This window comes from Misgurnus anguillicaudatus, chromosome 5 (genome assembly GCF_027580225.2).
Source record: "Misgurnus anguillicaudatus chromosome 5, ASM2758022v2, whole genome shotgun sequence".
In the NCBI taxonomy this organism is placed as follows: Eukaryota; Metazoa; Chordata; class Actinopteri; order Cypriniformes; family Cobitidae; genus Misgurnus; species Misgurnus anguillicaudatus.
Window position 1 is genome coordinate 13,218,122 of NC_073341.2, and position 72,089 is coordinate 13,290,210.

General features: G+C 36.9%; 3 protein-coding genes and 2 long non-coding RNA genes across 5 annotated transcripts; 2 read left to right on the plus strand and 3 right to left on the minus strand.

The window, feature by feature from the left end:
* The first annotated feature begins 4,904 nt into the window (after positions 1 to 4,904).
* On the plus strand, positions 4,905 to 7,498 carry bcl2l16 (BCL2 like 16). The gene is made up of 3 exons (XM_055168381.2): positions 4,905 to 5,061; positions 5,259 to 5,853; positions 6,700 to 7,498. The coding sequence occupies exons 2-3, from the start codon at positions 5,386 to 5,388 to the stop codon at positions 6,829 to 6,831; spliced, it is 600 nt and encodes a 199-aa protein (XP_055024356.1). The 5' UTR covers positions 4,905 to 5,061; positions 5,259 to 5,385; the 3' UTR covers positions 6,832 to 7,498.
* A 614-nt stretch (positions 7,499 to 8,112) lies between these two features.
* Positions 8,113 to 10,992, minus strand: tubb2b (tubulin, beta 2b). Its single transcript, XM_055168380.2, has 4 exons — positions 10,832 to 10,992; positions 9,626 to 9,734; positions 9,423 to 9,533; positions 8,113 to 9,338 (listed from the first exon to the last, which is right to left on the minus strand). Exons 1-4 carry the CDS (start codon positions 10,886 to 10,888, stop codon positions 8,278 to 8,280), a joined length of 1,338 nt encoding a protein of 445 aa, XP_055024355.1. The 5' UTR covers positions 10,889 to 10,992; the 3' UTR covers positions 8,113 to 8,277.
* A 17,175-nt stretch (positions 10,993 to 28,167) lies between these two features.
* fgf17 (fibroblast growth factor 17) lies at positions 28,168 to 33,840 on the minus strand. Its single transcript, XM_055169004.2, has 5 exons — positions 32,653 to 33,840; positions 32,497 to 32,533; positions 32,038 to 32,218; positions 31,294 to 31,400; positions 28,168 to 28,809 (listed from the first exon to the last, which is right to left on the minus strand). Exons 1-5 carry the CDS (start codon positions 32,682 to 32,684, stop codon positions 28,519 to 28,521), a joined length of 648 nt encoding a protein of 215 aa, XP_055024979.1. The 5' UTR covers positions 32,685 to 33,840; the 3' UTR covers positions 28,168 to 28,518.
* A 14,163-nt stretch (positions 33,841 to 48,003) lies between these two features.
* Positions 48,004 to 50,444, plus strand: LOC129442472 (uncharacterized). The gene is made up of 3 exons (XR_012369595.1): positions 48,004 to 48,192; positions 48,593 to 48,641; positions 49,504 to 50,444. It is a non-coding gene; the product is annotated as an uncharacterized lncRNA (long non-coding RNA).
* A 1,552-nt stretch (positions 50,445 to 51,996) lies between these two features.
* On the minus strand, positions 51,997 to 55,127 carry LOC141363834 (uncharacterized). Its single transcript, XR_012369413.1, has 3 exons — positions 54,299 to 55,127; positions 53,849 to 53,897; positions 51,997 to 52,165 (listed from the first exon to the last, which is right to left on the minus strand). It is a non-coding gene; the product is annotated as an uncharacterized lncRNA (long non-coding RNA).
* Between the last annotated feature and the right edge of the window lie 16,962 nt (positions 55,128 to 72,089).

The window sequence follows — 72,089 nt, forward strand, 5'->3', positions numbered from 1 at the left end:
TTTGATTTCATACGCGAATCGGATCGCGCAGTTCGGCAGGAATTCAAACACACCAAATATATAGCCTAATATGCAGTTCAACCCGCTAAAATAGCAAGTGTAGCATGCTACTGGTCAGTGCTTTACATCTGAATTATGACTAAAAGTTTGAAATGTCAGAAAACCATGCTGTTACGCATCCTCAAGCTATTTTTAGTGGGTATACGGAAATCCTTGACAATTTCTAGTGGGTATACGGCGTATACCTGCGTATCACGTAGACTACACCACTGATAGTAAGTAAACAAAAAAAGATATATTATTTGTATCATTAAAAATTAATATATTTTTTGTAATCACTCTTTTAATTCTGGGGTCATTTTTACCCCCAAGGAACTCTAACATATACAGGAAAATTGGGCCTATGAGGGCTAAAGACGAGGGGAGACTGCCATCATGGATCACCGCTCTGTGAAGGGAAATTTGGCAGCCGATCTGTAGTTAACAACGTTTGCATTATAGTACACATTTTACAAAGTAACATTAGTTCAGTGTTGTTTTTGATACGCTTTAGCTATGATATAGGAACTTAACTTTACTTGTTGTTTATTTTGCTTGTTATCAGAAATAAACTACTCTAAAAGTATTTTGTACGTTTGTTCCACGAAAGCCGTTTGTTTATGTTAGTACTGCTGAAACAGTCTATAAAGTTGCCTTAATCGGGTTATGTCAATCAGGTTAATGCATTAACAACACAACAAATTCCAGTTATACAAAATTCACAGCATTCATAGAGAACTGAAAAGATTACGTTTCTAATACATTCACACCTTTTAATATTAATATATAGTGTAGAAAAAAATTATTTAGTCAGTGAGACAAGTTTAGTCTAATAAAGGACAGATGTGTCAATGGGGTTGTGTCATAGCTCAAAAACAGAATTATCCCTAATTATTCATGAGAGTTATGAGGATAAAACAATAAAATACATGCTTAAAAACTTTATATGTGTGCGCGTGTGTAAAATGTAAACTGATGACACAAGAGGAGCAAAAGTTTAGCTGTGTGTGTGTGCGCGCGCGTGTGTGTGTGGGCTTTGATCTCTATCTCAGCTGGTCCAGGAAATGAGCTCCGTATTAAAATCGTACATGACACGCGACCTCAGAGCTGAGCAGATCACGCTGTAAAAACAAAAACACAAATCCCTCTTTCCCTCTCGCGCACAAACGGACACATCTGAGCACAGGAAATTAAAAACCTTTTAAAATTACCCATAAACCACAGAGGCTCTCAAATGAGAAAATAATCGCTGATTATTCACAGAGTTTGAAGTGGACACGGAAAGAAATTGACGACGGCCTTCAATCTCGATTACTCAGTGCACACACACGTGCACACATTTATACTATTTACAGTACATTTTCAAAACTAATACAATAAATCCACAGCCACCGTCTAAATCAAGGTCAATCATGTAAATATAAAGGCTAATCATTTTATTTTACAAAGACAATTAAGGAAAAGCAACAAAGTTTGTGCATAAGGAAATACCAAGATGAAGAAGTAGTACACTTCCATAATGTACTGCTCTTTTTTCATCCACTAATTTTGTATTTAATATACTAAAAAATCTCCTTTACTACTTTTTAAGATGTTTTTATCTAAGTGTACTTATTTGTGCTATTTTGAGACATGAATATGAACTAAAATGCGCCTTTAACATACTATCTCTATTGAAAAATGTATTTAGTTAACACACTTGTATTAAACTTAACTTATCTTTCATACAAAGTGGTACCTAAATATATTTTTAAATAGATTTTAGCACATTATAGTTCATATTCATGGTGTCTTAAAATAGCACATATAAGTACACTAAGAAGTACTATACTAAGTTCTAAATTAGTGCACAAAAGTAGAGCACTTTAAGTAAACTATAGAAGCTCAAGTCAGCATGTTATTGTGTTTTATGTAAAATTAGATATACTGTACACAATGTTGTGCGCATGCTGTCATTGTCATATTACAAGCAATTCCCTGCATTAATGAATAAAACTGGTAGCTCTGTGGGTAATGCGGAAAATCATAATCTTAAAGATTAATTAATTATTTATTACCTAATTTATTTCATTTCTATATGATGTATTGTCATACTAATATCCAAGAGCATACAACTACAGTTTTTTGCAGTCTGCAGTCTATAAATACAATGATGCCCCCTAGTGGATAGTAATTGTCTAACTGAAGAAAACTCACTGTAGATCAGGGGTCTCTAACCTTTTTGTGAGCCAGGTCTACCACAATGGATAAAACAATCTGGAGGGCTACTTTTTTGATATAGTCTACTCAAACCTCTTTTGATTTACTTGTTTATTTTATTTTATTTTACTTAACTTGTTGACAAGTTTTATCATTGTTTAAATGTTAACGTTAACACTTTACAATAAGGTTCATTAGTTAACATTAGTTAATGTATTAACTAACATGAAAAAACCATGAGCAATACATTTGTTTATTAAACAGTATTTATTCATCTTTGTTCATGTTAGTTAATAGAAATACAGCTGTTAATTGTTTATTTATGTTATTTCACAGTGCATTAATTAACGTAAACAAGATTTTAACAAATTTGTTGAAATTAACATTAACAAAGATTTATACATGTACATGCTGTATAAGTGCAGTTCATTATTAGTTCATGTTAACTAATGAAGTTAACTAATGTTAACTAATGAACCTTATTGTAAAGTGTAACCATGTTAACATACACAAATAACTAATATATAAATATGTAATAAATTAATATTAAAATTGAGGCTATTGTGTGCTCACAGACTCCATGTGGGCAACCTGGTGCCCGCCGGCACCATGTTGGAGACCACTACTGTAGAGTTTATCTGAATCCTGAGTCTTTTTAGAGTGGGTTGTTGGTAGCACTTTATTTTACAGTACGTGTACTTACCTTGTACATATATGGTACATAAGTTGTACTTACCGACAAATGTGTGTTACTTACTTTTAGGTATCTACATGATAATTAACTGGTATCATTACTGTACTTACCAGTGGTACATACTTGGTAGTTATTATGTAACTCTAGATAAGTACTGTGTAATAACAAATACATACTTATAGTGTCGGTATACTGTAACTAACGAGAAACATTACTGTACTTACAAATAAATGTACAATATAATTATTTAGTATTTACAGGCAAGTTAGGGTTAATGACAGGTATTTATAGTGTACATATATGTTAACTAATATCAAACACTTCTGTACTTACAAATTGTATATACACAATAAGTGTGTACTAGTGAATGTACCCAGTAGTTAATGTGTATGATAGTCAGTGGTTGGGTTTGCCTCACAGTGACATGTATATGATGCTATATCTTAGGTGTTAGGTCCTATGTAATAACTGTGTAAAAAGCCACACTTTATTTTACAGTACTGTTTCTATGCAGTAACCATGGACGTACTAGTGAATGTACCCAGTAGTTAATGCGTATGATAGTCAATGGTTGGGTTTGCCGGACAGTGACATGTATGTGATGCTATATCTTAGGTGGTAGGTCCTATGTAATAACTGTGTAAAAATCAACACTTTATTTTACAGTCCTGTTTCCATACAGTTACCATGGACGTACTAGTTAATGTACCCAGTAGTTAATGCATACAGTTATTGAATGCTTGGTTTAAAGGACAAAGATACTGAGTCTGAGTACCAAAATATCACATCAGTAATGTTTGTTCTTAGTTATCATATACGTATGGTATAATAAGTATAACTTACACTTGCCTGCAGGTACGACACACTTGTGTATATACAATTTGTAGGTACAGTAGTGTTTGATATTAGTTATCATATATGTACACTATAATACCTTTCATTTACCCTAACTTGCCTGTAAATACTAAATACTTATATTGTACATTTATTTGTAAGTACAGTAATAATATGTTACAGTATACCTACACTATAAGTATGTATATGTTATTACCAAGTACTTACCTAGAGTTACATAATAACTACAAAGTATGTACCACTGGTAAGTACAGTAATGATACCAATTAATTACCATGTAGATACCTAAAAGTAAGTACCACACATTTGTCGGTAAGTACAACTTATTTACCATATATGTACAAGGTAAGTACACGTACTGTAAAATAAAGTGCAACCGGGTTGGTAATTATAACCTAACCTTAGATAGCAGTAACTTTAAAATCACGTTGCAACAAAAATCTGTAACCAGAAGACAAATATGATGAAGTATATTGTACTTGGAGATAAGGCATTGCATTTGAATTATTGAAATATTTGGCCATTGCATTTGAATTACAATAGTGGTAGATTTAGATTTTAGTGAAAAATTATGTCATAAAAAGAGCTATTCAATTAATTTCTAATGCACTTTTCGCAATTTGCATTGTTCGTGAAGCAGCTTTACAGAAAATACAATTGTAAACAAACACATAAAAATGGCTGCAGATAAAACAGTTTAGAAAAAAGGGATAAAGAAACGACAGATAACAGGAAAATACAATAAAAAGAATATATAAACTTACAATTAAAAGTTATAAAAACCTATAACTTTATTTCTTTCATCCCAGTATTAGTCCAGACCCAAAAGCTACACTCTCAGAAATAAAGGTACAAAAGTTTTCACTGATATGTTCCCCTTAAACTGGTACATTTGGTACCAATATGTACGTTTGAGGTACTAATATACACTCTTTAGGTACAAATATTTACTTTATGAAAGGGTACCGCCCCAGTGCCAGCTTTTGTAGGGATTCAACTTTTGTCTGTAAGCTTCTGCATGGTGAGTATTTCTATGCAGTACAGAATATGAGTGTCATATCCCAGATGCATGCAATAAGGTTTGGCTGGTATCTATTACAGGCTAGGGAGCTAAATATAGCCCAACCAAACGACAGCATACACATGCAACACAAAAACTGTGTGTGACCTCACACGCTTCGGCTTACTCCACTTGTACATTTTTCTTCTGTTAGCTGTTAAATAATCTTTATTGCTTGCTTTTTTGGCATGATTCATGTCTAACCACAAGATGGGTAAGTCACCCAATGCCATATGTGTGCATGATTTGATATTTCCTACGATTGCTGATCTTGTACTCTCTGTGAGTGCATAACATTGCACAGGTTTTTGCAAATGCTAACCAGTAGTTTGCTTTGAATGTTGGAACTGCTAAACATACTGTGTAAAGTACAGGCCTATATCTAATTTATGAATTTCAATTCATTTACAGGAATCTGAAACAACAAAGCTTGGTGAACTAATATAACTAATAAGGGTTCATGTAAACTTCTCATTGCATAGAAGAGACCTAAACATCTAAAATGACTCCTTAGTGCTGCTAACACAATTTTAAGGTTATGGGACTGTCAGATGACTCTGTGATTGGCCGAGGCCTGAACAGCCCTGATCCACTGGTGCGTGAGGCCTATCTCATGGCCTACGACTATATCAGTTATGTAACGGCCCAACCAGGCGTCCCACCCGGTCCTGCGCCGTCCCGAGTCACGGCCGCCCTGCGTCACGCAGGTGATGAACTGCTCACCCGCTTCCCCATCTTCTTCCGCCGGTGGCCACGTGTCTTTCAAGACGTGACTGAGGAGACGGCATGCTCGGCCCTCGTTTCCATCCTGGATGAGCATTTTGCACCTACGAGGCGCAGGGATCTCGCCTGGAGTGCCGTGCTGTCCGTGTTTGTTCTGGCCGGTCAACTGGCTCTACACTGTCAGGAGAGAGGCATGACTGCTGTACTGCCCCAGATTCAGGAGTGTGTGGGCAGTTACGTAGAGAGGGTCGTCTGTCCAGAAATTAGGGATAAAGGAGGATGGGTGAGTGTCAAGGGTCTCTTTAAAAGTCAATGGGTCTCATTAGGACTAATGTGGTTCCATTCAGAATCAATATACCAGATGCTTACTTGCACATGCATGTAAGATGAAATGCTTGATTTGTTGAGAAATGTTTTACAGGTATACAGACAGACGCGTCATAACCTGAAAACCACGCCCACCGCGAGGAAAACAATCCATCCGTCTCCATTGACTTGTGTTGTGTGAGGGTGCCTCCTTGTCTTTTCTGGCTTATAACAAAAACAAAATAATGTCTAAAAGCTGCTGTGTGACAGGGTGTACAGCTAACAAGCTAAAAAACAGAAATACGTTTTATAAGCTGTCGACCCCCCCCAAAATGAGCGTTTATAAAGTCGATACAAGCAACTTTTCACAGTACTACTATTATTAGAACTACGCCCACTAGAGGGAATAATCAGCAATCCACTTTTGTCTCCTTAAAGGCCGGATTTAAAAAACGTATCGTGTTTACCCCGATCACACAGCAGCTTTTAGGCATTATTTTGTTTTTTTGTATATTATAAGCCAGAAATGACAAGGAGGCAGCCTCACGCAATACAAAGTGAACGGAGCCTGTTTCCCCCGGTGGGCGTGGTTTTCAAATTAAATTAAATGCACTCTGTCTCTATGCATTATTTTGTGATAAATGCACGCGTGACCTGTCAAATGTCTTAAAATAACTAGTAAAATAATTGACTCCGGTCCATTGAATTATTTGAAAAGAATGCACCCTTGCTTTATTTGATCTAAAATGATATTTTATTTTTCATGCGTGTTTTTTATGCTTACGATAACAACTTTGTGTGTTATCTTATATTTTACTCTCAGGCAGGTTTTGTCAGTCGTTTTGGAGAGAAACAAAATCTTGAAGATCAAGTGAAGAAGGTGTGTTGCTGGTCTCTGCTCTTGCTGTGTGTTGGGATCCTAACCTACTTTGTATGGACAAGAAGGAAAACTTAGATAATAGCGCCATCTGCTGGGACTACATTGTCTGGACACTATCTGCACTATCTATCAAACTCCATGATGGTTTGGGTGTGGTTGTTCACATAAAGGGATGATTTCACTAAAAACGAAAATATTTTGAGGATTGTTTGTAACGCAAACCGTTTTGGAGGACCATTGACTTTATATATATTATGTATTTCTCCTACTATGAAAGTCAAAGGTGCTCTTGCTTCCTGTTTGATTACAAATATTTTCCTTTGTGCTCAGCAGAACAAAGAAATGTATACAGGTTTGTGATTAAATGACAGAATTGTAATTTTTGGGTGAACTATCCCTTTAAAGGGAACATATATACTACATGCGATTTATATTAATTGTGATGTTGAAAAACAGAAATTAAACGTCCCTTGTTGTAAATAAAAAATTGCATTTGTTTTCTGACATGTTTTATCTATAAAAGCTCAAAGCAAACCCAGCCCAAGTCTAACTCTGATCTATGACCAGCTCATCTAAGGCAATAAACAATGAGATAATGTTTGGCATGAAGATTAAGTTTGAGATGATGTAATGATGTAAAATATATTTTGACCTTAAGGCTTATGTTTCAAATGAGCTTTAATTTAAACTTTTAAAATGAAATAAGGAAATGTTCACTAAATTAAATGTGTCTGTCCCTTGAGAGATGTTGCCTTACTCTTGGGCCTGGTTTCACAAACGAGTCTTAGATTATGCTTACTTAAAATAGGGCATTGAAGTAGCATTTATAATTTCAAGATGCTTTTTCCTGACATTGATATATTTTAAGATGTCTGAAAATAACTTTCTCTGACAAGACAGCTAAAAATTGCATTAAAGTCTGGGACTAAACAGACGTTTTACATTTGAAGTGACATCTAAAGACATTTACTTGCTTTTGCATATAGAGAAACTTAGTGCTTCAATGTTTTTGTTTTATGGACTGTATTTTGGGTGTTTTATGGAAAGCACTTTGATCAACTGAAATTAGGGTTATAAATCGGTTAACAGAACACTGTCTTAGTGTATCAAGATAACTTAACCATTGAAAATAGTTATATTTTGCAGATTACTTCATAGCTTTAAAAAAATAAATAAAAAGATCAGTGACTCTTGACATGCATTTTGCATTGAACAGGACCACGTGTTATTTTGACTGTTGACATCTAAAGTCAAACCCTAAAACCGGTTTGACAAGGATTTATCAGGCTAACAAACCAACAAGTAACGATAACCTTTAAGTTCAATTCAAGTCAGAAAATAAATAAAGATTCAAGATGCTTTAACAAAAGAAACGGCTTTTATTGACATCTGTACAGACAAGAGGCAAAACAGAAGTGAAGTCACTTAAAGAAAAAACAAACATGGAGCTTTGGAAAGATTTTTATATCTTGAATGACAGCAAAATGATACAGCCTGGAAAACACATATATATTAAGAGACTTAAGCCAGCTCTTCTTCACCCTCCTCTTCAAACTCGCCCTCCTCCTCTGCGGTGGCCTCCTGGTACTGCTGGTATTCGGACACCAGATCATTCATGTTGCTCTCAGCCTCAGTGAACTCCATCTCATCCATACCTTCGCCTGTGTACCAATGGAGGAAAGCCTTGCGCCTGAACATAGCAGTAAACTGCTCGGAAATGCGCTTGAAGAGCTCCTGGATGGCCGTGCTGTTGCCGATGAAGGTGGCGGCCATCTTGAGTCCCCTGGGTGGGATGTCGCACACGGCGGTCTTCACATTGTTGGGGATCCATTCGACGAAGTAGCTGCTGTTCTTGTTCTGAACGTTAAGCATCTGCTCGTCCACCTCCTTCATGGACATGCGGCCACGGAAGATGGCGGCGACTGTGAGGTAGCGGCCGTGACGTGGGTCGCAGGCGGCCATCATGTTCTTGGCGTCGAACATCTGCTGCGTGAGCTCCGGTACGGTCAGGGAGCGGTACTGCTGGCTGCCCCTGCTGGTGAGAGGTGCAAAGCCGGGCATGAAGAAATGAAGACGAGGGAAGGGCACCATGTTTACAGCCAGTTTACGGAGATCTGCGTTGAGCTGGCCGGGGAACCTGAGGCAGGTGGTGACGCCGCTCATGGTGGCAGAGACGAGATGGTTGAGGTCACCGTATGAGGGCGTGGTGAGTTTGAGGGTGCGGAAGCAGATGTCATACAACGCTTCATTGTCGATGCAGTAGGTCTCGTCTGTGTTTTCGACCAGCTGGTGGACCGACAGTGTTGCATTGTAAGGCTCGACTACGGTATCGGACACCTTAGGGGAAGGCACGACGCTAAAGGTGTTCATGATACGATCTGGGTACTCTTCACGGATCTTGCTGATGAGCAGCGTACCCATGCCGGAGCCGGTACCACCACCCAGAGAGTGGGTGAGCTGGAAGCCCTGCAGGCAGTCACAGCTTTCTGCCTCTTTGCGTACCACATCAAGGACAGAGTCCACCAGTTCAGCTCCCTCTGTGTAATGGCCCTTAGCCCAGTTGTTTCCAGCACCACTCTGACCTGATACAGAAGCAAAAACATCTTATTTCCTCATCTACCAAATGGAAATGTATGAAAATTTATTTAAATGAGAATGATACTAACCAAAAACAAAATTGTCTGGTCTGAAGACCTGACCGAAGGGACCAGACCTCACTGAGTCCATGGTACCAGGCTCCAAGTCCACCAACACAGCACGGGGCACATATTTGCCACCTAAAGGTTGCAGAAAACAGGTTTAGATAGAAAATATAAAATAATCTTTGATAAAAATTATCAAAGTGTGTTAAAATGATTTGTGGGTGTACCTGATGCCTCGTTGTAATAGACATTGATCCTGTCTAACTGCAGGTCACTGTCGCCATGGTAAGAGCCAGTGGGATCAATTCCATGTTCATCACTGATAACCTCCCAAAACTAAAACAAAAAGAAATAAACGCATTTAGTAAGGTTCATAGTCATGGCAAATCTACAAATTGTAGGGAATCTTCAAACATAAACAGAAAAAAAATCATAATCACATAGCATTAGTATAAAATTTTACTTCACCTAACATTGTTTTGAGCCATAAGTAAAATCTAAAATTGATATCCAAAAATTATGGTGTTAAAAAGTGTCCGTATTGACGCATATATGGGGATTTGGTGAATTATTGTACAGCGATATTTAACATAAGGCGCATTGTGCACGAGGACTATGAAAAGGCGCCAATTGTTCTCAAACTCCCATGCGCATGTGTCAATCCGCATGTCTTTAAGTCACTGTGCATGCCGTATACATTTCGCAAATACCATAACTACACCTTGTACTTTTTAAATACAGTTTATTTATAATAAAATATTCATGAATGTTTTAAACGTGCTGTTTGAAAAGTCGCGCGCGCGGCACGCACACCGGTTGGCTGCCGTCCACCCGCCGCGCACTTTGAAATTTCTGCTTACGTCACAAGACAATCCGTCACTTCCGCTACAAAGTGCGGCGGGTTCACGCATTATCGATTTTTTCTGTTTTAATTTTGAAATATTTAAATATAACGTATAAACCGAGTCGATTACTAACGTAGTTATTTACGCAGAATACGGCTATTTGATAACGCTAAGGTTATGGGAGTAAAATTCGCATAGGCACTTCCTTTTGTCGCAGTGCGTCTCACAAAGGGTAGTTCCCGGCAGACACCGAAAGGAATTAACCGTTGGCACAAAAGCATTTATTTTTGGACAATGACGACTAAAATTCCTTGCTTTTCTTTTGAAGACTTCAGATTTTTGTCGAATCAAAGCATTGAAACGAGGAAGCACATGGATGGATGACCCAGTTTTCATTCATATTTGTTCAGACTATATTGTTAATCTCTCAATATAGTACGACGACATTTACATCAAACTACGAATAATAAGTAATAAACAAATTATATTTCGCAAAATCTCCCTAAACACCAAAATCAATGCCTTAACATTAAAAATACTACATTTGAATTAAATATAGCAAAATACGTAAATTTTTAAAATGCAAACCTTAGCTCCAATCTGGTTACCGCACTGTCCGGCTTGAAGATGCACGATTTCCCTCATTTTGTTTTTTAATCGAAGGCGCAAACACTAGAGGAAGCTGTAAACGTCTTTCTTTCTTCGAATGGGATGAAACGAACACTTCCCCCATATAAATACACCGACTACGCTCCGCCCCGGCACGACGTATCAGCTATTGATTGGCTGACTGTCTGAAGGCCCGCCCTAAAGAGCCCTTGCGTCAAATCAAAACGAAGACAGAAAATGTAGATTGGCCCTCATCGACTATCACTCATATGTTATGTCAACGTATGATTTTCTTCTGGAAATGCATTTGACATACAGCAGCAAAGTCCCAGTATGAAGTTTAGATATAAAGGGTTGTAAATCGCGAATAAGAGATATAAGCGTTGTTTTATGGTGCAGAAATGATCCGTGTCACTGCAGGATTTCGGCTCAAAGCGCAATCAAAACATCTCAATGTCATAACAGGAAGTGGAATCACGTTTCAAGCCATTATTTCCCTCTTTAAAGACCAAGTAATGTTCAAAGTAAACAAGAAATATAATAGCAGCAGCCCAGAGTCATAATAAAAACACCATTACAAAGAAAGAAGGAAAAATGTTTAAAAAAGAAGCACAGATTTGCACCTAAACATGTACCCAAAGCAAAAAACAGGCAATGGTTTTAAATTGTTTTGCATTTCATTTGCCTTTACTTAAGGATACAAAGGCTTCCTTTGGCACTAAATATCCCTATACATATTGTAGTATAGTAACAAGCTCCAGATAGATAGATAGATAGATAGATAGATAGATAGATAGATAGATAGATAGATAGATAGATAGATAGATAGATAGATAGATAGATAGATAGATAGATAGATAGATAGATAGATAGATAGATATCTGGTATGTGGGTAGTTGGATTATTAAAGACAAATCTGACTACATGAGAGGGAATGCATGTAATATAATCGGGCCTGACACAGTTGCTGTGACTTACAGTGAGAGAATGAGGGTTTGCCCGAGTCCTCTGCATCACTGCTTCAGGCCTCAGGGGTTTTACCGGGTTGACCAGACAAGGCGACAGATATAGCTGTAGAAGCAGATGGCACTAGTGCTTTTGTGATTTAAGTTCTTTGAAGTGAGGCTCATTGTATTTACAGTACACAGTCGCTTATGTTGTACAATAGTATTTACTATTATTTACAGGTGTGTCTGAGTAAAACATTTAATTGTTTAAATCCAAGAAAAATGGTTACAGTGAATATTATACATTATTTAATTCCATATTTAATAGTAATATTAACAGATTATCCACTTACAGTAAATGAGTCATGATGACTGCTCTTCGTGTTTTATAAGTTTAGTCATTATAGAGACAAAAGCCTTAGACAGAATAAAATTTAAATCTAATTTGCACAATTATTTAAAAGCGTTTGGTTAAGGGTGAAAAAGTAATAAAACTGGGTAAAAGACATTTTACATATTTTTTTTTAAGATAGCAATCATATTTGTTAGGTCTAACCTGCAGAGTCAATTCCCATAGACCTCCATGTTAAAATGGCCACCTTTACAGTAGAAAATAATATGTTTAATGCTTGGTACAAAAATTGTTTTTGGTCTGTATAGTTAATTTTGCCCTTCATGACAACTATGAGGGGTGAATTGTTTTGTAACTCATCCGTTTAAATGATATTAAGTCTTAAAGTTTTGCACAATTAAGGGCGTGGCCACTAGAGTGATGGGTGAACTGCCGCTGCCGTCACTAGAGTCGCGTTAGGGGGGCGTGGTTTCAGCAACCATCCACCACAGCTTCACTCACATCCCGCCCGTTGGACCAATTTTCGGATATCCGTAAGTGATTCACGGTGACGCGCGGCCAAGATGGCCACGGCAGGCACCACCTACTTTAAGCTTCAAAAACGATCTTCAGAAACCTATGGGTGACGTCACAGACACTACGTCCAATTTTTTTTACAGTCTATGGTTATTACCATAGACTGTAAAAAATATGGACGTAGTGTCTGTGACGTCACCCAAAGGATTGTATAATGGTTTTTTGAAGCCAATAGTTGGTGGGGCCTGCCATCGACATTGGCATCGCATCACTGCGCATCACAGATAACCGAAAATGGTAAAGAGGTGTGGGTACAGCTGAGTTGCTGAAACCACATCCACCTAGTTTGATGGTAGTGACAGCAGTGGCAGTTCACCCGTCACTCAAGTGGCCACGCACTTAATTGTGCAGAACTTTAAGGCTTAATAATTTAAATGGATGAGTTACAAAAAAATTCAACCCCCTCATAGTTGTCATGAAGGGAAAAATGAGCTATACAGACCAAAAACAATTTTTATACCAGGCCATAAACACATTTATTTCTGCTGTAAGGTTGGGCCTTTTAACATTAGGTATATTGCTAACTCAGCTGTCGCGGCTGACTTTTTGATTCTGCTCAACGAAACTCAAGATTTCCTCAGGCGGCGCGCGGTAATGTTTTAATAGAAGAAAAATGGTTACAGTGAATATTATACATTATTTAATTCCATATTTAATAGTAATATTAACAGATTATCCACTTACAGTGAGTCATGATGACTGCTCTTCGTGTTTTATAAGTTTAGTCATTATAGAGACAAAAGCCTTATACAGAATAAAATTTAAATCTAATTTGCACAATTATTTAAAAGCTCAACAAGGCCATCTAAATAGATTTTTAAAGCATAAGAGTATTGTTTGATTAAATAGGTCAAGCTCTTACTATCTGAACAACTAGTTTTAGCATTTAACCATTTTGAAAATTTTAGCAACATACCTATTAAAGGAATAGTCTACTCATTTTCAATATTAAAATATGTTATTACCTTAACTAAGAACTGTTGATACATCCCTCTATCATCTGTGTGCGTGCACGTAAGCGCTGGAGCGCGCTGCGACGCTTCGATAGCATTTAGCTTAGCCCCATTCATTCAATGGTACCATTTAGAGATAAAGTTAGAAGTGACCAAACACATCAACGTTTTTCCTATTTAAAGGCGGAGTCCATGATGTTTGAAAGCCAATGTTGATATTTGAAATCACCTAAACAAACACGCCCCTACCCCAATAGAATCTGGACCTTCTGTTGATAGACCCGCCCCACACATACGCAAACCGGCATTTGATTTGATTTGATTGGCTATAAGTGTGTTTTGGTAGTCGGCCCGTCTCCTTTTCCAACGCGTTTTTCAAACATCGTGGACTCCGCCTTTAAGACGAGTAGTTATACGAGCAAGTTTGGTGGTACAAAATAAAATGTAGCGCTTTTCTAAGCGGATTTAAAAGAGGAACTATATTTTATGGCGTAATAGCACTTTTGGAAGTACTTCGACTCGCCTGAAAAGTCCGCTCCCCTTCTCCCTCTCTTATTGGGAGAGGGAGGGTGTTACTGCGCCGAGAAAAGCGTTACGTTTTATTTTGTACCTCCAAACTTGCTCGTATAACTACTTAAGGTACTACTTAGTTAAGGTAATAACATATTTTAATATTGAAAATGAGTAGACTATTCCTTTAACATGGAGGTCTATGGTGATTGACTCCCTTTTGGAGCCAGCCAAGCAGCCAGTCGATCAATTGCAGTTTAAGTCACTTCTGCGTTGGCTTAACAATGGAGATCAGAAGATTTTCCCTGGTTTATTACATATTTTAAAAAGTCTTTAATTTTTAATCAAAATGCAATGAGAAACAGCTTTCTTTTCTGTTGATATGCAGGGTATCGTACAATGTTAACCATTCACAAATCAATATATCAGTCTTGTTCCATTCGGGTATGGAATGGCCAACTTTGTACAATTCAGTCAAACCCTTTTCATCTTTGTTTTCTTGTTAGGTAGTCAGATTCACTCTAAAACAACACATTAGAAAAAGTAAAATATGTTGCAATGGGATTTCACCTTAGCTTGGAAGGATTCACAGGGTGTCTGTCTTGGCCACACTCCCATGCAGCTGTTATCTTTCTAGTAGGTAATAGGGATAAGTGCAGCTTCAACCATCTGCCCACATTTGCCAATACTTCTACGTCTTCTCCCATACGTGCTCCATCTCCTCCCTCTTGTAATGTATCTGCTTTGTTTGAAACACATTGGTCACACAACAACATTAGATGCATCATAAAAGAGCCATTAACTGAACTCACACTATCTATCTATCTGATTTCACTACTCTATAATCACAGACAAACAAAACCAGGCTGTGACAATTTTCAAATATCACAAAAATTAACAAACACTTTCCCTTTTGTTTCAATGATGAATATATTTGCATACAAAGAGGAAGTCATGCACGTAATGGCTCACGCCTTGTCATTGAATATTCTCTCTCTCTCTCTTTCTCTCTCTCTCTCTCTTTCTCTCTCTCTCTCACCACTTCTGCCTTGGTTCAGTTACACAGCAGCAATTCTTGGTCTGCTAAATTATTATTTTACACCAATGAAAATTTAAGGTGTGATAATGACTTTATGAAGTGTGTTGTGTGCGTGCATATTTGATAGTGAGTCATAGCGACATTGTAGTCTTTATTGCAGTCATAGGTTTGGTTTTATTGAGTTATCTGCATGGCAGCTAAGACAAAAATGCATTTACTACCAGGGTCTAAAGAATATAGATTAGATCAATATAGATTTAGAAATATTACATTTCCATAAAGAACCTTTAAAGTCCCACTTTGGAGAAAATCAGGTTTTTATTGTTGTTTACATGTCTTTGTTGTGTTTTTAATATGTTTGAAAACAAGGCATGTGCAGATTCATCATTCAACACCAATATTTTGAGTATTTTCTCCATAAAATTGGAGACAGTCTTGTTCCAGCGATTTAAAATCGCCTTGGTTTCCAACATTATAAACATGTAAGCAGTCATATCAACACAGTTGGAATGTGTGGATCAGTTGTTCGAGGCATGTATATTATGTATGTATGCTTATGTATGACTTGGCGCTAAAACGATTGCAGCAAGGCTGCTTCAGCTCTCTTTTTGTTCTGCTCACACATGCAGGGTGAGTGCTGTTACCTGTTAACATTAGCGCTTATAGATTAGTTCTGCAAACACGCAGTTCACATATGCACAGTTATGAAACTGCCGAATCCCAGCTAGAAATTAAAAGAACGTTCTCTGAAAGTTCCTAATGTTCCCAAAAACATTCTGCCAACGTTAAAAGTGACTAGTTTTTTTTTAAGTTCTAAGAACGTTTCTGTGTTGTCTGAACGTTAGAGGAATGTTATAACATTTTACCATTTTTAAACGTTATGACAATGTCATGTTTTAATGTTCACACAATGTTTGAAGCAGCGACTGTTTGTTGTGTTGACTTGTTTGACTGTTGTGTGAGTGGTGGAGAAACATTGCATTTTGTTATTTTGGAAGGCATTATTTCTGAATGTTCAGTGGATGTGTTGCTGTGGAGGGCTCAATTCACTTGCTGGGTTTGGATGTTGATGTTTTGTTTCATTTGGGGTCACCCTTGTTGTGATTGGTGTTTGTTTTGGTTGGACTCTTGACACTTGACTTTTGGCTTGCTGGTTTTTTCCTGGTTGTGTTGACTTTGTGTTGGTGCACAACATTTGTTATGAGAGGTTGGTGGTGTGGTTCTGTGGTGCTTGGTGCGTGGTGGTGGGGATCATCACCTAGTTGGTTTGCTAGTCAAGAGTTTGTTTTCTGTCAAGAATTTGAATGAGATCCAGTGCTTTCGCGGCCGTTTGTCGTTGGGGAGTTTTGGAAGCTTTGGACAAAGAAATCCGCTGTGTGGTTGGGATGCACGGACATCAAGAGTCGGGGTATGGGTCTCAACCATGGTGACAATTAAATAAAAAACTTCATGCTGCAATGCATGCTGGGTATTAACAAATTACAAATCTCATTCAGGACTCCCAGCATGCACTGCAGCATGGATAAATAAGGATTTTTTAACAATTTTATTTGTCCCCATGGTTGAGATTCATAGTCTGATTCTTGATGTTTGTGCATCCCAATTTTACATCAGCGAATATTTTTTGTCCAAAGTTTCTAAAACTCCTTAATGACAAACTGGTGTGAAAGAGCTGGATCTATATACATTATTGGCAGAAAATAAACTTTTGATTTGTAAATGAATTAGGTGATGATCTTCACCATTATGTACCAAACAACCACAGAATTACACTATTAACTTTGTGTTAATGCACCACATTTGTTATGAACATGCAAAGTTAACACAACCAGGGAAAAAAAATAGCAAGCAAAAAGTCAAGTGTCAAGAGTCCAACTAAAACAAACACTAATCACAATAAGGGTGACTTAAAATGAAACAAAACATCAACATCTAAACCTAGTGAATTGTGTTTTCTACAGCGGTATGTTTGCTGAACATTCAGAAATGATGTTTTCTAAAATAATAAAATGCAATGTTTCTCTATCATTTACATAACAGTCAAACAAGTCAATATAATAAACAGTTGTTGTTTTGGAGATTGTGTGAGCATTGAAACATGACATTGTCATAGCGTTTAAAAATGGTAAAATGTAACATTCCTCTAACGTTAAGACAACACAGAAACGTTCTTAGAACTTAAAAAAAACTAGTCACTTTTAACGTTGGCAGAATGTTTTTGGGAACATTGGGAACTTTCAGAGAACGTTCTTAGAACTTTTAATTTCTAGCTGGGATGTAGCATCTATTTACATATATATCTATCGCCTGGGGTGGTCTGAAAGAGTGGATGCGGGGACTAATTTGCATATTCATATCTATGGTCAAAGCTGTGCAATTGAGTGGGTTCAGATTTAAAAGTTTCACATGCGCTTCGGACATAGGTTGGGTATAATAATAGCGGCATCTGGTCTTGGGTAATTTAAAATTAATGTTTTTGCCAAACGGACCTGAGACGACCCAAACTGTGAGTGTGCATCGTGTGGCTAGCGATAGGCTAATTTTCGTTGAGACAGAATTATCAATAAATTTAGAATGCATTTTTTAGCGGTTACCTTGGTGTCATCGTCAGATAACAAAAGAAAATAAAGGGAGCAGCGACTGCACATACATCGGTGCCGTTTACATTTGGCTCCCAAAAAACTGCCATTGGTTCGGGTCGAACTCAGGTCTAATTTTCTTGGGTCAGGTCTGTCTTGTATGCATATCGCATTCAGGTATAAAGTGATTTGGGTCATTTCGAGTCGGGTATATTTCTTTGGACCCGAGAAAACCTCTAGCTAAAACATCAAATTCTTGACAGGGTTCCCACACCTTAGTAAACTTCAAATTCAAGGACCTTTCAAGGACTTTCCAGGTCCAATACCCTCAAATTCAAGGACTAAATATGGGGACAAATTTCAAGTGAGAGCAAGGTTACATTGTGTTATCTTTAAAGATACATTGTTACAGTTCCTATTCGAGGGAACTCGCGCTGCGTCACTGTGTCACTGACTTTCCAGGGGTAAGTGTGTCTGAATGTGTATATCAAATTCAACCAATGGTGAGGCTTAACGACAAAGACAGGGTGACGTGGGAGCCTGGAAGTATATCGCTATCTGAAATATTGCCAAAGACGGCGTTACAGGGACGCAGGAAGTATGGCAAGGGAGACGCAGCGTCTCGTTCCCTCCTTAGGGAACAAAACTTACATACGTAACCCGAGAAGTTTTTATTTGTCAAACACAACTATGCAAAAAAGCATTTTGGTATAAATCAACATTCGCAGAAGATAAAAGCATTTAAAACGAACAGTTTAGCACGTGTGCTTAAAAAGTCTAACATTTTTATTATATTATCCTACACTACACAGGGAATAATATGGATTTTTTTCCAGAAAACTTCTTGCATAAAATAAATTCAAGCACTTTCAATGACCTGTATCTATGTATGTATATTTTCAAACACTTCCCAGGGCCTTGAATTTTATTCCCCAGATTCACAAACTTTCAAAAATGTCAAGGACCCATGGGAACCGTGTCCTGACTACAGGGAGATTTTTATATCTTTCTGTTTAAAAAAAGCAACCAAATTTGCATTTAAAGAGCACATATTGTCCGATTAACATTTTAAAATTTCCTTTGGTGTGTAAATGTGTATTAGTACATTTTAACGATATTTAAAAGGTACACAATGACGCAAGTAATCGTCTCCAACGTAAATCTCTTTTCTTGGACTACAACAAACACACAGATTGTTGGCAACAGTTTACTTCCTGGGATTGGTAAAGACCGACATTATCGTAATTCCTCCCGCTCGGACTTACAGCCTGTAAGTTAACTCCTGTTAGCATTGCATTGTGAGCGAATCTTTCAAACATGGTAAGGAGCGTCACATTTCCAGCTGACATCAGAGGTATTCAGGCCAATCACAACGTACAGATTAGCTGGCCAATCAGGGACACAGAGCTTGTCAAATCCATGAGTTTCAGGAAGAGAGTGAAATCTGGAGCTACAAAAATGTACGATATGTGGAAAATAATGTGTTTACGACACAAACACAATGTATTATACCAAATACACAAAATAACGTTTTTAGCAATGAAATAGGTGCTCTTTAAAAACGTCTAATAGCTGTCCAAACACAGCCCAGACGTATAGGCTAAAGGCAAAATGTATCAGTCAACATTTAATAAACGTCTAACCGCAGTCCCAAAATAAATGAACTAAATAAATGAAAACAAACAAATTGAAATCATTGTTGACTTTACTTACATAATGGAATATCACACATCTCGCAGGTTATTTTGGCAAAAACGACATTCAAGTTTGGCTAGAAGTGGGTTACTAATATCCGTTCTATATGGTGAAAAGATGCTATTGCGTCATATGGCAATCATATTATTAAGCCAACTTAATGGTCACCATGTAGTCACCAACCTGAAAACAACCTCACATATCTTCTTATTGTCAAGTAAAAGACAGAACTGAAACTCAAAACTGAATAACAAAACCACAACAGAGAAAGAGTAACGCTCTTATGTTTTAACTTTAGGTGTTTTGCACAGCAGAATTAAGCTTACAAAAATGTACTAAGTCTCAAGTAGATTAAGAGTTTCATGTGTAATCCCATAAACTACCCTGATTATGTACTCTTAAGCCTGCGTGTGTATGTGAAATAATAGATGAATCCGATATATCATAGCTAAAGTCTCAGTGTGGACTATACTGCATATAAACAGCTGCCAGAACCAACAGGATTCAGGTTTCACGATAAACACGCCCAGTATGTCATTATCAGCAGACCACCATTGTACATAATGCATTCAAACTCCAGTGTGATGTATGCACTTACTGTTCTTTAGTATTCAGGGATTGTCCCATTAACCTCTTAGTACAGTAAACCTCCCCATCCCCCTTCGGCATTTAGCTCAGCAATGGCCTGAGTCATAGCGTCATTCCCTCAATAGACTTTAGTCAGCTGTTCTAGACACTGGCTGCTTAGAGGCCAAACAGAAGGCTACTTACACAACGAAAGAGTGCAATTGGCCACAAGAAAGGCGACGAACGTCTTGCAATGTTGACTTCTGAGCTTCAGTGCTGTAAATTACTTCAAAGTGGGCGATTACGGCACGAGAACAACGCCGTGTTTGTCATCTTTCATTGCTTACTGTTTGAACTCAGGGTGAGGCTGTGCTTGTGGATTGGACATGACCACAGATTTAAAGAGAAAAAAATCAGTGGGCATATGAAATAAATAAACAAGTTTGACTGGTAACACAGTGAATGAGAAAACATAGACAACTACCTAGTAAGGCGGCATCCCAAGTCAAATGACCTCCTCACATGTTACTCATTTGAAATGCTTTACATAGGCAGCAACACACAAATAGTTAGCATTTTCATGTCTTGGCGAATAAGCTTTCTGGTGTGTATGACAGAACAGCCAAACTGATCTCACAGGAATTTGTACGTATTTACAAATTGGCTAATTCGTATAAATATATATTTTCTTAATTTTAAACTAAAAACTTTAAAATTCTATTGTAAAAAATGCTATTTGGTTAACTCTAAAAAAGTACATATACAGTTAAAAACTGTAATTTCTACGATTGTTAGAAAAAAAACAGTAATGAAACATAACCCCGCCCATACACCCAACATCACAGGGGCAAAAGCTAATTGTACGAATTCATATGAATTTGATAAAATGTGTCCAGATTGATTGTATTGGAACAGCTTTATATACTGCAAAAAAATTATTTTCAAGACAAAATTCTCAGTACTTTTGTCTTGTTTTCAGTCAAAATATCCAAAACTTCTCAAATTAAGATGCTTTTTCTTGACGAGCAAACCAACCCAAGAAAACAAGTCTAGTTTTTAGACCAAACATATCAAATTTAAGTGATTTTGTGCATAAAACAAGCAAAAAAAATCTGCCAGTGGGGTAAGCAAAAAATCTTGGACATTTTTCTTAAACACTAAATTCAAGAAAAATTCATATTTTTAGATATTTTTTACTGAAAAATAACTTTTTTTCTTAAAAAGAAATCATTTTTTGCAGTGTATAAGAGAATGGGAAAGTGATGTCATTGCATGTTGTGACTTTATAGGACATGAAAGCTGCGAAGCACACTATGAAAGCAAAGTATGTAATACCGGAAGACCGCACAAAACCGCAATACATATATATATATTTTTTTACATAAAACATGTGAACTAAGTATGAACAGCATATTCCGAATTTTCAACATTAAATTAAATATATTCATTTAAATATAGTTAATTAAATTAAACAGTATTAAATAGAAAACTAAAAATGAAAACCCGAATTTAAAAAACAAAAGTACTGCACTTTTGCATCTTTGTTGAACTTTCCTCTAAATGAATCTTTGTTCATTCCTTTATTAGTTTTCGATGTTCATTGTCCCTGTGAACTAATCTCCTGCCCTGCATCCCAATTTGCATACTATATGCACAACCGGCGCAACGACATAGAATGTCTCTGAACAGGTTCACGCCCACTTTTGGGGGAAAACAGACTAGACCTTCCATTGACTTCCATTCAAAATAGCGGAACAAAGCAACGTTCGTACACAGCCGGTAGGCGTAAATAACTTATAAAATCACTCAGATTAAACATGTTGAGTAATTTTGCTCTGCACTCAAAAGTATGCAAAACATGGAAGTGTTTGGTGGTTTCTAAATTCATCCCTGTTGGATCCTAAGGAATGAATGGGGCTAGGCTAAATGTTAACACACTCACGACGTGCTGTACAAAGATTAAGTGCACACATTGAAAAAAGATAGGTATGTATTAATTAGTCTAAATTGAGGTAAGAACATAGTAAAATATTGAAAAATGGTGGTGTTTTCCTTTAAAGGTGAAGATCTGAAATTGTTTAGCTGTGCACAATTGAAAGATTATTTGGGATTTATAGATTTCACATTTACAAATGAGGCATACGTGCGTTATCTGTGCGTACTTTTTTTTAATCACACGTACGCGCTTTTGAATTATCATGTCACATTTAAGATGGTTTCTACGCAGGATAAATGACGCCCCTAGTGAGTGTGTCCTCCTTAAACATGGCAGCTCACTACCCTGAATACAATGAAGTAGTTTGATTTTAATACATTACAATACAATACCATGTTAGCATGTTAAGCACAGCACACACAAATAATTAAGATACAGGACACACAATAACTTTTTTGGCAATTAAATAATCAATATTTCGTTCTATTTTTTGCTGACACAGATTCAGCCAAAACGAAGTCTCCATTGTCAGAAAAAAATGGTCAACATATTGGTCTCTGGGGCGGTACCCTTTCAAAATGTACTCCTTTGCACCTAAATAGTTTATATTAGTACCCCTTTGCTACATATTGGTACCAAATGTATACATATCTTTACCTAAATGTTATATTAGGACCTTTTTAAAGGGTACTGTCCCAGTGACAGCATTTTTGACAGTGTAGAGAAGCATGGTGTTGAAACAGGAACATAAAATGCTGTCTCGGTATGCAGCTAACAGTTATGTTAGCTATTTGGATGTTGCATTGGCACACATCGAGCAAACGGGGATTAAGACGCATTCTCTCAACAGCTGCAGTAAGAATCAAGATGGCAGGAGGGTTTTTGCATATGCATGAGCAGTACATCTCCTTTGTAGTAATTCATTGACATGTAAGTCAATCATTACTGTATCCCCTTTCTTATTCATCTTCATTTTTACATTCATGCATTTGGCAGACACTTCTATCGAATCAAACCCACAATTCTCTACCAACTGAGCTACAGTAATGGCTAATATAAATGTAAAGCTCAAAAGAAGATTCGTAATGATTTCATGGCATGCCATTTAAATGGCCAGTTCTTCTGCAGTGGTCAGTGCGTGTTTGTTGTGTATTGAGTTATGCGGAGACGCAGCTGTGGGGGGTTGAGGCTCATTTTAAAGTCGGCCGCATCCGATTGAATCTTTTGCTTCTGCAGTCTCTCTAGGGAGGTGCTGGCAGGATATGAGCTCTGTCCAACCCCCTTTCTCTGCAGTCAGTGATGATGAAGCCCTGGAGACATGATGGACTGAAGACCAGGGATGGAAGTCTGTCTGTGAGTTTATGATACATGTAAAACAGATCTGCCATACTGTAAAGTACATTTGGTTGGTACATTTCAGTTCAAGTGCCTGGATCTTATCATCGAATCTACTGAGTTCCTGTTGAGCATTGTTTAAGTATGGCTATTGGTTTTAGGGGAAGGGGTTTGCATCCTTTCAATCAATAGAGACTTAGATATGGATCAAGGGTCATTAGTGTGCCATAAGATGCTCTGTAAGGAAGTCATTTGCAATCTTTCGACATTTCAACATCTGCTCTAGACCGTGGCCTGAGGTTATGTGCTGTATGTTAACATATGCTACAGTATCAGCATTTTTTTTACTGATTTGCTGATCCTCCCAAAATTATTTCTTTAGCTTAACCAGCAGGACCATCTTGATCAACCACCTTCAGCTGCTGGTTGACAAGCTTTAGCAGACACAGACCAGCACTAACCGGTAATACACATACAAACGGGCATATCTGCTGATATAAATTTAATAAGGTTTAGCCTACCAAATGTACAAGTGTAGCTGTGTGTTATCTCAATTGGTAGAGGACTGGGTGTGGGTTTGAATCCCATGAAATACATAAAGATGAAAGAATAATGTGCTGTAATTCACTTTGGATAAGTGTTTGTGTTTTAAAAATGTAAAGATCTTTTATACATTAACAACACTGTAATTGATTTAAAGCTATTTAATTGTAACAGTAAAATTCAGTGCTTCATTACTTCTTTATAAGGGTTCACCAAACATTTTGTGTTGTACAAATATAGCCATACCACCTTCTCGTGAGACAACATTTGTTAGTAAAATGCTTAAGCAATGAAGTAAAAGGGCCTCGCCCAGTTTGACAATAGATACCAGTGGCTCCCTCTAGCGCTTAAAATTGGCATTGCAACAGGCATTGGTAATGGTGTAACATTTGTTGTAACATTTCATTCTGAAAAAAAAAACATAAAAAAAAAAATCAGTGATAAACATTTTCTGTGGGGTTACGTTCCTACAGCGTTTTTTTTTCATGATTCTCATTACATTTCTCTTTCATTAATTTAATCACGAATTTGATTATAAAAATTCCTCATTGGTGTTATTGTCAGATGTAAGTTTACTTTTCACCACTGAAATTTTTTTTTTCAAATATAATGTGCAATAATAAATACACTTAAAACTGTAATGTGTCCTCTTGCATGAGACAGGTCTTCAAAGGCTATAGGTCATTCAGGGTGCAGCATTTTATACAAACCATCATTGGTTGATAATCTTTGAACCATACCTATAGTTTTATATAAATGTCCTGTTTTCTTTTATATGTACTGTTTATGATGAAAAAAGGCTGATGGAGGTGGTGCACCAAGTATGAATTAGTATAGTATTATGTTTCTGATGACTCTATTATCTTTCAGTGGAATAGACAGATGAAAAACTTTCCAAATGCATTTTCAGGGACAAAGATTTAAATGTAAAATAAATATATTTCTTATGACTGAATATTGCATGCATTAGAGAGTTATTGTATGATTGATTTTTTTCCCTCTATGTTACGATACACCACAATTATGAAATCATCAATATCTCCAGTTTCATGTTATACACTGAAAAAAATATTCATTTAATTTACTCAAAATTTTAAATGTAAGTGGTTGCAATCAATTAATTTGGGCTACATTTAAACAGAAAAATAGAAAGAATAAATAAAATAAAAACTTTTGTTTAAATACAGCTTAAATAAATTGATTGCAATCACTTACCTTTTGAGTAAATTGAATGAATAATTTTTTTTTCAGTGTAAACACATATAATTGCTTCACAAGTGAATTTTCCACTAATTATGCACATTTGAAAATAAAAAAAAAACAGAATGATCCATTCTATAAACAATGCTGGGCTTTTTTTTTTAGAGTTTGCAAACATAGCTAAGTTTTTACACAACTGTCATCTTAAAACCAAGGGTCAAGCTAATGTATCTACTGTATGTATGACCAGATGTATCAACATTAGTTTACATTACAGAGTTCTTTGCAGTAGTGTCCAAATGTAAATAGCCTAAGTGTAAAAATCTTATTTGCAATCTCTTTACTGACATCTATTGACCGTTTTGTTTAATGTTTAATTTTAGGTTATATCATCACACAAATTATAAAGACAAATCATAATTTTATAATTGATAGTAATAAGTTTATTTATGTTTGTATAGTTTTCTTTGACAGGCTGTTTTCATAGAGTGAAATATGAACTGCTATCAATTGCAGCTTACTAATACTCATGTCTGACTTTGTTGCTAGATTCATCACTGATCATAATCTTTCATTTATTTTGGTATTTAAAGTTAATCAGCCGGATTCATGACTGATATATCTGCTGTCAGCAGCTGCTGTAGAGATTATCCTGCAGATATCACAACGTATGAACATAATTGTGTCTGTTATATAAGACAAGCCTGGGATCATTTATGTATCGCATTAAGAAAACATTGATCCTTAATAGAATATTGTGCGTGTGTGGTACAGGAATCCCATCATCAAAGAATGATCATAGCCTTGCCCAATGATGATTACTTTCATGCTGAACATAAAATCAACTGCACAACATTACTTTATATTCAATCTTCTTCATATGCCTTTAGAAAGTGCCTGCTGTTAGCAGCGTAAATGGTCATGGGTTCGACCTCCATGAAACACTCATACTGATACACATGTATACCTCGAATGCACTGTAAATCTGGATGGAAGCCTTTGCCAAATGCATAAATGTAAATGTAAAATGCCTGCAGTGGTAATCTCGTGGCAGCAGATGGCAGCAGTGAGCCGGCGGTATTTCTAGCGTTGTTTCTCACATCAAAGACGTTCTGCCACATTACATTACATTTTCCCGTTGCTTGTTAATTCAGAAATGGTTTTGAATAAACATCAATTTTAACAGTGCAGCGTCAGACAAGAAACATGAAAAGTTGCCAGGGTCCAAAATGTATATTTTCAGACACCTGTTGCCAATATCTGGTAAACAATATCTGGTGTATTTGCCATAAATATTTTAGGAGAAACACTTTATACATTTCTGACTGTAGTTAAAGTTGTTAAGGAATCTGCTTGTTAAGTCTGACGTCACGCACCGCTTCCGGGTACAACCCTTATTCGCGATAACAACCTGCTGCCTGTACATTATCACGTTTATTACACGGCTTTTTACCTCATATATAAGGTAAGGAACATTAAATATTGATTTGAAATATTTTATTTGCCCATTTTTAACGAATGAAGATGTCCATGAGGAAAACCTGTTTACAAGACGTTCAAATGTCACAAATACGCTATTTTAATCTTTTGTAAATAAAATGTCATATATGTTATTAAAGACATATTTGTATTTAATTTTGTCCCTACTGAAATCCAGCTAAGACCAGCATAAGCTGGTAGCTGGTTTAAGGTGGCAGTAACTGGTTTAAGCTGGTCCTCCCAGCCTGGCAAAGCTGGTCAAGCTGGTGAGTCAGCTGGTCTCCCAGTCTGACCAGTTAAGTCCAACTAGAACAGCCTAAAAAGTGACCAAAACAAAGCTAGACCAGCTGGCTACATCAGCAATACCAGCTAAAACCAAGCAGGGAGACCAGTTAAAACCAGCTCACCAGCTAATGTTGGTCTTAACTGGATTTTTCAGTAGGGTGTAATATTAAACTGTAGACTACCTGTCAAAATGACTTGCAACCGTGTGTTATTAGTTTCAGGTGATTGTTATCTTGGAATAACACACTGCAAAAAATGATTTTCAAGAAAAAAAATCTTAATATTTTTGTCTTTTCAGTAAAAATATCAAAAAATTCTTAAATTAAGATTCTTGATGAGCAAAACAAAAGGAAATAAGTCTAGTATTTAGACCAAAAATATCAAATTTAAGTGATTTTGTGCATAAAACAAGCAAAAATATCTGCCAATGGGGTAAGCAAATTTTTCTTGAATTAAGTGTTTAAGAAAATTTTTTGGCAGATTTTTTTTTGCTTGTTTTATGCACAAAATCACAACTTGATGACTTTTAGAATTTTTAGATACTAATTATTATTATTATTATTAGATATTATTAGACGATATTATTAAATACTAAGATTTTTTTCTTGAAAACATACACTGCAAAAAATGACTTTCTTACTTAGTATTTTTTCAGTAGAAATATCTAAAAATTCTTAAATCAAGATGTACTTTCTTGATGAGCAAAATGACCTAAGAAATTAAGTCTAGTTAAAGACAAAAAATATACAATTTAAGTGAATTTGTGCTTTAAATTATCTGCCAATGGGGTGAGAAAATTTTGCTTAAATGAAGTGTTTAAGAAAAAAGAAAACTTATTATTAGACTTTTTTTCCCACCCCATTGGCAGATATTTTTGCTTGTTTTAAGTTTAAATTTACTTAAATTGTATTTTTTGTCTATAAACTAGACTTATTTTCTTGGGTCATTTTGCTCAAAAAGCATCTTAATTTAAGAATTTTTAGATATTTCTACTGAAAACAAGACAAAAATACTAAGTAAAAAGGTCATTTTTTGCAGTGTACCTTGGAATGCCCTTGTAATAAATGTAAATATTGTTAGTAGGGAGGTATAATAAGATTAAATAATATTCATTAATGAATAAGTCACAAAGTAGTCATAGTAGGGAAAAAATATTATGGAAGTAAATGGTGCTTCTGATTGGCTTGGTTACGTTCCTTAAAATTCATACACTGAAATTCACTACATTCATACACCAACATTCATAGACGGATGATGATGATGATATATTGATGAGGTGATCTTTACAGCAATGAGAATCATTCACAGACTCTTTTGTATTTATTTCCTATTCATTCAAGACACATGAGGTAAAGTCAAACGTCTTTGGTTGGAACTGATGTTGATTTCATATTTATATTCCTCTCAAAGGTGATTTGCTTCAACTGTGTTTAATATTGAGCAAAATGTCTTGAAGAGTCTTTACAAAATGCTCACGCAACACACATAGAAATACCATCTTAATTAAATATATACATTCTCTTTTACTATCTTACCATATTTACAGGTCACCCCTTTATAATGAGCATCCATTCAGTGTTGTTGGCTTTTTCAAGTCCGTTAAGTACGAAAATATATAAAAATAAAGCTGCCTTTTTTATTAATAAAAGAAAGTTCTAGGAGTTTGTGTGTTAGGAAGCAGCGTGGGATTTTCTGTTGCGCTTCGCCCTTCGGGTTGGCGGAAAGCTAATGAACTCAAAGTGTTTGGGTTGGTCCGAGTTCGGGAAAGGAAGTGGACCTTTGTGGAGGCGCTTGATGAAGTGAACTTCTCGCTGGTTCTCCCTGGTTCTGGAAGCCTTAATGGGCCGACCTTTTCTGCTGAAGGCCACGTACCAGCCTTCATATTTAGCGTTCTGAAAGGCAGTGTAGTTGTTCTCCAGTACGATCTCTGTGAAGATGCAGTCCCTTCCCCTGCCATTAGGCTGTAATACAGAGAGCAGGTTACAGACACAGATCTTGCTTATAACAGTTAAATCACACATTTTTTAAATTAAGACATTAAATGGATAGTTCACCCAAAAATAATTTACATTTACAAACATGTATAAATTTCTTTGTTCTGATGAACACAAAGGAAGATATTTTGAGGAATGTTTGTAAACAAACCGATCTAAAGCACCATTGACTTCCATAGTAGAAGTCAATGATGCTTCTGGTTCGTTTGGTTACATTTTCCAGAATATCTACAAAATATTCTGTAAAATTCATTCACAGAAATTCACTACATTCATAGACAGTTGAGTAGTGCACATAGTAGTTAGGACACAGCTTTTGCAGCCCTTCCACACAAAAACTGAAGATGGCGCTGTTTCTATTTTTCTGTGACTACAGTCTTTGTAATGTTACTACAATACAACTCAACAGTAGGTAAAAGCATGTGAGAATATTTAATATCATATAATGATCTTCATAACGTGTTCAAGGCATTCAAAATATTTAACGTTTGTTTCTCTGAATCTTGCAACCAACTTTATCAAGCAATTGTTTTAGGCTTTCTTATAACACAGGTCATTGTTGGTCATATGATCTTAACATCACAGTCACTATAATAGGGTGACCCAGTTTATCTAAACATTAACAGACATGCCCAGAAGATATACCATTTAAATCATATTTGTCACAAGCACTATTTAATTTACTCGACTAATAATGCGCCTTTAAACTACAGCCTCTGAATTCAAGTGCTTCCACATTTCCACAAGGAATTCAAAACACTTTTAAAATGGCTCGAGCGGTGTTATCAGTCAGGCTGTAACGCCAGACGCCTGTCATTATTTATTCTTCACCACTGCCCTCATCTTTCAACACGGTTTAGGGCCAGCCAGCAATGTCTCCATATAGTTGTCCCAGCATCTGTGTCATAAGAACACAGTGCTGAAGACTTTTCCACGTCTGTGAAGGAAGAAGTGGCCTGATATCTGCCCGAGCATAAGGGGCATGCCCGACAGACAATAGTGATCTTCTTCTAAAAATTTTACCATTTACATTGTTTCACAGCAGCCTGATTTTAGTTGTTGATCTGTGTCACCAACTATCACTTGCACACGTACATAATAAAACACATCATCATCACATATGGTAAAGGATCAAATCAAAAATGTATATGATGGAATGGAAAACAATATGGAAAAAAATAGTTTTGCACTTACAATTTTAAGTTTAATCAACTAGGATTTACAAGTTATGTCCACTATCTTGACAAGTTATGAGTTGCTGTAACTTATTAAATCAAGTTACATTTACTTTAGTTGTGTCAACTTTATTTTCTAAGCTACAGCAACTCTTGTCAAGATAGTTGAAATGACTTGTAAATCCAAGTTGATTAATTATTTTTTTTATTTAAATGCAAAAATACTTTTTTACAGTGTTGTTCTTACATCTACACTGTAAAAAATACTTTGCTGCCTTAAAATTGTTTGTTGAATCAACTCGGATTTACAAGTCATTTCAACTTACTATTATTTATATTGACTAGAGATGAGTTGTTATAACTACAGGTTATAAAAATTAAGTGGACTTTTTTCAACTCATCTCTGTTGACATGATTTGTAAATCAGTTGATGAAAAATTTTAAGGCAGCAAAGTATTTTTTACAGTGTAACTTTTTGTTTTCAACATTAATAAACCGAATTATTTTTGCTTAGATTCTGTTATTGTTTTATTCTTTCTTTGTCTCATTCTTCTGTATTAATTTATTTTCTTATATCTTCTTCCATGCCTGTGTATGTAAATGTTTAAGCCTGTAAAACCTAAAAGTTAACTGAACTCAAACCATTTAAGTAAACTGATTGCATTAGTTTTAAAACACATACATTTGAGTACTGTGAACTTAAACAAATTGAGTCATATGCAGTTATGCACTTAAATTTAAGTTCACACTACTTAAATATAAGTGTATGATTGTACATGACTCAAGTTCACAGTACTTAAATTTATGTGTTTTAAAAACTTAAATGGCCTAATGCAACCAGATTAATTAAATGTTTTGAGTTAACTGTTTTTATAAAAGGTTTTATAATGTATTTATTAACAATAAAAGGTGCCATAATTAATCTTTAAAACTTTCCCCTCAAGTTGTACCAAACTTTTTAAAATTTCTTTGCTCCGTTGAACACAAATGAGGATATTTGTAATCCAGCAGAAAGCAAGAGCACCAATGGCTTCCATAGTAAGAAAAAAGTACAATGGAAGTCAATGGTGCCCCAACACTTTTTGGTTAGGAACATTGCTCAAAATGTCTTTGTGTTCAGCAGAACAAAGAAATTAATACAGGTTTGTAACAACATGAGGGTGAGTAAATAATCACACATTTTAGTTCATTTTGGGTGAACTATCCCTTTAACTTCTATGTTGTTAATCTACAATAGAAATCTCAAAGTGAGAGTTTAGTTATGATGGGTACATACCTTGCCTACCAGTTTCCCCCTGCGGTTCATACAGAGGTATCTGCCACTTTCTGCTCCTTTGATCCTCACACGACTTCCAAACGTGTCTGTCTCCACATAAAGTCTTGCTGTAATGCAAAAAGCAAAAGAGTTGGCACCAAACCAAAATATATTGCAGGCTGCATGTATGTAAGCTAATTAAATACATGTAATGTAATTAAAATACACTAAAATACTGTAAAGGTGCAATTGTTAAAAAACTACCTGGCCTGACCTTTAAAAAGTCATGAGTGTTATCATGTTTAATAGAAAAACTAATTGTTTGACTTTATTTATGTTACACCTATCAAACAAAATCATTATGAATTTTTAAACCCCCCCCCCCCAAAAAAAAAAAAACCAAAACAAATTATTTTTGTCAAAATTGATTGCAATTTTATAGTTTTTGTATTATTTTCTTCCACCAACAGTAAAACTTAAACAGTTAATGCATTGGTTTTCAAAGCTGATTCTTCATGTGTATTTGGCTGCCCATAAATCCTGGCTAGCCAAATCAGTCCCATTTCCCCTAGCAAATTAACACATCCTAACTTACACAAAAGCCAACGATTAGGCAAAGCAATGTCTTTTGAAGCATCAGCAAACAGTGCGCGCGTCCTGTTTCAACCAATAAACCAATCAGACCCCTTTAATGTGAAAACAGCCCTATCTATCTCCACCGAAACCTGTCGTGAGTGAATTACTGTAAATGAATTACAGACTCACCGAAAGTGTTGCCGTCCTCTGCCGTAGCGGTGACCCTCTTGCCCTGGATCTGCACGTGTCGACCGCTGGTCCGGCTGTACAGCTGATAGACTCGAACCTGCCGCCGGCTCAGCTGGTCCGTCAGTGAGCCCTGTTCCCTCACATACTGCTTAAAATTAGGAGAAGGGTGATTCTTCTCCCCCTTTTCGATGCAAAGGGAAAATAAGATCACATATATTTCTCTCTCTGTTGCTGGGATAGAAAAACTTGCGTTTTGCCAGCCAGAGCACTAACCCTATCAGCTATAATAACCAAGTCAGAAGACTTGTCTGTCTGTAAATCTACTTCTAGATATACTTTGAGTATAATCTGATCTAGAAAAAAATCTTTGTGATTCTTCTGCAATGTTGCGCATTACGCGCAAAATAGATCTACGTTTCACGTACCCTTTAAATCCACCAAATAATAAAAAATATTTACCTGTGCATGACACCACACCACGAAGAAATGAAAAGATCTACAATAAATAAAATAAATAAGTTAGTCAGTAAATTGTCAAACATTATTATCATAGGCTAAAAGATATGCTATAACACAAAAAAATACCTACATTAGAATTAAATGTTATTTACTCACATGTACAAACAGCGCTGATTTATTCCATACATTGTGGGAAGAAAATTGAATAATGTATCCAGGTTTTTCCTGAATGATAATCCACTTCGCCGTGATCCGATTAAATGAGCCGAGTCAAATCCATACGCTAATAAAGAGTCTGCAGAAGATCTCCAAAAGCCCCTCAGACGCGCGTCTCCGCAAACACATACACACAGATAAATCCGATTTGGGAAAAACGTATCCACGTGTAGTCCAGGAAATTATGGAGTTCCATCATATGTTTTATACACACGCAGGATGGTTTCTAAATCGTTAAAAAGCGCTGATGCATTTTAGTGTTGCTGTGGGCGCACTGCGCTCGTGATGTTGCGTCGGCGCTGTCACAGTGCGCTCTGCGCGTCTGGATCCCTCACTGCGCCAAAATGATAGACGTCAAGATCCCTCCCATGAGTCTTTCACCTTTTCAGACACTCTGGCACTTGAAAAAACACCTTGTTACACGTGTCTAGCTAAATGTATGAATCAAACCCCAAAAATATTGGTAACTTCACCACATGGTCATGTGGCAAATATAAGTTTGGACCAGCAATTCAATACAGCTACAGTGGAGATGTCTCATTTAGGTCAAGAAAAACAACAATGATGGCGCGAGTCTGTGGTTATTATGACACCCCTGATGTCATTGCGAGTTCCTGGATTCATCCAAAGCCTAATTCTGCTGCTCTCTGATAGATGATTAATCTTTCTAAATGAACTCTGATGTCTTCAGATTATCCTCTGTATTTAAAGCTTTGAGGTCCCTTTAGAAAGGGGTGTGCCGCTTGATGTTTGTTAGGGCCCATCTTAATGTTGGTCTATCCCCATGAAGGGGCCGCGGCTCACACCTTTTGCTAACCTGGAAGCCCTAATGAGAAAACAATGGTGGCTTTTAATCACAGGACTCCAGCAGGCTTTTGTTAGCTCCTGCGGAATCAACATCAAGCACTAACGATATAACGTCAACAGGATGCGCCCTTTCTGACGCATAGTTAAGTCGTAGCAAATACTACTATCCTGCAAGTGTGACGGTACCAGAGCTGTGACATGACCCCCCGCCCCCCAAATGAAATTCTTGTGAAGTTTTCTGTTCTTTGGCATTTACATGTATGCATTTGGCAGGCACTTTTAACCAAAGCGACTTATAGTGCAGTGATATATAGTATCAGATATGACTTTTTTCCATCGATAGCTGATTATTCAGACTGATACCGATAGTTTGGTGGTTATTCAAACTATAAAATGTTATTCATATAATGAACATTAATATTTCTTTACATTGTCTATACACAAAGCTTAAATTCATTTGATTGAAAGGATATATCGGCCATAACTATCAGTTTTTAAAACTAGGCTATCGGCTGTGAAAAATTGGTTTTATCGGCCGTTACCGATTATTGGCCGATATATCCGTGCATCTCTATTATCAGTATGTGTATTCCCTGGGATCAATTCCATTACCTGGGTGATGTCTATCTCTTATTTAATGCAGTGATTAGTATTGTTTATAGTTTTTAACAATGAAAGCATGTCATTCAACTCGCTCACATTGGCACCTAACTGCTACTAAGTGACAAATTGCAAAAATAAAAATTTTTTGCCAAAAATAATACAGGCTGTGATTGGAGGACACAGCCTTTGATGTCAACAACAAAAGATGTGTGAAGTGTTACTCTCTTTTTAAAGTTGGTAAGCCTATTTATTTTGCTCCCCCCTAAATGTAATGTGATTAGCATTTTATGATTTCCATTTAGCATTGTTTTTCACCTGTTTTCTGTGACTTTTTACCAGACCTACAGTCTATTTTGGGTTTCATCCTATCAATTAAGGGCCATTACTTGCAGAATTGCTTAAAATAGTTGTTTTTATAGATTCTTAGATTATATTAATTCCATAATTGATATCTTCTTCACGTATGAACCAATTTGTTGAATTGCTTTACTATTACTACTATGAGTTGTTAGCAGTCCATCTATCTTAGTGTCAGATGTGGACGTGACTATCGACATTTACTGCGATGTGTTCTCCACCCATCAGTTTGTATTTTGCTAACGATAGACAGATAGGAGGGTGTGAAAAGTTATTGCCGATAAAGACGAATGAGACAGGTGTGTGTTTGATGTGGATGTAACCTCAGGATCGAAACATATTCTCATAGCCCAAATTTTAACTGATGTGTAACTGGGAATTGAGTCTACACAGTAAAATCACTGGCGTTAAATGTAAACTGCTGGTGTATATGAGAGCACCACCAGACAGGGTTCTTCCTTATTATGACTTCTGCACTAATATTGGTGAAAAAAAATAAGGATGATACACTGTTAAACATTTCTGTAGAAATTACAGTATTATTGGCAGCTGTTTGCCGGTAACTTACTGTAGATATATTTCTGTTCAAAGTTAAATGAACATTAAACATTAACAAGACTTTATATTTACAAAAATAAATAAACATATAAAATAACAGCCAAAATCTGAAGGAAAAAACTAAAAAATGTTGATGAGGATTTCTGGTTCCCAGAAATGAGTGCATAACTACAGCAATTTTTTTACAGTTTTACGTTTTAAACTGAGATGCAAGTACTGCAAGCCGAGATATTAACGTTCCAATTACAATCCCTTACAGCTATTTTTACAGTACTGCTAATAAATCTTATGGAAAATTTGATATAAATTTGACTGTCAGAAAAAGGTACAAAAGCTGTCGCTGGGGCGGTACCTTTTCAAAAACTAAACCTTTGGGGTGCATAGTACCGCAAAGTTACATATTGGTATCTCAAAGGTAAATATTAGTACCTTTTTAAAGGAAAAATGCATCTGCTAAATGTAAATATACTGTGCCTGTAAAAAATTACGTAGAAATTACAGTTACTTGCAGCTGGTTGCCGGTAACTTACCGTAGATTTAAATGTATGTTATTTACTGGCAACATTTTGTTCGAAGTTAAATGAACATTAAACATTTACAAGTCTTTGTCTTTACAGAGTCAAACTACAAAAACAAGCAAAGCAAAGCATTCTGGGAAACAAAATCTGAAGCAAAAAACAGAAAAAGGTTTCCCAGAATGCTTTGCCTGTGGCTGTTATTGTATAGTTTTATTCTGTAAAGATAAAAACTTGTTAATATTTAATATTTATTTAACTTTGAACAAACTCTTGCCAGTAAATAACTTAAATTTAAATCTGCGGTAAGTTACCGGCATCCAGCTGCAAGTAACACTGTAATTTCTACAGAATTTTTTTAATTTACTTTAAAGCTACAATGCAAAATTGTGAGAAGCGCTATAGAAACGAATTGGAATTGGACTGAATATGTACTGTATATAGAAAAGTAACCTCAGTATGACAGGTATGTTGCAGATTCTGTGTAGGACAACTCATAGTTACAGTAAAATTTTGGGTAAAAAGCACCTGACTGTGCTGTACATTGTGAACAGTACATGTGCTGCCCTTAATAGTCAAGAAGAATTACGTGAATTCCTCACCCCATTAAGAGACAACCTACAAGCCCAGTGGTAGAGAATTAGAGTAAGATTACATTTATTAAACTGTGATTTGATCCTCGGTATGTTCTCTGACATATGCTGTACATGTAAGCAGTCACACCCTGGAAGGCACATATAGTCGAAGCAGCTTTTGCAAATGCCTGCCGAAGACCCACAGAGGTAATCTGTATGTGTATGAATGTGCACCAAGCATCAGAGGGCTTAAGCGGTGGATCTTCTCACCAGACCGGAATTCCGTCGGCCCCAGCAGGATACCAGGGGTGTCGGCCATGGTTTTTTGGGAGCGGGCGGCTGATAGAAAGAGAGATGTGATGTGTCCTAATGAAACACCACATGTCTACCCTACGTCCACCTCTCCCCCTTTGGGTTTACGCAGCAGCGGTGAGATCTGAGGCTCTGAAACGCGATCTTATTTATTCACGTCTCAAACGGCTTTACAGGGACTAACTCGGAGATGGAAATAGTCTCGCTCAGGCACCTAGCAACAACAACCTAGGTAGCAGTTTCCCCTGGCCCAGAATATACCAGCCGGTATCCCTTTTAAATAAAGTATCTCAGATGCTGTCGAAAAAACACAGATGACAAGTGGACATGGATTCTTGTTTGGGTTCAGAGCTTCAATGTCAAAGTGATGACGTGTTGACAGCGTGCAGACGTCTAGAGCCATTCATTTCTAACTTTGCTATGTCTTGAATAGCTGGGGTCCAACGTAAGCGCACTCAAAACTGAACCAGCTATAAAACTTATCACAGTAATAATCTATTCATTGAGTGATTACTAGTTGACGCCTCATATAACGCACAAACCAAACCCCTTTGTTTGCTCATGTCCTTTTACACTGGCTAATACAAGAGAAATCTGAAAATTATGTCATTATTCAAGTTTTTCCATACAAGAAGAATCTTCACAAACAGTTTATAGCCACCATGCATGTCCTTAAACTGGCCAACTGTCCGCTTTTGTTGTCAGGAAGGAATTTTTCACCAAAGTGTCTCGTGATGAAACACGCATAAGACTAGTCACGATACTCGTGGGAACCAGCATTATCGGCATGCCATCATATTTGAACTTCCCACACTAACCTCTATCGGTTTCTCTCACAAACGTATTGTTTCGCTTCAGTGGACATATGAAGAGCTCAGATGCAAAACCCTCTAAGTGCGTCTTGTGAATGAAGACTTTTTCAGACTCTTAATAGATTCTGCCAACAAATCAGTTTTTCTGAATGAACTGAGGCTGGGATTAAGCGGATTTGAAGTGAAAGTACTCGATGAATGTATAATACGTACCGAGAGCATTCGGTTGATATCATGATCTTATTTTTGACGGAGGTGGTGTTTAGTGCTTTTGCATCTGAGCTCCTCATATACATGAATATCAGCTGACGTCACTCACTTGTCTTCCGCCATTTTGAGTACCTGAAGTGGTTGCAAAAGAACTAGAAGCTATGCCTTCAATATGTTGTGAGCATCAAAATCGCTATTTTTACAACACTAAGAAGGCTCAACACAACATGATACTTTGCTCGAAGTATCACCTCTACACGTGAACTCGAGCATTGAGAACATTGTTTGTGTACACAGAGTTTACTAAAAAGAAGAGTTTTGAACAACTGACTTTGGTTTTTTTGGCATCCGCTCACGCGCCATCTTCCCAGTCAGGTTATATCGATCTTCGAATGCAACGTAAGGAGGAAGTAAAGTAAAGATTGATAGCTCCTAAAGCATAGTTCCATAGAAATGCACGGATAATTCGTTGTTTTGTCGTAAGTGAAAAACAATATTGACCTTCTAGTTGAAAAATGAGCCTCATATGAGATTCATTCATTCGCATTCGCAAATCGATTCTTTACGTCTGGCAAAGATGACGAGTGGACACCAAAACAACCAAAGTCAGTTGTTCAAAACCTTTCTTTTTAGTAAACTCTGTGTACACAAACAATGTGCTCAATGCTCGCGTTCATGTGTAGAGATCCAGGTGATACTTCGAGCAAAGTTTCATGTTGTGTCGTGCCATCTTAGTGTTGTAAAAATAGTGTTAGTGCGGTAGCAGCGGACAGCGGCTGGAAGAACGCATCAGGGATCGAGTAGGCATCACACTCTAACCAAGATATATTTTTTTAAAGTAGCGTTTCTTTTCATGACAGTCGAGGTGCTAAATGTTGTCTTTCGTAGTCCTTTCCTGTATCCATAAGAGTCATAAACAGTAAAAGATAAGAAATCCGTAAATCGTAGCAAGCTAGCCAATGCTTGTCAGTAGCCTACTGGTACTCAGTAGGTACTCAAAATGGCGGCAGGACGTAAATGGTCACATGACTATAATAACCCCCCTGGAGTCATTTGGATTACTTTAATAATAGAAGTATGTGCTTTTTGCAGCTTTAATTTGTTGAATAATGATATCAACATGATCTCACAGAAAGTAGTCGCGAAAAATGTGATTAATTTATTTGTGTCCAAGTCACGAAATTCAGCTTTTTTGTGCCTTGAGCACAAATATCTTTTTTGTGTCACCCGCACAAATTTCTATTAATAGTTTTTCGTGTCCGTGGCACGATTTTCTTTTTCGAGTGATTTTATGTATTGTTTTCTCATTTCCCCCCCTATTTTTAAAGCATTGTTGCTTGGGGTTGGGGTTAGATTTGGGGTTTGGGTTAGGATGTACTTTTATGTATTGGTTTTTACATGTTTTCTTCTGCTTTTTAAACTATTCTTGACTGGAGTTGGGATTAGAGTTGGGTTTTGGGTCAGGATGTCTAAAAATTTAACAGAAAGTGATGCAAACCCAACCCCAAGCGACAATGGTAAGAAAATGAAAAAAACTATGAGAAAACAATACATAAAATGAAATGAAAAAGAAAGTCATGCAACGGACACGAAAAACTATTTATAGAAATTTGTGTGAGTGCCACGAAAAAGACAGTTCTGTGCCATGGACACAAATAAATTAATCAAATTTTGCGTTTTTTGATCAAGAAAAGAAATATGAAGAATGTTTAAGCTCCTATTTTACACAGAATGAAAGTACATGTTTATTTTATTGACAAGCTCTAAAAAGTCATGCCAGGTTTGATGTCAGTGATGTCAAGTTCACACAAAACTTTATTATGGACTTCATAGGACTTGTATGTACAACTTTCATTATGCGTTTTAGTTTCTGGAGCTTAACAGCAGCAGAGGTATTTAACCTTTTTAGGCCAAGTACCCCTTAAAAACTTTTTTGCATTTAACATAACATTTCAATTTAACTGAATAGATTCTATCATGGGAACGTTATGCTTAGAATTTCCATAGTTTTTATTTCTTAATTATTGACTTATTAATGCATTTTTAACATTTAATTTATTTAATAATAATAAAATTATAATAATTATGCATTCAAACAATATTTGGAAGGGCCCCAGTAATACTGTACCACCCCAGACCCCGAAGGGTCCCCGGACCCCCATTGAAGACCCATGCTTTACAGTAAATAACAAAGAATATGGTAACTTATTAAATATTAGCGACAGAAGCTTAGACATTCTGTAAACATCTCCTGTTGTGTTTCAAACAGTTAAACAGTTTTACATTTACGCATTCAGCAGATGTTTTTATCCAAAGCGACTTACAGTGCATTGCAATGTATGCATTTTAGCAGTATGTGTGTTTCCTATGCAGGGAACCCATAACTTTTTGCGCTGCAAACACAATCCTGAACCTATTGCATCAGACCTATGCTTTTCGTGTGCTGGCTGAACTTATTTTAAGGTAAAAAGTTTTCTTTAAGTGCACAATGATGCGTGAGGTGACCTCTATATGTATATAAACCTATTACCTTTAGTGTCCCAGTCCAGATCCTTAGATCCTTGATCTGCCACCAAAAAGAACTGTATCATAAAAGATAATGTTTGTTACACGATTCAAAACCTAAATTAAATCTACCTGGGGAATTAATTTCAACTTTAGCCGCCTTTAGCTGTGTGTTACTGTACTGTGAGTACAAGTGAAAGGTCGAATGGTGGTCTCACTAACAGCTTAAACCACATCGTAAAAAAACGGACCATAAAGAACAACTGGCTACTCTATTCTGACCCCACAAAAATAGAGACAAAGCATCAGAAAGTGGGTGGTCCCCTTTTTATCTCTATGAAAAACATTAACATTGTGGATACGTGAGGGTCAGGTAAAGTCTTCTTCATAGCACCTGGTCCAATCACCTCATCTCTTATATGCTTAGGATAGCACTGAATGAGACTATCGTCCACCTGAGCAATGGTTACCTCTGTCGTACATAATTATGAAATTATCCCATTAAATTGAAATTCTCTACTAATGAAGTATATGGGGTGGATTAAGGGCTAATTATTATGTAGTCCGCTGACCCCTAGTTTTACCCCAGCCATTTGCAAGCTGACCATTTGAGCTTGCCAAATTTGACACAGCTGACACAGGCAATAAATTTGAACTAGTTCCACCTCCCCCTTGATCTGTAATGAGACCTATAGCCCCTCACCCTCACAACAAACACACAACACTAGAAATTAGTAAGACACAATGTGAATTGTACTCAGATCAGCAGCTGATATCCTAGGTAATAGGTAAATAATATTCACTTAAAATACAATGATTTTCCAGGGTGATGGTCATGTGACCCTTTTTAGTGAAATAGAGGCTTTGATTTGGCTTCAGAGGGTCCAGTCACATGACCGTTCAGTCTTATTAAGGGTATTTATAATTAAATACTGATCATTTAAATTATGCTAAAGTATAACACAAATGTGTAATATGAATTATAATATATATAATGTAGAAATATTTACTCTTTTTGGTTACACTTTATTTTACAACGTCGCTATTACAGTGTAATTACACATTTACATGATATGAATTAACAACATGTACTATAAGGCTTGGGGTTAGGGTTTGGTTTATGGCAGCACCTTTCTTCTGTGGGACGTATAAGCTCGAAAATGTCTCATTTTGTGAAATAAAGTAATACAGAGCAACATAAGTACATCATGGCCACAGTTTTGGCTGAACTTGCCCTTTAAGCATTGATAAGACAACAAATAATTAAAGTTTTAGTTCACTGTGCTGTTATCATTTACTCATCCTTGAGTTGTCTCAAACTTGTAAAAATTATTTTTTTATGCTGAACACAAATTAAGATATTTTGAAAATGTTTATAACCTAACAGATTTGGGACCATTCACTTCCATTTTTTTTTTCTACTGATGATGCCCCAGATCTGCTTTGTCACAAACATTTTTCAAAATATGTTCATTTCTATTCAGCAAAACAAAGACGTTTATACAAGTTTGGGACAACTCAAGGATGAGTAAATGATAACAAAATTGTCATTTATTAGGGAACTGTCCCTTTAATAACTGCTATAAAAACAATTGATCCAATGCAATGAGGTACCCTTTCTCATCAGATTGGTTACACACATGTATAAATATATTTGTTTTTCTCATGACTTATAATATTACAGCTGCTACCCAGTCTCACAAGGTTTCGTGATATAGTCACGTAATTTTTGGATTCTTTTTTCGTGATATTATCACGAATTTCCGCATTTTTCATAATCGTATAACAAATTCCTGTTTTTGTGTGATTATCACGTATTGGTTACTCAACTGCTTTTTAGGAAAATAAATTTTAGGACTGCTTTTTTATCCATTGTCGCTCCGGTTTAGGGTTAAATTTGGTGCTTGCATTAGAATGTCACTTTATACATTAGTTTATATTATTTTTCCTGATTTATTTTTTTATATGTCGCCTGGCATTAGGGTTAGAGTTGGGTTTGGGTAGGGATGTCATTTTATGTAAATCCAACCCTAAACCGAACCGACAATGGTAAGAAAACAGGAATTCGTTATACGATCACGAAAAAACACGGAAATTCGTTATAATATCACGAAAAATAATAAAAAAATTATGTGACTATATAACGAAATTTCGTGAGACTGGGCTGTACATAACAGATCCATAAATGCAATTTTACCTGTATTATGTCCCTAATTATCATCATTCAGTATATTTACCTAGTTATACGATATAAAAAAGTTTGTGGCAACTTTAGGGACCAACTCAGACCAGCTCGTATGTGGATAATTCAGTTTGTGTTGCTCAATTAACACCCAATAGTTGTAGACAGCTGCTGACCGCTTCACTGCCACTCGCCCTCCAACATCTCTGAGGCCAAATCCAGTCATGTTACTCAGAGTCCAGTCATTCTCGCAGCGGCAGTTAAAATAGCCGCCTGCTGGACAGTGAGGAGGGGGTTGACATGCGGTGCCTGGCCTGCTTTGTCCAAGAGCACTCAAACATCTGTGTTATTTTTAAGAGGCAAAATGTCAGTGTGCGGTGAACAGACGGAAAGAAGGACCATGTGTGGCTGAAGCCGGCCGGGGCTCCGGTCAAAGCCTTATATCACTGGCCTGGAGTGACCAACAGGGGGAAACTGAAGGAGCAGACGGTCAAAGCTGTTTGGTCATTGCTGATGAATTATAGATTTGATGTCAATTATAGATTTTATGTCAATTCAAGCATCAAAAGATGCTTTTGGGTCAACGACTGAGATGATCAAAAGAAATGTAAAATGTAGTTTAAAATGCTAATTTATAATATGCTTATATGATAATTTCTTGAAACTCTATATGTAATGAATGCGTTTGTTTGTTTCATACAAAATAATTCAAACTTTATTTGATTTTTGGGTAACACTTATTTTACAGTGTCTTTGGAACACAGGTTACATGTACTTACTACCTAGTCTCACAAAATTATGTATCTATACTGTCATGAATTTACACGGTTTTTAGTGATCGTATCACGAATTTCTGTTTATGTGTCATTATCACGTATTGGTAAACCATTTTCGCTTCAGTTTAGGGTTAGATTTGGTGTTTGCATTAGGATGTGACATTAAGTATTGGTTTTTCCTTTTTTTTTTTGATTTATTTTTTATATTTTCTAAATTTTAAACCATTGTCGTCTGGCGTTAGGGTTAGAGTTGGGTTTGGGTGAGGATGTCATTTTATGTAAATCTAACCCTGAACCGAAGCGAAAATGGTAAGAAAATAGGACAAAACAGTTGAGTTACGGTAACCAATACGTGACAATGACACAGAAACAGAAATTCGTGATACGATCACGAAAAAACACGGAAACAGTATCACGAAAAAGAATAAATAAATTACGTGACAATAAGTACGTAAATTCGTGTGACTGGGCTGGTACTTACTATAGTAGTAATGTTTAATTATGCATAATTACATGCAACTAACCTTCCCATGCTGGTCCATGCTGGTTTGGTGCTGGTTTAGCTGGTGGTCACCAGCATACAGGCATCAAACCACAACATATGATGGTCTTGCTGGTATCACAAGCATGGGATGCTGGTATACTGATGACCACCAGCATGGGATCACATTAAGGGGGCGGATAAATTGCCTGCAATTCTCGTGCGTATATCATCAGTAAATCCGGTTTTCGTGATTAGTAGTAAATCGCCCTGCTTTAAATGGAGCGACATTTACTACACAGAGCCGTATTTCACCTTCTCGGTAGGCTATGCAAAACCGTGTTCACAATCGTGGACAAATCTGAATGTCTCAACAGAAATCGAGACTCATCAGACCAGGCAACATTTTTTCCAGTCTTCAACTGTCCAATTTTGGTGAGCTCTGGCAAATTGTAGCTTTTTTCCTATTTGTAGTGGAGATGAGTGGTACCCGGTGGGGTCTTCTGCTGTTGTAGCCCATCCGCCTCAAGGTTGTGCGTGTTGTGGCTTCACAAATGCTTTGCTGCATACCTCGGTTGTAACAAGTGGATATTTCAGTCAAATTTGCTCTTCTATCAGCTTGAATCAGTCGGTCCATTCTCCTATGACCTCTAGCATCAACAAGGCATTTTCGCCCACAGGACTGCCGCATACAGGATGTTTTTACCTTTTCACACCATTCTTTGTAAACCCTAGAAATGGTTGTGTGTGAAAATCCCAGTAACTGAGCAGATCGTGAAATACTCAGACCGGCCCGTCTGGCACCAACAACCATGGTCACGCTCAAAATTGCTTAAATCACATTTCTTTCCCATTCTGACATTCAGTTTGAAGTTCAGGAGATTGTCTTAGATAATTGCATTAATGAGAAATTGAACAGGTGTTCCTAATAATCCTTTAGGTGAGTGTATGATGGAGTATTTCTGTGCCAAATACACTCTGTCAGGGTTCAAATAAGTTTCAAAATAATTTTTCGAAAATCGCCCTGTATGACATCATGAAGGGCAGAATTCCTTGCATGGGCACTTCTCCCGGAGGAGCGCGTGCATGCATCAACCAGAACGAGAGCAAGAGCATGCCCCTTTGTTAGGGTCAGGGAGGTCGTTGGCTGCGCTGCACAAAACTTGCTCGAGAAAGATTTGTTGTTTTGTTTTTAGATCACAAAGTCACCAACGAAGTGTGTTTTAGGTTGTGAGGAAAATATAACCTTATTCAGCTTCCCCGACATAAAAGGAACAGTGGATCCAGTTTGTGCAACGCAGTTGAGTGTTTCCGCATGAGTTTACAAGTTGTAATTACGCATCCTACAAACACGTGAATCTCGTAATTACGGTAATTTAGAGATGGCGTGAACATACCTTAATTGTGGCTTTCTACATGACGACAAAATTGCTTCCTGCATGTTAGTTAAACCACAAGAACTTTAATTTGACGAAGAAAAGCTTCATGCTAATACTACTAGTTCAAATCATAAGAATCACCAATAAGGTTTTTTGCTCAAAAGATGACATGAGCTTATATCCGAAAGGGAAGACATCAACATTATATAACCGGTCCAGTCTGAAGTTTTAAGGTCTTGTCAACGGTCATACAGACTCGTGTTGTCATCATCCAACACAAACACTTCATCGCATTCATATCACACATACACACAACCACACACACGCTGTCCATTAACAGCTCAAATGAGTGCACATTTAACTCCAGCATTTCATATTGACATTCAGTTATTATTGCTCCATTGAGACACTTAACGGTCTTTATTGTGTGCTTTTGAAGAATGCTGGTGCATACAGTTTGTTTCTTTTTTCAGCATGTGGCCCAACTATACCTTTCGTCTGGTAAAATTAGCACATGAAACATCCCTTCACGTTGCCAACACATTAACACGTTAGCAGCTCAGAAACCACTTGACTCGTCCCACCAGGACAGCATACCAAATGCAATCCCAGACTGAATACAGTACATATGGGGGGGATACATGAAGACAGATACTGAAATAGATGAGTTTTCTTGTAATAGTTTATTTTAAAAACAACACAGAAACCACCAAGAATCAGCTTATAGCAACTTGATACTCACAACACCACTATCTATGATCTATTATATAAATCAAACTATTTTCATACGCATAAAGCTAGCAATACAAGCTTTAATCAGATAGGAAACAAACTGGGTTTACAGCCACAACCTTCAATCGGGGTCACGTGGTATATCTGGGGCAGCTGTCTAGCCTTTGACTCCGCCCCTCCCCTTCACTTTTGTCCCACCCTGTCCGTCTGATGTCCCTGCAGTCCACACCTGATCACAAACCACTGCACTTCACACAGGAATTTTCCATTTACTATTTTCTCATCCAGCCAGTTCAGGCCTCTTCGTCCTCCCCCCCAACGGCCTCTGCGAACACCACCGCAAAGACAAATGTGGCATGCAAGATATGCAAGTAACAGTTTGATCAACCAGATTCATTTACAGACCAAAATAAATAAATCTCTTTCACACACACACACACACATACACATACCAATGTATGCACTAGATGTATGTATAGACAATTGTTGTAAAGGGTCTTGCTGTAACATACAAAACACACAAATAATTTCTTCAGCTGTTATGTGTCAGAAACATTAATGTAAGTCTTTTGAAATAGATTTACACTCCATGTTCTTGCCTTTGAATCGCTTTTAAATGGGGGTTCTTGCAAATCGGTTCATGGCACATAACAAGGTGAGATTATAATGTGAAGGTTTGGGATGACAGAAGGCCAACATCTGTTTTTTAGGAGTCTCCAGACATGGATGATAAGTGTAATTGTGTAATATTCACATCTGCAGCTGGTAAGAGACGATGCACTGTAAAAGTAAATTACCTGGTTGTGTTGCGTTGAGTTAATTCAACTTAAATATCAAATAAAATCAGACGCAAAATGCATCTGTTTTTCAGCTCATTAAACACACATTTTTAAATTCTGCTTAGTTTTTGAAAGTATGTTGAGTTTCTTGGAGTCTTTCGGAGGAGATCGTTTACCGTGGGAATTGTGTGTATTATTATTCGGGTCAGCCGCCATGCCCTCTTACCTGTCCCTGACCCCTGATCTCCCCGTCGATCTCTCCTCACCTTCCTTTTCTCTTGGTCCTACATCCCTCTGAATGATCTCCTCACCTCCACAATCTTCGGCCACATCTCTCGCTGCGATGACCTCCTGCTCACACACGCTTTAAAGACATAAAAGCACGATGAATGAAAAAAATGCAGAAAGGCCTTTCATGAAATTGGTGGTTTATTGTGGCATGTTTGATCATTCCAAACCAGTCCAGATCCTAATCAATTATACACACATAAAAAAGCCTAATAGATGATGGAAGAAATTAAACAAAATAAAATGTACGAATTTAAATATTTCATATGTGGTATTTTGTGTCATGCATTTCTAATGTTTCAATGCCAAAAATTGGTTTACACTAATGAATCAAACATATACTGCAGGACCCTGAATGCACCTTAAGTCATTCTAGATAAAAACATTTGGCAAATGCATACATGTTTTAGTTTTTAACATTATATAGAACACATGCAATGCGAAATGCTTTTAGCAATAGTATGCAACCCTGTTATCATATCATTTTACGAAATTACAACATAATTTCATTCATAATAAAAAAAACTGTCCGTCCCATTATTCTCAATGACAGTACCTCACCTAAGACTTTATTTCATTCCTATTCATCAGACTGTTGAATAGAAAAAAGCCCAAAGAACGGTGAAGCTATTGCATCTGCTAGTAGAAGTTAATAGGACCATGTAAACCAGTCAAACTGTGATCTCTTACTTTAATTTAAGAGTGTGCCCTGGTGAAAAACAAATATACTTTATTGTATTTCAAGTATATTTAACTTTGCAATAGTACATTACAAATATACTTACAAAGGAATGTACTTTCTTTAAACATATTTAAAGTATGCTTACAACATATTTGCGCGTATTTTTTAAAATTAAACTTTTAACATACTTCAAAATAATTATACTTTAGTATATTTTCTAAAAGTATACTTTAGAAAAATATACTTAAAGTTAAAGTTTTGTGCAATTTTTAAAGTATACTAAATTTAAACTTATTTTAAAATGTATTTTAGGTATACTTTATCGGTATGCTTAAAGTTATCATTATAATAATGCACTGACAGTATATTTCCAAAATACATTATTTAGTATTCTTTAGAAACAGTATATTTTAAGCACATTTTGAAAGTATATGGGGTGTACAAATGTATATTATTTTATGGAGAAATAACGTGGGCTTAAAATTACGAGAGAGCAGTATGTTCTGTTACATTTTATATTGTAGATGTATACATTTGTAATATACTATTAACATAATAAGGTACACTTTAACTTCACTATAGTCAAGCATTGGATAAACCAATGAACTGTGTTTTACCACAAAATAACCATGGTTTTGCTAATAATAATCAATACACAAAAAAACATGGTTACTAAACTTTTACCACACAAAAAACATTCATTTTCGTAAGGGGAATATATAATATATTGTTTTTTTGTAGTTTTTGAGTCAATTGCATACCGCTTTTAGCTGTACACATTAATTAACTTAAACAGTTTTCGTAAATGCATTTCAGAGAAAAGTGAATTCTGAGATTTGAATAATGCATCTGACGTGTGTGATGACGTCACGACGCACGTATTTTGATTTTTACCAGTCGTTCAAGACAGACGGATTCAGTCCCAAGGTACGTTAAAATATCTTAAAATTAATATATTTGATTATCGTTTGACCATTCTGAAGTTTATCAGTAGACTATCATATTTCGAATGCGAAATGTTGTCAATGACGCGGTGTCTAAATCGCTATTAGTGATAAGCTGTTGTGTAGCTTAGCTTAGCTTATAGCTAATGTTAAAGGTTTGAAATATAGCACTGTTAGCCTGTTATATCGAATTAGTACACCCGATTGTTTTGTTAAATATATGTATTGGTGTGTATGTATATGTTAATGAAAAAAGGTAGCGTCAGAAAATCTGTTTTTTAATGTAGCGTGAAAGTTAACCATTTATTGACTGTTTAGAGGTTGTAAGGCTTTTACCTAACTTAACTGTATTTAGTATTAATGATGCTGCATTCTTTCCTCAGAAGCTAAAGTTTTTCAAAGACATTTGTAGGGAGGACTTTGCAGCTAATGGTAAGTCATTTTAAACTCTTAAGATATAATAATTCATTCGTAGTAGTAAATCAAGCTTCAGTTTAGATAACGTTATATACATATTGAGGCGGTTTCCCGGACAGGGATTAGACTAGTCCTAGACTAAAATAAATGTAAGAGCTGTCCAAACTGAAAACAACTTGCACTGACATATCTTAAAATACACCAGTGTCCTTTGTTTTGCCTCAAAATGCACACAGGTAATGTTTTTATTAAGGCATGTTTTTTTAAACTAGTTATATTTCTTAATTAAACTAAGGCCTAGTCCTGTTTTAAGCTAATCCCTTTACAGGAAACAACCCAATTGTCTGCTTGTTGCATTTTCTTTCTGACAAGTTTTACATTTAAATGTAATACAATAAAATCTTTCTATAGGAGCTGAAGTATTTTATGTAAGGAGGACTTTGCAGCCCATATAGGCAAGTCATTATAATGAAAACTCTTAGGGGTGTTTTCCCGAACAGGGATTAGCTTTATCCAGGACTAGACCTTAGTTTAATAAGGATAGTTTTAACAAACATGCCTTACTAAAAACATTACTTATGTGCATTACGATGTAAAACAAAGGGCACTGATGTATTTTAAGATATGTCAGAGCAAGTTGTTTTCAGTTTGGACAGCTCTTACATTTATTTTAGTCCAGGACCAGTCCAATTCCTGTCCGGGAAACCGCCCCTTAATATATATGATGACATTTTAGTCAAGCTCTAGTTTAGGTAAAAATATATCTGCTATACAATCTCTGCCAGTAAACTATAGATTTAATACAGTAAGTCTTGAATAAATGTAATGTTTTAATATTAAACACTTTTTAATTGAGCTTATTGTCTATCTTTTTCAGATTTCCTACGGCTGAACCAAAACCTGCCAGACTAAAGTTGATTTGGGAGAGAAAGACGTTGTAAACTTTAGGGCTGCACGATAAATCACATGCGATACCACGCGCATCACGTCAGTAATGCCGGTTCCTTGATTAGTATTAAATCGCCATCAGCTGTTTTCAGATGGAGCAGCTTTAACTACACAGAGCCTTAAGCCCGGGATACACTGCACGATTATTGGCTGTCCCAGGCGAAAGATTGCCATCGTGAAACTATCGTCGCGATTTTTGTGATCGTGGCTCTCCATCGGTGGTCCTATGTCGTACAGTGAGAGAGGTTCAAAGACGGACGTTTTCCCAGTCTTGCGTCCAAAGATAGCCTACGATAGTTTTCTGGCAGTGTCAGAAATTCGCCATGATCACCGCACTGTGTGTTTGCTGCTACGACCTGCGCGCCGGTATTTGTTTACCACAAGCTCATGCTGGTGACGTTTCGCAACATGTGACGCTGCCGCCAAAGCTTCCGTGTCATCATCGTACAGTCTACATGCCTCTCGTACCCGAGTTTAAACGATACATGTCGCACAGTGTGATAAGGTAATGATCTTATAAGAGGACAAAAATCGTGCAGTGTATTCCGGGCTTTAGTTCGCTGACAAGCTGGGCCATATCGCATACATATCGCAGGCGATGCGTCCGCGATAATTAATGCGAAATTGCCCCGATTGTCAGTGAACTACGGCTCTGTGTAGTTGGAGCTGCTCCATCTGAGGGCGGCTGATGGCGATTTAATACTAATCAAGGAACCGGCATTACTGAGGAGATATGCCTGACAAACACATGCGATTTATCGTGCAGCCCTAAACTCAATCATCTTGACATTCTTCAATGAGTAATTGTTCAATTTTTAGGCAAATACTGTACACTTTGAATGCTGTGAATAAAACTATATTTTAAATATATTTTAAATGAATTGTTTTTGACTGTTTTAATCAGCTTTTATTTATTTGGAAAAAATTATTTTGGTTGTGTTACCAGCTAAAGTAATCTATTCCCAAAATAGCACTCTTTAAGTTAACTAATTATTAAGGCACTTGAAGTATACTCATTACTAATCTAGCTGCAGGTATGTAAAAGTATACAAAATGTAATGTACTTGGCATATTCATTTTTCACCAGGGCAGTTTTTAGAATTTTGGATTGGCCAAAAATATATAGAATGTATGCAAACATTCTATTTAAGGTATACTGATTGTATGTTTGCAAGACACTCATAATACATTTGTAATGTACTCCTAACATAAATAAAACACACTCTAAATCCACTTATCAAGCATGAATTTAGCACAAAAACAGTCATGTACTTAAATTGTACTAAATACACTTAAAGTTGTTCCACTTTAGCACACAAAAGTACACTAAATACACTTAAAGTTGTACTTTGTTACAATTAATATACAACTAAAATATATTAAGTACAAAATTAGTTGTTCCAAAATAGCACTCTTTAAATAAACTAATCAATAGCACACTTTAAGTATACTGGTCATTAGTGTGACTGCAAGTATACTTAAGTATATCAAAATTAAATATATTTAGCATACTATTTTTTCACCAGGGTGTGGATCAGCATTCAGTTATCATTTTCAAAACAAAATCGACTATTTTGCATTTTAGTCCAATTTTATGTAGAAAAGTCTTAATGTTTAGCAGCCATATGATTATGAGACAAAAATTGTACCTGTGGTTGACACAGGAAATTAAAGGTCAAGCACACTGCATTGTGGCTTTTTGGGTACATTATCATACCTTAAGGACCCATTATATACTGTACCTTTAAAGGTACAGTAATGGGCGTTTCACACCCCTGGTGAAAAAATAGTATGCTAAATATATTTAATTTTGATATACTTAAGTATACTTGCAGTCACACTAATGACCAGTATACTTAAAGTGTGCTATTGATTAGTTTATTTAAAGAGTGCTATTTTGGAACAATTAATTTTGTACTTAATATATTTTAGTTGTATATAAATTGTAACAAAGTACAACTTTAAGTGTATTTAGTGTACTTTTGTGTGCTAAAGTGGAACAACTTTAAGTGTATTTAGTACAATTTAAGTACATGACTGTTTTTGTGCTGAATTCATGCTTGATAAGCGGATTTAGAGTGTGTTTTATTTATGTTAGGAGTACATTACAAATGTATTATGAGTGTCTTGCAAACATACAATCAGTATATCTTAAATAGACTGTTTGCGTACATTCTATATATTTTTGGCCAATCCAAAATTCTAAAAACTGCCCTGGTGAAAAATGAATATGCCAAGTACATTACATTTTGTATACTTTTACATACCTGCAGCTAGATTAGTAATGAGTATACTTCAAGTGCGTTAATAATTAGTTAACTTAAAGAGTGCTATTTTGGGAATAGATTACTTGCTGGTAACATAACCAAAATAATTTTTTCCAAATAAATAAAAGCTGATTAAAACAGTCAAAAACAATTCATTTTAAATATATTTAAAATATAGTTTTATTCACAGCATTCAAAGTGTACAGTATTTGCCTAAAAATTGAACAATTACTCATTGAAGAATGTCAAGATGATTAAGTTTACAACGTCTTTCTCTCCCAAATTAACTTTAGTCTGGCAGGTTTTGGTTCAGCCTTAGGAAATCTGAAAAAGATAGACAATAAGCTCAATTAAAAAGTGTTTAATATTAAAACATTACATTTAATTATGACTTATTGTATTAAATCTATAGTTTACTGGCAGAGATTGTATAGCAGATATATTTTTACCTAAACTAGAGCTTGACTAAAATGTCATCATATATATTAAAGGGATAGTTCGGCCAAAAACGATATTAAACCCATGATTTACTCACGCCCAAGCTGTCCGAGTTGCATATGTCCATCGTTTTTCAGACAAACACATTTTCGGATATTTTAGAAAATATTTTAGATCTTTCTGTTCATTAAATGTAATGTTACGGGGTCCAGCAATAGTCCACGACCTTCAAGTCCAAAAAAGTGCGTCCATCCTTCACAAATTAAATCCAAACGGCTCCAGGATGATAAACAAAGGTCTTCTGTGGGTAATCCGTGCGGTGTTGTTGTAGAAATATCCATATTTAAAATGTTATTAACGTTATAAACTACCTTCCGGTAGCGCCGCCATCTTAGACTCAGGAGCGAGTATTAGCGTAGTGTAGGCACTTTTCTTAGTGACGTATGACAAATTCGGAGGGCGGGGGGACAGAGCAGCAGCAGAGAAACTCTGTACGCTGCGTAAGCTCTCATCCTGAATGCGCATCACTCCAAAATGGCGGCGCTACCGGAAGGTAGTTTATAACGTTAATAACATTTTAAATATGGATATTTCTACAACAACACCGCACGGATTACCCTCAGAAGACCTTTGTTTATCATCCTGGAGTCGTTTGGATTTAATTTGTAAAGGATGGACGCACTTTTTTGGACTTGAAGGTCGTGGACTATTGCTGGACCCCGTAACATTACATTTAATGAACAGAAAGATCCAAAATATCTTCCAAAATATCCGAAAATGCGTCCGTCCGAAAAACGATGGACACACGCAACTCGGACAGCTTGGGGGTGAGTAAATCATGGGTTTAATATCGTTTTTGGCCGAACTATCCCTTTAAGGGGCGGTTTCCCAGAAAGGAATTAGACTAGTCCTAGACTAAAATAAATGTAAGAGCTGTCCAAACTGAAAACAACTTGCTCTGACATATCTTAAAATACATCAGTGCCCTTTGTTTTACATCGTAATGCACATAAGTAATGTTTTTAGTAAGGCATGTTTGTTAAAACTATCCTAATTAAACTAAGGTCTAGTCCTGGATAAAGCTAATCCCTGTCCGGGAAACCACCACAGAGTTTTCATTATAATGACTTGCCTATATGGACTGCAAAATCCTCCATACATAAAATACTTAAGCTCCTAAAGAAATATTTTATTGTATTAAATTTAAATGTAAAACTTGTCAGAAAGAAAATGCAACAAGCAGACAATTGGGTGGTTTCCTGTAAAGGGATTGGCTTGAACCAGGACTAGGCCTTAGTTTAATTAAGAAATATAACTAGTTTCAAAAAACATGCCTTACTAAAACATTACTTGTGTGCATTTTGAGTAAAAAAAGGCCACTGGTGTATTTTAAGATATGTCAGTCCAAGTAGTTTTCAGTTTGGACAGCTCTTACATTTATTTTAGTCTAGGACTAGTCTAATACCTGTACGGGAAACCGCCTCAATATGTATATAACGTTATCTAAACTGAAGCTTGATTTACTACTACGAATGAATTATTATATCTTAAGAGTTTAAAATGACTTACCATTAGCTGCAAAGTCCTCCCTACAAATGTCTTTGAAAAACTTTAGCTTCTGAGGAAAGAATGAAGCATCATTAATACTAAATACAGTTAAGTTAGGTAAAAGCCTTACAACCACTAAACAGTCAATAAAGGGTTAACTTTCACGCTACATTAAAAAAACAGATTTTCTGACGCTACCTTTTTTCATTAACATATACATACACACCAATACATATATTTAACAAAACAATCGGGTGTACTAATTCGATATAACAGGCTAACAGTGCTATCTTTCAAACCTTTAACATTAGCTATAAGCTAAGCTAAGCTACACAGCAGTTTATCACTAATAGCGAGTTAGACACCGCGTTATTGACAACATTTCGCATTCGAAATATGATAGTCTACTGATAAACTTCAGAATGGTCAAACGATAATCAAATATATTAATTTTAAGATATTTTAACGTACCTTGGGACTGAATCCGTCTGTCTTGAACGACTGGTAAAAATCAAAATACGTGCGTCGTGACGTCATCCCACACGTCAGATGCATTATTCAAATCTCAGAAATCAAAAAAAAAAAAAAAATCTCAGAATTCACTTTTCTCTGAAATGCATTTACGAAAACTGTAATTTACGAAAAAGTTAATTAATGTGTACAGCTAAAAGCGGTATGCAATTGACTCAAAAACTACAAAAAAACAAACACTCATATTCCCCTTACGAAAATGAATGTTTTTTTTTGTGGTAAAAGTTTAGTAACCATGTTTTTTTTTTGGTGTATTGATTATTATTAGCAAAACCATGGTTATTTTGTGGTAAAACACAGTTCATTGGTTTATCCAATGCTTGACTATAGTGAAGTTAAAGTGTACCTTATTATGTTAATAGTATATTACAAATGTATACATCTACAATATAAAATGTAACAGAACATACTGCTCTCTCGTAATTTTAAGCCCACGTTATTTCTCCATAAAATAATATACATTTGTACACCCCATATACTTTCAAAATGTGCTTAAAATATACTGTTTCTAAAGAATACTAAATAATGTATTTTGGAAATATACTGTCAGTGCATTATTATAATGATAACTTTAAGCATACCGATAAAGTATACCTAAAATACATTTTAAAATAAGTTTAAATTTAGTATACTTTAAAAATTGCACAAAACTTTAACTTTAAGTATATTTTTCTAAAGTATACTTTTAGAAAATATACTAAAGTATAATTATTTTGAAGTATGTTAAAAGTTTAATTGTAAAAAATACGCGCAAATATGTTGTAAACATACTTTAAATATGTTTAAAGAAAGTACATTCCTTTGTAAGTATATTTGTAATGTACTATTGCAAAGTTAAATATACTTGAAATACAATAAAGTATATTTGTTTTTCACCAGGGACAGTACGTGGCAAGCAGCAAAATTGCAGCACGGCTACAACTATTTTGATGTAGTGGAAGCATTTTGTGCAGCATTTAGTGCAAATAGGTTTAACTTCAACAACAGCTGCCGTGATAAGCCATGTCTGCGAAAGGAGCAAGATTTGGGGTGCACGAGCAAGGCGTACAACTACGCTTCACCTCTGTAACCGCTACGTTTTGCTGCTTTCTGCATGTCTCCTATTGAATATGAACTAGACACTTGTGGTTGCCGCGTACCGTGTGAAACAAGATGTTTTGTACCCCTATTTAACTGGTACACAACAGGTCCTTAGGGTATAATATTGTGCCTAAAAAGGTACAACATTTCAATTTGTTGTATACCCATAAATGTACTAAACGACAGAAAAGTTTAAGTTTTGTACTTTTATTATCTGAAAGTGTTTGTATATTTGGGTTTACGTGTTTTTATTATTGTTTTACCTAAATATTTTACTATTCTTGCCCTTCCTTGCGAGCACTCTTATTGCAAACACGAAAAAACATGTCCAGATTTAGTGATCGAAAACTTAATTTTTTTATTGATTTTCTCCCTTTTCTCCCACCTATTGAAATACTTTAGTAAAGCACAGAACAAAGTTGCTTAGCAAAAAAAAGACGATGATGATTTTTTTGAGTAAAATATTTGTTAATCCAGTTTTAATATGTGACCCTGAACCACAAAACCAGTCATAAGTCGCACAGGGATATTTGTAGCAATAGCTAATATTAACATGAGTCAAAATGATCAATTGTTTTATACCAAAAATCATTAGGATATTAAGTAAAGATCATGTTACATGAATATATTTTGTACATTTCCTACCATAAATATATCCAAAAATTATTTATCATTAGTATTGTGTGTTGCTAAGGACTTCATTTGGACAACTTTAAAGTCATTTTCTCAATATTTAGATTTTTTTGCAAGTATAGGTGTATATTGTGTATATTGGCAAACTATACATCATGGAAAGCTTATTTATTTATCTTATTTATTCGTAATCCACATTGGTTGTACACAGAGAAAGATCTTTTTGACCATTTCATACTGAGGTACATCAAACTGAATTATAATCTGAATTATAATTAATAGAGATTTTGTGAAAACCCAGCTAAGTATTTATTTTTTAGATTCACTGTTTTCTACATAAAATCATCCTACATAATGTAAAGAACATTATGTGAGAATATAACCTTGATATCCTTAATATTAGCTAAGACTACAGTATATTGACTATATTGGCTTTGTTTTCACAAAATAAGCTAACTAAAGTTGACTGGGCCAAGAAGCAAAAAATACAGTCAGTCTCTGCCCGACTCCATACAAACAGATGCACCCACTAATGTCACTATTTCCTTGGTGAGCAAGTCAGATGCGCTTGTGGCATTGAACCAAAACTCCAAAAGGTGAAGTGGTGGAGAAAAACCCTTAAGTGAACCTAATCTCAACCCTGCAGCTATTTCTGCTGTGCTCAAGGCGTAAAAACTCTGCTTCACTTCTTGAGTACTAAATATAGGCATTACGTTTTGGAAAAGACTGAAAAATTCACTCAATAAAACTCAAAAGGAACTTTATAAAAAAGAAGGGCAAAGCGACCTTAACGCATAATGTCATTAAACTTTCTTTTTGAAATATGAGAGTGCTGGAAACCTTAGCATTTGACTTGTTGGAAATGCATTCAATTAAAGACTCGTCTCTTTAAAACACCAAATCAAATACTCTCTCTAACATTGACATGGGCACACAGGCAGTGATGGAGAGTGGGCTTTGATGCTGTGTATGTGTGTGTGTTTGAGGTCGGGGAGAGAGCAGAGTAACAGAATATGACTGCAGACAGCACTTAAACACTCATCGAGAGACACTCGCTGAGCTCTTGTTTCTGTGTGGATGTGTGCGCTGAAGAGGGCCCTACAAGTTACTACAGGACCCCCAACATAGATGGCACAGGAACTGCACTCATCCGAACAGAGATGCAGAGAAAAAGAAACACATACAAGAAACTATTGGGGGAATCCGACCGAAGCACGATCATCACTGTGTCATTACACTGTTTGCTATGAAGTCTTGGATGATCATATCAGACGAGCCACATTTGGATCTATTGTAAAATATCTTGAAAAGTTTATGCAAAATAAAGATTTTGCTATTTACTTATATTTACCTGAACTTACCTCCGTTTTATCCCAAACCTAAATTAGACAATTTTTCGAGTGACAAGTAAGCTTCAAAAACACCATAGAAATAGTCTGTATGAATATTTAAAATCTTGTGAATGTGAAAATGAATGAAAGTTCTAATTTGCGATTAAGTTTTAGTTCATTTTACGGTTGCAACCTGCCACAAAACAAAGAAGAAAAAGTTTTAGGTCATTTCCACTCTGGTGGCACACATGGCGGGTGTCAACAAAGTCAGATGTACGTGGACAAACTAGGAGACGAGATACTTTTTAAATTGAATTTACCAGAGAAATATAACGCCTATTTTAGATAGCAAAAATCTAAGAAATGCCATTATTTATCAGGAACTCGCGAAGGAAATGTCCAACAATGGTTATGACAAGACGTAGGACGTCCTCCGGAGTAAATGGAAGGCGTTCAAACAGCAATACATGTTTCAATAAAAGAGTTATCTCGCAGCGGTGCCAGAGGGAAAATAAAAGCATATTCGACCTTGATGAGATGGATCAGATCGGATCCTCGGCCAAAAACCCATCGTAGCTTCCTTGGCTTTTAATATTAACAGCTTGGGTAAGATACCACGTTATCGTTCTCATTTACTTTGAGGAACGTGTTAAGCATTGATCCGGACTATCATTTCACGTTAATGCCTCCGGTGTCGTCGGGCATTTACGTGCATCTGCATCACCATAGCAATTTGTTGATAGCGTCGTTTTCTTATTATTATAGCTTGATCTGTCCCTATCAGCTGGCACATACGCAGTATTATAACTTGTGAAATGGCCAATCCATTTTGTCTAGCAAAACTTTGTTCGCAAATGGTTGCTCGAATGTTGTGCGATTCAGTTCGAAAATAAATGGAAACACCTTCAAATGTCTCAAATCAATTCGATATACCAATTTGATCGCAAACCAGCATGTGACGTCACTACGCACAGGTTTTTATTCGCTTTAAAGCCATTGGATGGAAACACACTTTCACCAGCTTTATTTGCGTGATTTTTTCCCCCGAACTTTAGATAATTCAATTGACAAGTGGGTGGAAACTTAGCTAGCTATTAAACCAATTGCAATGCTCCTTGATGTGAAAATATGCACATATAAAAATTTGAGTCCTTATTTGTTTCGATTCAATTTAGGGATGTATAACGATTAATTCCGATTTAATTTATTGCAGAATAAAAGTTTTTGTTTACATCAAATATGTGTGTGTACTGTGTATGATAACTTTGTATAAATAAAAGCACATACATGCATGTATATATTTAAGAAAAGTTTACATGTGTATATAACATTTGTATATTTATGTATAATTTATATTATATATAAAAATAAATAATTAATATATAAATATATATTTTTTCTTAAAACTATACATGCATGTTTGTGTATTTATATATACATAATTATTATACACAGTTTACACACATATATGATGTAAACAAAAACTTTTATTCTGCTATAGATTAATCGCGATTAATCGTTATGCATCCCTAATTCGATTTGATTCGATTAAATTCAATTCATGCAAGAACTGTCAGCGACATCAAACAAAATGAATACTTCTGATGTTTAAATATGCACATACAAAAATGTGAGTCGTCATCAGAGGTGGACACTACTAAGTATTTTTACTTTCTGCATAAAAGTACATTTTCAAGTATTCGTATTTTATTTTATGTTCATGCATGAACGAATATGTGTCAAACCAAGTGCAATGCAAAAGTATACATTTTTTCTCTCTTTGGATAAAAGTGTCTGCCACATGCTTTAATGCAAATTAATGTACATGCACATCATTTGGATCAAGACCATGAGCCCTACAGCTGCCCGAGCGTGCATTGTGGTTGGCCTGATAACATAAACACATGTGGAGAGACAGACAGCCTGAAATACGAAAACATGCATGTACATACACACATCTCTAAATGGTCAATGGTTACGTGTCAGTCCGCTGTGACAAGAGAATTCCGAGAAAAATATCAACCGTGGTTTTTGTCTCCACGTCTCACTCTTTCGTTCCCCTCCTTGTGTTTGTGTGTTGGGGGGACTGACAGAGATATGGGGAAAAGGCTTAGCTGTCCATCACATAATCCTGTATGGTTCTTTGTGGTCTGTCACACTCTGTTTCAAATATACAGACAGACACTGTCAAGACAGCAATGGTTCATTCTAGCTACAAGCCATATTACAACAAACCTGTTATACTGTTTTCCTTTAAAAACAATTTAGGTTGAAGACTTAACAAAATTCATTCCTGATATTTGAGTAACTTTCTGCACACACTTCTAACAACAATTTTACAATACACAAATGCATGTAACCTTTATAAGAACGGCTGAAATGAATTCTAGGGGGCATCATTATAGAGGGATTTGGTTTATCTCTCTTAACCAAACAGTGCGAGGCATGCCCTACCAAATCTGACGCAAGCTGAGCTTAAGAATCCATCCTGAATGGGCAAAAGGGAAACAGCATGTAATTTTATACAAAAGCACAGTGAGAATCAATTAGTGTCTCAGGCGGAGGTTTGATTCAGGTGGTTAATTGTCGGTGGGTGGTGAAGGCTCAGTCAGAGGTGGGCCGGGACGCCCAGACGCTGCGAGAGCTAAGCGACGAAGCCGGGGCTTCACAATGGCTGCCTTTCTTTCACATTCAGGTGCTACAATGCAGGTATGCTCAAAAGCCTTAATCCCACATTCAGACCCCTGACAGGACAAGAGGAGCCTTTCACACAGAAAGGTGGCAGGTCTGTGTTTCAGGTATGATCCCCTCTCCTGTTCTGTACAACCACTGTTCCTAAACCGAATATCTCTCTCTAATCTCAGAAAACCTGATGGAAATGCCAAGGCAGGAAAAGAAGAGTTTAAGCTTTAGGTTAGCTCAGGTTTTAGGCTTTGTGTAAATTAAATGCATCACAGTCATTTTCCCGTAACTTTGGCTAACGTTCTCTAAAAGTTCTCTTAAAATGATCAAAAACGTCTTGCACTAACATTAGTACAACGTTTCCCTAACGTTATCTGTAATTGATAAATGTTTTCAGAACAATAATATAACAACAGACTGAACTGTTCTAAAAACTTTTGATTAATGTTGGAAATATAATAATAACCAAACAATAATGTTCATAAAACGTCTTAAAACTGGACGTTTTAAACATTCTAAGAACGTTCTAAGAAGTGTTCTGGGTTGTTTTTGGCCACACACAAAAATCAACATAGACACCTGAGGATCCATGCAGTCTCATCATGACTTGAGGACTTTGTTACAGAAATCTTGTGTGCCGTAATAGAAGTGAGATAATCTTGAGTACAAATTAGTTAGTATGGTTAAAAATGTATGTAATGCCATAATGTTTTCATTTTAACATTTATGAAACCTAAAACGTTTAGTTTCAAATTAAACGTGAACAATTTTGAACTTAACTATACTGTATAAAAGAGACAAATTTAGAAGCTTGTTAAATTAACCCCCCAAAAATCTATATTTGACCCAACAATGGGTTAAAATACAGAGCCCCTAAGGCAGTGGTGACCAACCCTGTTCCTGGAGATCTACTGTCCTGCAGAGTTCAGCTCCAACCCCAATCAAACACACCTGAACCTGGCAATCAAGCATTTCAGGGCTACAGAAAAATAAGAGTCAGGTGTGTTGAAGCTGGTGTCACAGGTCGAGAAGCTGACCGCCCCTGTCGCGGGTCATGCTCCTCCTGTTTACACCCCGAGGAGGTCCCAAAACACCCCAATGACCAGACAGACAAAGGAATAAAAATTTACAAGTTTTATTAAATGTTAAAAAGCATGTAGGGGGGATTAAATACTTAAAAATAAGAGGTCTCAGTCCTTGGGCTCTCATAGCAGAGGGGGGGAGACTTTAGGTGCTCTGGACTCTTTGCTCCGTGCGTACGGTGTGCATACAGGAGGGCACTGGGTCTTTACTTGGGCATACAGGTGAGCATACAAGGGGCAGCTGGATCTTCACTTGGGCATACAGGTGGGTATACGTCACAATATGCTGGCTTTAGCTTTGGGGCATGCGGTGAGTATATAGAAGGGAAAACTGGGGCTTCACTTGGGCATACGGGTGGGTATACGACACAATATGCTGGCTTAAGCGTGGGGTGTAAACGATGGCTGCTGACGACATGGACACAGCACGACACTGCAAATTCCAAGTGGACACACACAGCAAAGGAAAAGACTCACCCACTGCACTCCACACACTCTTTGTGAAATAGGGTCAGAGCCACTTCTGGCCGGGGACCCGTTCTGAGAATCTTTGAGGCACTGGTGAGGCAAGTAGTCAGATGTAAGCATCGCCGCCACGACCATCCAGCGTCTACCCTCGCTAACTGTTGCCGGCTCACCCACAACTCCTCTCCACAATGGGGCCGCTCACACACTATGCCACAACTCACAAAAGACTCATTGGTTTTTCATACTCATAGGATTATGCTGCTGAAACAGTGATTTGGGGTACTCACACTGTTGTTAACACGAGGTCTTCCTGTTACAATCACTCAAAGCTTGTTACACCTTGCCTGAGATCGTTTCACAGATAGGTAAGGATCTAGATATACTCAGCCGGTCTCTGTTCCTGCCAAATCCTTAATATTTCCTCGCCCAGCCAACAATATCTTCCACACTTCTGTCCGCTGCACTCGCCCAAACACTCCGACTTACCCACTGTATCGGCTAGGATAACTTGCTGCTGGAATGCACTTCCCTCTTCATGTCTCATTCAGCCCAGTCTCTTTCCGCTCGCGTCCGTGTGACCGCCGGATCAACGGGGCCTTCCCACTCTGTAGAGGGCAAGGATTCCATCCGCCCTCGGCGGAAAACAAACTCGCCCGCAAATCAACTGCGCCTTCCGGTTTCTCCATGCCCTTATTTATGTGCCTCCTCTTTGCTAGATCGCCCAATCATCGTTCGCCACACTCAACAACCACACCTGACGCTGATATCACCCGATTTCAGTCACCGGAATCTGGCCGGGTGTTCCGGCACAACGGTCCGGGCGGAACTTCCTCCGCCATCTTTAGTTCCGCCGCGTTTTGTCACTCCGTGACACTGGGTTGGAACTAAAATATGCAGGAGGGTAGATCTCCAGGAACAGGGTTGGGCACCCCTGCCCTAAGGGACATGGAGCAAAAGTTAAATAAAGTTTAACGTGAAACTACCGCGTGCGCACGTGAAAGTACCGCGTTTAGTTTCGCGAAAGTTTCACATGAGCACGCAAAACTAAACAAAAAAAAAAACACACACGTGAAACTACTGTGTGTGCACGTGAAACTACCGTGTGAGCACGTGAAACTACCCCATTTAGTCACCTTAGGGGCTTGGTATTAAAACCACCCAGCATGGGCTAAATTACAGCCCAATGTGCTGGGTTGGTCCCTTTTTGACTCAATGCGATTGAAAATAACCCAGCATTTTTTAGTGCGTTTGCAAAATGGACAAGTCAAACATGCAAATAGATAAAAACAAAACAAAAAAAGAGATTCAATAGTTTAAAATCATAAAACATATTATTGTCAACATTATAGTTATTGAGAAATTTTAAAACTTAAATCTAAAAAAAATGGCATTTACAAAAAACAAAACGGAACAAATAGAATAGGCTGGAATCTGCAAAAGAAAGACTTAGCATGTTAAGTATTAACGCTGAATTAACTAAAGTAAATACTTTTACTGATTGATAGGGGATAAAATCTATTTCTAACCATCATGTTTGAGCAAAATCAATAAAGTGCAATTATAATAATTTTTTCTTATTTTGTAGACTGGACCCCGTGTTTTCTTTTGACACTGCAATGGGAAACCTGAGCCTTCTCCTTCAGTCTTATCGAACCTGAACCCAGTCAGTGAGTTGTACAGAACTTGATCTTATAGCTTCACCTATAGACACAGCCTCTAATTCTCTCCCGTTCTCTCTCACCCTCTCTCTCTCTCTCGCTCTCTCTCTCTCGCTCCAGTCAGGCTTCACGTACTAAGTACCCCTTACACTGAAATATCACCTGCTCACTGCTCCTTTAATCACTTGACTTTGCATTCCTTCATGCAATTTAGGAAAGCCTTTCGTGTACAGGTAAAAGGAAAGAATTTCCAAAACACAAAAGTGAAGCAATCCAAGCAAGCCAAGACTGACATCAAGTCCTCGGCAGAATCCTCTCTGCACTTCGTGATCATTTTATCTCTACACCCAAGTGTGGTGAAACAAGAATGCATTATTTTTTTGTCAGCCTTTGGAATTGCAATTAAAAAGAATCAGGAAATGTGCAGACATAAATGCTGAAGAACAGCAACGAAAAAGCATTCAATAACCGTGTATCAATTTGGCAAAAGTTTGAATATGAACAGAATTGGCCACGCCCCATTGGATGTAAAAAATTATAAAGACAAAAAGTGGAATTTCTGAAAATGCATAAAGAATTTTAACACAGTGAACAATAAATTATTATGGAAACACAAACTTCGTACAACCTGGTCAAGTAAACCCTTGCTGCCTAATAGCATCCTTTTCCATTGGATGGTACGACCTGTAAGGGAACCAAGTGGCTGGTCTCAGCTCGCTTTAATTTGGCTCAATTTGCTTTTCCATTGGAGTTTAGTGCCACTTTAGTAGTGGGTGAGATTATATACTTATCATTACAGCCGTGACATCATTGTAAAAATGCGATACAAACAAATGCTTAACACGGGAGCAACGGACCACATCTATGGAATGGTGTTCCTGATTCTCGGCATATGGACGTTTCACTGCTAAAAGGGACTTTGGGAACTTGTACAACAGAGCACAGATAATGACATCACTTAGTTTGCTCGACGGTGCACGAGGGTAAGCTAATCTTGCATTTAGCAATGAAGCTGGTAATGACTAACCTCCATTTAGTGATCTGCAGTGTTACACTTTAAGTTTTTGTACCGGTACAGCTCACTTGGAACCTCAACCTAGGTGGTTACTAGATACTGTACACTGGAAACACCCAAAAAGTGAGCTTTACTAACCCATACCGAGATGTACTGTCCGTTGGACAAGCGACATAAGATGGCACACCCACAAACCAACAACGCTGCAGTTATGATTGCTGGCTATATAGCAGAGGTGGAAAATCCATGTGCCATGAGTAAAAGTCCTCTCCAGTATTTTGTTCCAATCACCTGACTACTCCCCCTCTCGATCAAACTACCGTCAATATTACTGCGCCGAAAAAATGAACGCGCAGACTACTAAGCGGGTGTTGTGGATTTCATACGGAGCTGTGCAGACCGGCCAGTCGACACGTTTTATCTCAGTTCCGTGGAAGCGAACGATACGAGCCGAGGCAGTCTGCTCCCGGGACACGTGCAGGTCCGTCATCTGGACAATGCTTCAGGAAAGTCAAACACACTTATTTGCATGTTAGGGGCTTTCATGTATAAGGCGATGTGCAACAGAAGCTTAATATTTAGTCTTGAATGTTTTTAAGTGGTTTTGCAAACATGCCGTTGGTGCATATTTCCGCAATTGTGACGCACATCAATGTAGAATGACATAAAAATCGCATGAATTCCGTTATGACTGTTTAGACTGAGATCGCATTGCAAAACATCCAACCTGTATCTGATTTAGAACCACATATGGAAGTGGAAAGATCAGATTCCATGTGGTTTGTGCTGTTGACACGGTCATACAAAGAGACAGACATGGGTCACATATGAGCGGAAAATCAGATTTTGATGACAGTGTGAACGTAGTCTAAGTGCTCTTCAACCATACAACATAGTTCTCATTTTTTATCCGCTTTAAAAATTGCCACGTTTTATTTTGTGCCACCATACTTACTTGTGTAACTACTCATGTAACAGTCTTCAAATAGGAAAAAACATGGAAATGTTTGGTGGCTTCTAAATTCATCCCTGTTTGGATCCTAAAGAATGAATGGAGCTAGGCTAAATGCTAACACATTCACAAAGTGTTGAACAAAGATTAAGGGCCAATCTAATTTCTCTGTCTTATCCCTTCCCGTTTGTCTTCGTCTTCCCCTTGCCCCTCGAAACCAAGTGAAGGGGAAGGGGTAAGACAGATCGTTCGTCTAAAAAATGAGACACCACTCAATTACCGTTTGCATCACCTTCCCTTGCCGCTAACTGGCTGCTACGTAAACAGACAAGCGTTGACATAAACAAAGAAGATGCCGTCGTCTCAAGTTGTGAGCTGAGCTCAACAAATAGCGCATAACTTAGCTGCTATAGCTAGCGCCTTAACTAGTGATACAAAACAAAAACATTACAATTAAGGCCGCTTGAACATTTTATTAAAAGTATCATAAAACATGAGTGTCATTATATAATCTCAATTAAACTGCAGAAAAGAACGTTCCTTTCATTTGTGCGACTCCTTGACAGTTCGACGTTCAGCCATTAAACATCTTGATGCTAGGGTGGCCATTCGTGCCAGTTCCGCCGGACACGTCCCGAACATGTTTTCGGGTTCGTTCTCTGGAAGTTGCGTTGCTCGACCGCATACGTCATTACATTTCAGTTCAAATACATTAGAAAATTAAGATTTATTTCTTTTAAGACATACAATCATTGTAGTTTCATTCTTACCTTGAAATGTAACGGTTGCTTTTCTGAAATTAAACCCGAAATATTAAGGGCCAATCTCATTTCTCTGTCTTACCCCTTCCCCTTTGTCTTCGTCTTCCCCTTGCCCCTCGAAACCGAGTAAAGGGGAAAGGGGTAAGACAGATCGTTCGTCTAAAAATTGAGACACCACTCGATTACCGTTTGCGTCATTTTCCCTTGCCGCTAACCGGCTGCTACGTAAACAGACAAGCGTTGACAAACAAAGAAGATGCGGTTGTCTCAGGTTGTGGTATCGATTGCCTGAGCGGAGCTCAACAAATAGCGCATAACTTATCACACTTCGTTTCAAGGGCTATGTATCCCTACGCCTTGGCCCTAGCCCTTGATCAAACTGAGAATTGAGACACCACTTCGCCTCACATGAACGCGCAAAACCGAGGTGAAGGGGTAAGGGGAAGGGTTAAGACAGAGAAATGAGACGCACCCTAAACCTTGATGACGTATGCGGTCGACCAATGCGACTTCCGTAGAACAAACCCGAAAACATGTTCGGGACGTGTCCGGCGGAACTGGCACGAATGGCCACCCTACTTGATGCCGGCTCTCCTGAGAAATTCCTACATTAAAGTTTACCCCTCTCTTTCAAGTGTGGTCCTTATCACACTTCGTTTCAAGGGCTACGTATCCATTCGCCTTGGCCCTAGCCCTTGATCAAACTGAGAATTGAGACGCCACTTCGCCTCACATGAACGCACAAAACCGAGGGGAAGGGGTAAGGGGTAAGACAGAGAAATGAGACGCACCCTAAGAGCAGGCATTGATAAAAGAGAGGTATGTATTAATTCGTCTAAGTTTAGGCGAGAGCATAGTAAAATATTGAAAAACGGTGGTGTTTTCCTTTAAGATGCAATGTGGACCCGACCTTTTGCTGTTCAGACAAAGATCTGTCTATAACAAGCCTTCAGGCTCTGTATTTGAAGAGTTTCGTTGCAAAAAGTTTTTTTTTACAGAAATCTCGTTTTTTGGTCGTGCATTCCAATTAATATCAATTTAACTGCTGTTGGTTTATTTTGATTTAAACCTTCATTACTTAAAAAATACAGTTAAGTAGCACCATAAAACAAAATAATAACATGATAACATAATAATAAACATGTTTTTTGACAAAAATTTTAAAAACGGTGTTATCTCGTTTTGCAACGATACTCTTCATTTGATGACTTGGTGATAATCAAGAACACTGTACAGGAAATGTCTTTCACAAGATCCCATTTTAAACTTATATTAGTAAATATCAGGGACAGTGTAGGACAGTATAATATGGGGCAGTTACAGTTCAAATAAAGTCTTCTGCAATGCATTTAATCAGCACATCTGATCTTCTGTTCATTTCCCTGTGGTTACAGCAAGAGCACTTTACTTCAAAGAGGGCAATAGAGAAGTGAGCCAAAACAAATGCACGAGTAGTAAAACTTAACAAGGTGTGAATGTCCTCATGTTGCCCTGGCCAAGTGATGTGTGTAATGAAGGTCTGTTCACCTCTCTAGATTTTTGGATTGTTGTCATTTTCTTTATCTCGCATTGCCTTTTGAAAATAGAAAGCCTGTTTCGTACATTACTGCAAATGCATTCATTTAAATTCATTTGCCAACATTAGTATTTTTAAAAACGCAGCGGCTATGCATCATCATCCAGCTAACATCAATGTAACACATGTCGTCTCAACAAGACACAACAACAAATACATCAGTAAACATCAGAGAAACCAAAACAAACTAAAAAGGGTCAGCATGGTAGTCAACACAACTCACTATTACATCACCTGCAAGGCCCTGGAAATACATTGGAACAAGCCAAAATAAATATAATAGAGATATGACTTGTTATGATTAATAAGATCCCTAAATCTTTAATATGTTTAGGATTCACTGGGGCCTGTTGACATTCATCACAATTGGGCAGCCTAACCTTTGAACATCAGTGTGCGGGTTCACATTTGTGCATTTACGCATGCATTTGCACGTGCGATAACGTGTGTTCACCAGAGAAAGTTAAAGGTAGATGCCAACTCGGGTGTGCGTGGGGTTTGATCTGTTTGTTAAAGAAACATCAGGTGTTTGTAACAGCTCTGCACACATTGATTTATCTGTGCATTTCAGAATTATGTTCCCGACCTCTTCACCTCTCTGCCATTTGTGTTCTTCCTACTGCTCACTTCGGGCAATAAAACAAGCATGCAACTGCACCCCCCGTCCACCTCCAGAACGTTTCTTCAGCTCCGGTGTCACCCACAGTTCAACGTCCGTGGACGGACGCCCTTTTCTCCCTTGCCAGCCAGGGACCTGACCGAGATCGGGGTGGGGGGTGGCTCTGCGAAAACCTTGCATTCCAGGACAGAGAAAACACCTCTCTCCCATCCCCAAACATGCTTTGTAACTAGAAGCCACAACGCAGACGTGAGTCTGCACACACAAAAGGGATCGGCGAGCCGCACGGCTGGATGTGGTGGTCCATGCGAGATTGATAAGCCGTGAAAGCGTGAATCAAAAATGAGAAATGTTTATGGGGTTATTACGCCATTATGCTGATCAATGAGGGTTTTAAGAACTTTTAATGACTGATGGTGCCATCACTTATATACTCCATTGTCACAGAGTATATTTCATGTTTGGATTTATTGAGCCTGACACATACTCTGAAATCGACCCTGGCCAAACGCAAGGCGCCATGAATGTAAATGTATTGGTAGTTTTAAAGGGACCCCGACTATGGCTTAATAGATTAACAGTGGGATGGGCTATGAAGGTGAAATTAAAAACAGTACAATTATCATAGTCTTTATAAACTTTGAAGAAAAAAATAATTTCACATTTTATTTACATCACAATACAGGTCATCGAACCAGAATGCACTATGCGCAAAACATAATGGTGGCCTCCATAGGTTACAATGAGTATTAAACATTGAAGTAATGAAAATATTTGAAGAGCAACTATCATCCGATTCACGTTTTTCCATTTCCTTTGGTGTGTAAGTGTGTATTAGTACATGTTAACGATATGCAAAAGGTACAAACCCCAAAGTAAACCATGACGCAAGATATTGTTTCCAACGTAAATCTCTTTTCTTGGACTAAAACAAACACACGGATTGTAGGCAACAGTTTACTTCCTGGGATTGATGATGTAGACAAGGCCGACATTATCATAATTCATAAGGTATATCTATTGTTATAAAATAAAATATAATTTATTTATTTATTTATAATGTATGTATTTGTTTATTTATTTATTTATAATACAAGGGTGTCTATCCACCCTGTCCGAAAATGTTTTTTGGAGCTCCCTAAAATAAATAAGACCTGCTGAACAGCACAGACCCCGTACGGGCCGGGTGACCCTAGGAGGGACTGTAAACACGCTAACCTGGATCACACTCAGTCCCCCACATCAAAAGAGAGATGCTGTCTGTCCCAGTATGTGAAAACACAATGGGTTAAACAAACATAGCCTTTGCCCATTTTTGCACTGACCTTCGAAAAAGTTGAAAGAGAAACTTTTTTTATTAATTAATATGTGTGATATATATATAAAGGCACAAGTGATACTGCCAGAACTAAACTGAATTGAAAAGCATTCCAAACATGGTGGGATGTAAAATGCAGCACTTTTTGGAGGTTACTGGAGGTTTATTACTGAGCATCCAAGAACTTTAAAATGACCTCTTGAAGTGATTAGCTCAATATAAATGCCCATTATTAATCTCAGGCTAAAAGCTTAAAATAACTACAGACCTGTTGCTGTAAATCAAACAGAGATTTGAATGATTTCTTATTCTTTAACCAAATAAGTGCCCAGTGCAACGTCACTCAAGATGGAACTAATAATGCGTATAATAGTGGCCTCTTGTGGAGAGTAAATGCATTGCGTCTTGAACGATGAAGATAAGTTTAATGTAATAATAAAGTAAAATATGTTTACCTTTATTATAGCTAACTAAAGATTGTATGAACAAGTGAACAGATCATTAAATTAAATTGATCAAGGTGGAATGACTGAGCTAGTTCACAAATCAAATATTATTTTATTCATCTTCACAGTTGTTATTGGTGATGCTAACAAAATGCACACTTTAAATTCAATCCAGCATTTAGTTTCCCGGGTACTGACACCCAAAACGTTATTACAGAGAGGAGAGAGCAGGGGTTTCATTAAACAGCGCTTACCTGTGTGCGGCACCCACCTTGACTGTAACTTAACGTTACATCACACAAGTGATCGGAAACTGGTAATCGCGAGCGGTATCTTGATGATGTGCAGAGTAATATTTATATATGGGGATTGCCATACGAGGTAAATGCTATAGTAACTGGCCACACCGCTACTTTATTTATTTATTTCAAAAAATATTCTTCAAATTCATTTTTTTCTGTGTCTGTGTGGGCTGCGGGGTGTGAGGGTGTGACGCATGAGCTCCCCCTGCTGGACTTTTTTAGTCTAACACATAAACACACTGCTACAACAAAGCCTCACGTAAGCAACAATTCAATGAAAACAATGTACATTTTATTAATCAAAATGATAACTGTGAATACAATATCAGATTTTTTAAATATTTGGTGCGGCCCTTAAGACTAAAGCTTGAGTTTTGTTTGAAAATGTAGCCAATTGTGAATTACTGCATTACAAAACAAAATCAAACTAAGTGACATCTGCCATATGAAAGCAAATCATTCAAATTTTTTATCTCTAATCCAACTGCACTTGTTTTTGTGGTTAGCCTACTACAAACCGAGCGAGGTCCATTGTGTTTCCATGTTGTGAAGTGTATGTTATTATTTGAAGCCTTTGAGTTTAAACATTAGTATCAAACATTATTTTGTCATTTAGTCTTAGATTAATGAAAATGTGGTTATTTTTAACTCACAACCCTCCTGCAATTCCCACACAAACCACCAGGGGTTCGCGAACAGACCCCAGTTTGGGAAACTGCGGTCCTAGAGTTATATGGTCCATTGCACGGATTTACCACCAGGTGTCAGTGTGTATCAGTAGGACAGGTGATTTAGGACACACCAAACACGGGTCTAGCTTATTACGTACAGTAATATAAACACTATAGAAAAATTTAGTGTTTTCCCTAATGAAATGTTTAGAGAACTTTGCAGTTCTGCATTTCTGACACATTAAAGGTACAGAGAATGTATTGCCACAGGGACTGGATGAAAGTGCAAGTTTTGCACATTTCGCAACTGTTGATCTATCTGTGAGTATTTCTGTGTAATAGTGTAAGAATTTTCAGAATATCTCTGTAAGAAAAGTAAGTATAGCAAAATTGATGCATTTATTAATTAAGTTTCTTATTATATTTACACTTTCAACCAAAATATTAACCAGTTTTCAAACTGTTCAATTACAAACTGAATAGCTAAGATCCAATTTAGAGAAATCCAACATATAGTAAACATTTAGCAACAAATTACAAAAAGCATGACAAACCAATTTACGAGTAGATTTACGATTACATTTCTAAAGCATTGTTAAATGCACCATCTTTATATAAGAAAACACAGAAACTGAAATCACAGGTTAAACCAAATCCAATGTACATTCCACTCCATTCAAACATCTGTCCTCCCATTGGCTGAAGTCTAAGGTCAGAAAGGCCAATTTTATCACGTGAACGGAGCGACCCATGCAGAAACTGCACACCTAAAGCCGTTCAGCATCTTCTGATTGGTCCAGAGATGTTCTTCTCTCGCCTCTTTTGTCTCAGCTGACACCCTCAGCATTTATGGCAGACCTTCTAAAAGAGCGTCTCTATGGTGATCTGCTGGCCGACAGAGTACCACACTAATGGCCGAGAGAGACTGCGGTCATAAAAGCGTGTCTGCTGTGGCCAGATAGCGCTTGACAAACATGCCACGAAAAAAAACTGTTCGATAGGAATGTTTGTACGCAGGACAACATTCCATTATTTTATGCTTCAAAAATGCGAATTTTATCTGATCGACATCATACGAGAGATACTTTTGATCATGTGTAGCCTATAAAAATAAAAACTTTGTCTGTTATCTCCAGA

Coding starts and splice junctions, on each gene's coding strand:
- bcl2l16 (XM_055168381.2), top strand. CDS start 5,386: ATGGGACTGTCAGATGACTCTGTGATTGGCCGAGGCCTGAACAGCCCT. Junction 5,854..6,699: donor TTAGGGATAAAGGAGGATGG/GTGAGTGTCAAG, acceptor TTTTACTCTCAG/GCAGGTTTTGTCAGTCGTTT.
- tubb2b (XM_055168380.2), bottom strand. CDS start 10,888: ATGAGGGAAATCGTGCATCTTCAAGCCGGACAGTGCGGTAACCAGATT. Junction 9,735..10,831: donor GTAACCAGATTGGAGCTAAG/GTTTGCATTTTA, acceptor TTTTTGTTTTAG/TTTTGGGAGGTTATCAGTGA. Junction 9,534..9,625: donor CTATTACAACGAGGCATCAG/GTACACCCACAA, acceptor TGCAACCTTTAG/GTGGCAAATATGTGCCCCGT.
- fgf17 (XM_055169004.2), bottom strand. CDS start 32,684: ATGTATGGAATAAATCAGCGCTGTTTGTACAT. Junction 32,534..32,652: donor AATCAGCGCTGTTTGTACAT/GTGAGTAAATAA, acceptor TATTTATTGTAG/ATCTTTTCATTTCTTCGTGG. Junction 28,810..31,293: donor GGGGGAAACTGGTAGGCAAG/GTATGTACCCAT, acceptor TCTGTATTACAG/CCTAATGGCAGGGGAAGGGA.